This window comes from Dendrobates tinctorius, unplaced genomic scaffold (genome assembly GCF_039654945.1).
Source record: "Dendrobates tinctorius isolate UK_male_01 unplaced genomic scaffold, ASM3965494v1 ptg000086l, whole genome shotgun sequence".
Lineage (NCBI taxonomy): Eukaryota > Metazoa > Chordata > Amphibia > Anura > Dendrobatidae > Dendrobates > Dendrobates tinctorius.
Window position 1 is genome coordinate 18,248,643 of NW_027361754.1, and position 72,089 is coordinate 18,320,731.

Here is a 72,089-nt window from a genome sequence, read left to right on the forward strand (position 1 = left end):
TTCTCTAAGACTGTAGTCAATTACAATAAGGTCAAGCAGCAGACATTGTGGACAACAAAGCTACAGACCGGTGTAGGGGAAGTGGGCTGACATACGGACTTGTCTGCAGAGGAAGGGTTAATGTACATTGTGCTGGACATGGACTTCTGTAAATGAAAGTGGAAGACAGCTAGAGAGAGGAGAAGAATGTTGTAGTACAGGGTTTCGGCCACTAGGGGGAGGAGACCAAATACAGCAGAAGTGCAGGAAGGTGTAGTACTGCAGTTTGGCCACAAGATGGGAGCAGTGAGAGCAGGACTGAACATCATCTTAGGGCTACGAAACCTAACAGTCATGGGGGTCGGGGTTACAGGAACTCTAGAGGCAAATTCCCAGTGAGAAAGGGGATAAAAGGAAGGCAGAGAGTTCCAGAACAGTCAGTCCTGGGAGAGGAGGTCAGGAATGCAGAAGACTGGAAGGAGAGATGAGACAGGAAGAAGCTCCAGAGAAGGACTGGTGAGAGAGACGGTCAGGGGGTGGCCCTGACAGGAGAGCCGCAGACAGAGACAGCCTGGGGTACCACAAGACGGACGGACTCGGACTGGTGAAGCGCTGTGGTGGTAGGCCTAGGGCAGCCACAGTGAAAGAGCCGCGAGGGACATCAATTAGCCAAAGGAACGAAGTGAAGGTACCCGGGCCTGTGTGCGGAGTCGAGCAGCTGCTGTGTGGTGCTGCGGAGTTTATCGTGCAGCTGCTGTGTGGTGCTGCGGAGTTTGTCGTGCAGCTGCTGTGTGGTGCTGCGGGTCGTTGAAAGTACGACCAATAAAGAGGACCTGTTGAACGCACTCCAGTCTCTGTCTCAGTCTATTCGCGGCGAATAAAAGGGTCACCTCCGGTCGGCACACCTACCTACATTTGGCGTAGTCAGCAAGATCACCGCCGATACACCATCTTCAGCGGTAAGCCTTCCCCGAAGATTCCAAGGACCCAAGATGAACAGGTTGAAGATTTCCCCTGTGGATTACAAAATTGGACTGTGTTCAGGATTGCTGCCTGTCATCAGGCGGATCCTGAGTGGAAAAAAACTTTGCAGGATGGCGGTGGCGTATAAGCGCCTGAAAGAATCGAAGGAGCGTGCAGCCACATTGGACTACCAGGAGCAGCCGCTGGAGGAGCTGTTGCCGACCGTCCTTGCGGAACCATCAGGCCAGGAGGCTGGTCCTGCCGGACGGCAGGATGAAGAATGGCAGCGGACCTCAGATGATGGGAGCGGGAGCTGCGGAGGAGCAGCGGAGACCAGCGACACCCCTGACCGACTTCTGGTAGAGTGGTGGAACAGCATGCAGGAAGCCGCGGTGCCGGGAAAGGTGAGAGTACCTCCAGCGCAGCCGGTGGTGCCACAGGAAGTTCCCGCCCCCACGTCCCGAGCACAAGACAGACCCCAGGGCCTCAACACCGGCCCTTGGCCTCCCCGCTTGGTCTCCCACTCTCCAGCGACCCCGACTCCGGATGACTCCGTGGCCCCCGCAGGGCTGATCGACATCTCCGCCGACGATCCCAAGCCACCCGGCGGCGCCTCGTCCCGCGTCGCCGGCACGGAGCAGACCCGCCGCCACCCCTGCCGCACTCCACATCCCGGCGGCGGCCTATCCAACGAAGCCCGCCGCCACTTCGGCCCCGCTCCAGACCGCTGCAGTGGCCAGGCCGTCAGCCTCCACGGCCTGCTCACCGATGACCGAGGCCACCTCTGCTCTGCTTCCAATTCCGGCTGCGGCCTACTCACCAGCACCTGTGACTGCCGCTGCCGCACTCCAGATTGCGGCTGCGGCCTGGCCGCCGGGCTCCGCCGCCTCTGCAGAGCAGTCTGCCGTCCGCGCTGTCAGACCCCGGCTTCCCCGCTCCGCTTCTTGCCAGTCGGCGTCCCCGGCCCCCTGCCTGCGGTAGGAGCTGGGAGCTGAGTAGAGCGGAGCCACCACGTTGCCGGAGATGAGCGCACCCACGCCACCACCGGTGGTGAACTGCTGGGCCCCGACGCTGTTCCCCGGTGGGGACGCGGGGTCTGGATCCCCTGTCGCTGGACATCCACTCCGGGCATCTCCGGTGGTCACCGGGCCCTGCGGAAGAGGTGCAAATCCATGATGCGCAGAGGTGACTGAGGCCTTCTCTGCCCCTAAGACTCTTCCGCTGTTTAAAGATGCTGTAGCGGCAGAGCTCTCTTCAGCCCATGCCAGGGCCTGGTCCTCAAGCAAAGATATGGTGCAGGATGCACGCCGCGGAACTATCCTTGGCCCCTTATAATGCATCTCTCAGGAGGGAGATGTACTCCTGGGCCCAGGGCAATAAGGACACTTGGGGCCTAGGGACAGTCAAGACATCCCGAGGACTTCACGGCTGTGGAGTTCCCTTGCTCTTGGCGAAACATCGGCCGTCAGGAGATGATCCAGAGTATCCTTAAAAATGGACCACCGGGACTGCTGTGCACTGTTGCGCAGCATGGGGACTGTTCCGCGTCCCCTCGGGGAAAAATACCCTACTCTTGATGCAGCGGGGATGTGTAGGGGTGCTGTTCGCAAAGGAAGGGGGCGCACCACTGTTTAAAAGTATTGTTGAAAAATGTTTAAAAATGCATCATGAAGCAGTATGATAATGATGTGCAGTTTGATAAGATTGTAGGAATAATGTCCGTGAACTAACGGAGAAAGTGACTAGTTTAAATGGTTAAGACTAAAACGGAAAAGAAATGTTTCGATAATGTTTGAAACGTTGCATAATGATACTGGTAGATATAGGTATAATGGAAAAGGAAATAGTGAATAGTTTAATATCAAGAGTAGTTCTTTAGTAAATAGGTAACAAAACTAGTGAGTAGTTTAAGTATAGTATGGTAATTAATATAGAATGTTGGAAAGAATAGGGTAAATGTACCCATCAAAAAGGAATGTATGTTGACACTATAGTATGTATAGTGAGTTTAAGAATATTATGCAAAAATGAAAATGTTCAACAGGTCCCGGGTACTCGAAGTGAAGAGAAAAACGCCGACCATAACTATTTAATTTGACAAGACAAAATAGATAGATGAGATTGAAACAGACAACGGTCCCTAGGTCAGGCCTGAGTACCACGAACACCCCAATAGGATAGGAGGACGCTGACAATGACCTGGTAAGTTAGGGCCTCGGTCATTGCGCTCCAAATTGTAGAAGGTGACAGAAGGGGAGAAAAGTAGGAAGCATGCACCCGTAGAGGAATCCGGGTGGTTTTAGCCCAACCAAACGGAATTGTCATAGTGGCGTACGCGCCGGCAGGTAGCCGTAAGCTACTCGGAGCATGGTGCTCCCGGTTTGGTTCAACCCCCGCGTATCGTGGCTCTGGCTCAACAACCGGTCCAACAAGAGAAGGTGGGGAAGCTTCAGAATGACAAAGAGAGGGGACGAGATTGTCGAGGAGGACAAAGGAAGGGAGAGTGTAGGGGAAGTGGGAGTGTAGGGGAAGTGGACTGACATATGGACTTGTCTGCAGAGGATGGGTTAATGTATATTGTGCTGGACATGGACTGCTGTAAATGAAGGCGGAAGACAGCAAGACAGAGGAGAAGAATGTTGTAGTACAGGGTTTTGGCCAATAGGGGGAGGAGACCAAATACAGCAGAAGTGCAGGAAGGTGTAGTACTGCAGTTTGGCCACAAGATGGGAGCAGGGAGCAGTGAGAGCAGGACTGAACATCATCTTAGGGCTACGAAACCTAACAGTCATGGGGGGCGGGATTACAGGAACTCTAGAGGTTAATTCCCAGTGAGAAAGGGGATAAAAGGAAGGCAGAGAGTTCCAGAACAGTCAGCCCAGGGAGAGGAGCTCAGGAGTGCAGAAGACTGGAAGGAGAGACGAGACAGGAAGAAGCTCCAGAGAAGGACTGGTGAGAGAGACGGTCAGGGGGTGGCCCTGACAGGAGAGCCGCAGACAGAGACAGCCTGGGGTACCACAAGACGGACGGACTCAGACTGGTGAAGTGCTGTGGTGGTAGGCCTAGGGCAACCACAGTGAAAGAGCCGCGAGGGACATCAATTAGCCAAAGGAACGAAGTGAAGGTACCCGGGCCTGTGTACAGAGTCAAGCAGCTGCTGTGTGGTGCTGCAGAGTTTGTTGTGCAGCTGCTGTGTGGTGCTGAGGGTCGTTGAAAGTACGACCAATAAAGAGGACCTGTTGAACGCACTTCAGTCTCTATCTCAGTCTATTCGCGGCGAAGAAAAGGGTCACCCCCGGTCGGCACACCTACCTACACCGGCAGACGGTGAAAAACGACTCTCCACTGACCGGGATGACCGTCATCTTATTCGAATGTCATTCAGCAACCACAGGATGACATCAAGTGACCTACAAAAAGAATGGCAGCTGGGGTGAAGTGCACGGCAAGAACAGTTCGTAACAGGCTCCTAGAGGCAGGGCTCAAGTCATGTAAAGCTAGAAAAATCCTTTCATCAATGAGAAGCAAAGGAGAGACAGGCTGAAGTTTGCCAAAGACCATAAGGATTGGACCATACAGGACTGGAGTAAGGTAATCTTCTCTGATGAGTCTAATTTTCAGCTTTGCCCAACACCTGGTCATCTAATAGATGGAGACCAGGAGAGGTGTATAAGCCACAGTGTCTTGCACCCACTGTGAAATTTGGTGGAGGATCGGTGATGATCTGGGGATGCTTCAACAAGGCTGGAATTGGGCAGGTTATTCTTTGCGAAGGATGTATGAAACAAGCCGCATACAAGGTTATCCTGGAAAATTAGTTGATTCCTTCTGCTCAGGCAATGTTCCCCAACTCCGATGACTGGTTTTTCCAGTAGGACAATGCGCCGTGCCACACTTCTAGGTCAATAAATGTGTAGATGAAGGACCACCACATCAAATCCCTGTCATGGCCAGCCCAATCTCCAGACCTGAACCCCATTGAAAACCTCTGGAGTGTAATCAAAAGGAAAATGGATAGTCACAAGCCATCAAACAAAGAACTGCTTAAATTTTTGTACCAGGAGTGGCATAAGGTCACCCAAAAGCAGTGTGAAAGACTGGTGGAAAGCATGCCAAGACACATGAAGGCTGTGATTAAAAATCATGGTTTTTCCACAAAATATTGATTTCTGAATTCTTCCTGGGTTAAAACATTAGTATTGTTTCTAAATGATTATGAACTTGTTGAACTTGTTTTCTTAGCATTATTTGAGGTCTGCAAGCACTGCATTTTTTGGTTCTTTTGACCATTTCTGATTTTCTGAAAATAAATACAAAATTTAGTACTTGGAAATTCGAAGACATGTTGTCAATAGTTTATAGAATAAAAGAGCAATTTACATTTTACTCAAAAATATACCTATAAAAGAGAAAAAACAGACAAACTGAAAATTTTGCAGTGGTCTCTTCATTTTTGCCAGAGCTGTATATATACATATGTGTGTCACTGACATATATATATATATATATATATATATATATATATATATATATATATATATAAAACTAGTTGAAGAGCCCGGCGCTGCCCGGGCATAGTAACTAACTACGGTTAGTTATAACAAATTATAATGATTATATATATATATATATATATATATATATATATTGTAGGGATGTGACTCGCTCAGGTGCAGCGGGAGACAATCATGAGGCAGGTTCTTTCCAAAGTTCATGAGGTTTATTTGCTCCATAAACCATAACTCAGCATATCACCAAAATAGCCTCTAGCTTGGGCACAAAAGAACATAAATGTCCGTGGCTTCAGACTCGGACCGAGAGTCTCAGCACATGCTGGGAGGTGTAGTCCTCCCCATATACAACTAATATACATAGGCCAGGGCGATGTCCAGAGCAGCGCTCTATCTGCAGCCGCAGACCCAGGAAGGTTTCTCCTTCCTTAGCACACAGGCCCCTCTCTGTAGTGTCCCACCTGGACACAGGGAAGTCTGTCCACACTCTCACAGACTCCCTCCACTCTCTCACATGTGCCAAACACCTCAATTACATAGCCCTGTAACCACACCCACAGGTGATCACATGGCTATGACATCACTAAAGGTTGTATAGACACACACAGGCTTCCCTGACACAGTGTAACAGAAAGATCAGCAGTACCTCTGCTGATCAATACACCCTGGAGCCTGCATCCCAAGGCCACCCACCTTGAGACCCATAATGGTCATTTAGGACCCTGCTCCTGTTACCACACTGAATGTGCCTGTACACCCGTCCTGGGATACCCACACAGCGCCCCCTAGCTGACATAGTGGTAACTACACCACATACCTCCCCCCTCTGTTCAAACTTGTGGGGTTGAACACATGACATCACCCAGGTATCTTGAGACCTGGCACCCATGTCACCTTGCCCTACAAGTCGAGAGGACCATCTCCGTCTGTTTCGGTAGTCAAACTGCCTCATATTCACGTTAGGCCTCCCCCGCCCCCAGCGGTCAGTATCTCGGCCTTGGGCTTTGGCCTTCCCGTCAACGTCCGTCAGTGTGATCAGACACTCTTTAGTCTCCACCTGTTTGCAGTGCGCTCCGTCACCCGACCTTTCTCTCACTGGCTGGCTCTCCCAGTTCACACGGTCATGAGTCCCACGTCCAGCTGGGCCAACTGGCTGGTCTGAGTCTGACCCTCTGTCACTATGTCCACCACCGGGTCTCGTGCCTATGTTACTACGATTAGAACGGCCACTTGCGGACTCTCGACGTTCTTGTCTTCGACTACCTGTCCTTTCATTCTTTGGAGGATCCCTTCGGGCCTTTACAACTTGGGTTGGAGGTGGATGCCACCTGACGTTCTGTATCTGCTTATTCATCTGCAGCCGATCCTGTCTTAGCTGCTCAATCTCCTTCAGGTACGCTACCCGATATTCCAGGAGCATGCGAAGCGTCTCAATGTTTTCCACCGAACCAACCACAATGACAGGAACCATGTCATCTTCAACAGCGACTTGGATTTCACCAGCAGGTGGGATCCTCACTCTCTTCACACTGGATCGATTCACCATCTCCTGCATCACCTTTCCAAGTCTGCCAATGACTTTCCCTACCAGATTTCTGGGTACCGGAATTATGTCTTCCACAAAGCCCAGCCGACTTTGTGCTTCCCTTGCAAGCTCCAGACGTCGAGCGGCTTTCCTATTATGCTCCACGAGCATCTGTTTCGTGCGGAGACATTGTAGGTGCATCTCCTTCAGGACAGCCACCCTTCTCTCTGTGTCTTCCGTTTCTGCCAGTATCACCAACTGGTCTGTTTCTGGTGCCCAGCTCACACTATAGGCCTTTACTGCCTTTTTAAAGGTCTCATGCACACCTTCGCTGGCACACGCTTCTCGCACGTCTTCGGGTACCTCCATCACGCACTTGAAGGCCATGGACTTGCTCTCATCCTGGACAGATGGCTCTGGGTTCCCCACGGACACTTCCCTCAAGGTATCTGCCAAGACCGGGTGACTGTCTTGTGCAGCTCTTGGCTCACCATCTTCCTGAGATTTACAGTCTTCAGGACCCTTTTCCAAGATGGGCTTTGGCAGTTCTGCCTTGCTATCAGTCAGGCACGGCTGCTGTACGTCTTCGCCCATCCACTTCTCCCGTAGAAGACCTTTTCCTACTCCACTGAGTTCTTGCAGAACTTTATCTCGCTCCTCTGCCAGGTAGCGACGCTCATCCTCTCTCCTGAGAATCTCCTGTTGATACTTCTCTTGGGCCTCTCTGAGCACCTCCATATCTTCTAACAGGGTCTTGTTCATGGTTTTACATGCTGACAGGTGACCTCTGAGCTCAGAGACTTCCTTCTCCAGCTCATCCACTCTGTGCTCAGCTGCTTGCCTTAGGACTCTTTCCCGTTCGACATGTTCTGTTACAGTCTCCTTTATCAGCTGTATCTCATGATCTTGTTCTCTTTTGGCCAGCACGTGTCTCACCACTACCTCTTTAATTATATCGTTAAAGGGTACCACTGGGTCAATCACACCAGTCGAGTGAACCCTCCAGTTACCGTCCAGCACCAATGTGTCTAGTCCAGTAGTCTCATCTCCCAGCCCACCATCTGTCTTATCACGAGACGTCAGGTCCGTCAGTTGGGCAGATGTACTTCTTCCTCTGGTCAGTTCTACCTCTGACCTGTCCATGTCAGGAGCCGTCACTGTCTCAGTGTCTGCTTGCCCCACAGTCGAAGCATCTCCACCGTCCGACAAAATGTCATCAAACAAAAGAAAGTCCCGGCCCCTCTCCCAGCCATAGACGAAGTCCCGTGGTATCCCTCTACCTTGGCACTCACCACCTTTGGTCCCCTCAAACACTACTGTGTCTACTGCGTAGTTCACCGTGACCCCGTGTTTACAGCGAACCCTGACGTTTTTCTCGGTCAGAGAGAAAACGAGAGGCGTTCCTGTCAGAGTCACCTGACTCTCTGAGTCCAGCCGACCAAAGGCTCCTTCCCGGTGCAGCATCACTGTACACATCTGTGGCCCGTCATTACTACCCGGAAAGGATATTCCACATTCTGAAAAAGACCTGCACATACACTGCGGTACTCCAGACATACCTACTGAGTCACCCAGTGCTGTCACTTCTTCAGACTTGGCCCCTTTCTGGACCACCACCCTGCTTTGGGTTGCCGCCCCCTCCCGGGACTCCACCCCTTTTTGGGTTACCACCCCAATTTGGGTTACCACCCCAATTTGGGCCACCGCCCCCTTTTGGGACTCCACCCCTTTTCGGGCTACCACCCCGATTTGGGCCACCGCCCCCTTTTGGGACTCTACCCCTTTTCGGGCTACCACCCCGATTTGGGCCACCGCCCCCTTTTGGGACTCCACCCCTTTTCGGGATCTCCCCATGTCTGTCCTGCAGAACCTCTTAGGCCACAGTTCACACAGTACAGTTTTTTTTTTTCTTCAGGCTGGTACTGGCCCTTTAAGCACGACACCACACCACTTCTTTCTGGCACTGCCTCAGCTCCTGCCGTCACTCACAAGCAGCTGCTGGTGTCTCTGCAGCTCCTGCTGCGTCATCTTCGAGGACCCGCCGATCCACCGGAAGCCACTTGTCACCCTCAAAGATAAAAACCACAAAAGTGCGCCCATAGGGCCTTACCAGTGCAGGTATAATGGGTTATGAAGCAATCATACAGGGTACGCACCCTCAATAGTTGTGTAAAGCCACAACTACTGTATCCGCTTAGTTACATGCAATAAAGCTGCAGCAGGATGGCGTAGACAGACAGCGTCTGCTACCAATGCTCCCAGGGCAGATCCCAAAAAGAAAACACCAGGTCCCTGTGCTGCGAGACCTTCGTGACCCCACTGAGCCACAGCAAGCACCTTCAGGTTTTGCAGAGGAAAAGAAAAAAAAAACAAAAACACATGCACAGTCTCTCATGTCCTGTCCGTGTGCTGTTCAGGACGTACCGTCTCCGCCTGAGACCGTCCAACACACAGGCGCACACCGGGTGCTATTCAGGGAGCAGCCCTCCTCCCAGGGTTTCCCCACACACCGGTCTCACCAGGTCCAGGGGCTCAGCGAGTGCTCTTCAGGACATCCGTCTCCGCCTGAGACTGCCCAACACACGTCTCACCAGGTCCAAGGTCATAGCACGTGCTTCAGGGCTCCTCCCAACACTGACCCTCCAGGACCTTGCTCACTGACCCCTCCAGGAACACAGTCTCTCACTGACCCTGGTCAGTGCAACACAGACTCCTGTCTGTTACCTGTGTCGGCCACACAGGTTCCTGGACGCCTCTTCTCCTCAGAGGTATCCCACAAATATTAACACAGTCACTTTCTCTGACCTCGGTCAGTATTACTCACGGTTGTCAGACCGTCTGCTCTCCTGGCTCAGAATCGCCAGCACTGCCACATGTGCTTCTGGGAGTCGCTGCCCGCAGTCTGTCACCAATTGTAGGGATGTGACTCGCTCAGGTGCAGCGGGAGACAATCATGAGGCAGGTTCTTTCCAAAGTTCATGAGGTTTATTTGCTCCATAAACCATAACTCAGCATATCACCAAAATAGCCTCTAGCTTAGGCACAAAAGAACATAAACGTCCGTGGCTTCAGACTCGGACCGAGAGTCTCAGCACATGCTGGGAGGTGTAGTCCTCCCCATATACAACTAATATACATAGGCCAGGGCGATGTCCAGAGCAGCGCTCTATCTGCAGCCGCAGACCCAGGAAGGCTTCTCCTTCCTTAGCACACAGGCCCCTCTCTGTAGTGTCCCACCTGGACACAGGGAAGTCTGTCCACACTCTCACAGACTCCCTCCACTCTCTCACATGTGCCAAACACCTCAATTACATAGCCCTGTAACCACACCCACAGGTGATCACATGGCTATGACATCACTAAAGGTTGTATAGACACACACAGGCTTCCCTGACACAGTGTAACAGAAAGATCAGCAGTACCTCTGCTGATCAATACACCCTAGAGCCTGCATCCCAAGGCCACCCACCTTGAGACCCATAATGGTCATTTAGGACCCTGCTCCTGTTACCACACTGAATGTGCCTGTACACCCGTCCTGGGACACCCACACAGCGCCCCCTAGCTGACATAGTGGTAACTACACCACAATATATATATAAGGCTGAGTGTATAGCCCCGCCCACTCCGCATAGCCACTTTCTCTATAATATCCCACATAATCCCGACAGCCAGAGCTACTGGACTACTACCCCTAATATCCCGCATCATCCCGTCAAACCCACCGGACCACTACCCCTAATATCCCACATCATCCTGTCAGCCAGAGTTACCGGACTACAACCCCTAATATCCCACATCATCCCGTCAGCCAGAGCCACCGGACTACTACCCCTAATATTCCACATCATCCTGTCAGTCAGAGCCACCAGACAACTACCCCTGATATCCCACATCATCCCGACAGCCACAGCCACCGGACTACTACCCCTTATATCCCACATCATCCCATCAGCCTGGGGTCAGAGCCAGAGCGCTGAGTGGAAAGGTCCTAACTTCCATACCAGGGATCCCTTTAGGAGAGGCCTGGCATCAGAACCAGAGTGCTGAGTGGAATTGCCCTAACTTCCATACCAGTGATCCCTTTAAGAGAGACGGGTCAGAATCAGAGCGTTGAGGGATTTACCCTAACTTCCATACCGGGGATCCCTTTAAGAGGGGCTTGGGATCAGAACCAGAGCACTTAGTGGAATTGCCCTAACTTCCATAACAATGATCCCTTTAAGAGACCCTGGGGTCAGAACCACAGCACTGAGGGATTTGCCCTGACTTTCATACTAATGATCCCTTTAAGAGAAGCCTGGGGTGAGAATCAGAGCGCTGAAGGATTTACCCTAACGTCCATACTGGAGATCCCTTTAAGAAAGCCTGGGATCAGAACCAGAGCACTGAGTGGATTTGCCCTGACTTGAATACCAATTATCTCTTTAATAGAACCCTGGGGTCAGAATCAGAGCGCTGAGGGATTTGCCCTAACTTCTGTACAGGAGATCCCTTTAAGAAAGCCTGGGGTCAGTACCAGAGCATTTGAAGGCAATTGCCCTGACCTCCATACCAAGGATCCCTTTAAGAGAGTCATGGGGTCAGAACCAAAGCACTGGATGGATTTGCCCTGCCTCCCATACCGGAGATCCCTTTAAGAAAGGCCTGGGGTCAGTACCAAAAAGCTGAGTGGATTTGCCCTAACTTCCATACCAATGATCCACGGGAGCGGGGGATTCATTTCTGTCATGTGCTCTGTGCTCCTTTCTGGGGGGCAGACAATGGCTGGGAGCTTATGTTCCCGGGGATGCCTTAGGGCTTGTTTACGATGAGCCCGATAGAGTGCGTTTGGCTGAGGACAAGGTGATGAGTGTCTGTCAGGGGAAGCACTCGGCCGAGTGGTTCTGTTCTGAATTTAGATGTTGGGCAGCTGGGATTTCTTGGAGTGATGCCGCCCTTCGGGGGTTGTTCCGTAGAGGCCTGTGTGAACATCTGAAGGATGCCCTGGCACTTCATCCTCCACCTGAGCAGGATGCCATGACCCAATCGGTTCGTGTGGATCGCAGACTGCGGGCAAGAGGGGTGATGCAACTCGAAACCTCTTTATTCCCCAGTGGAGGTGAGACCCGAACTCCTCCTGAGGCTATGGAGGTGAGCACTGTCACCTGTGAGAAGGAAAGAAGACGCCGCCGGGAGAAGCAGTTGTGCTTTTATTGTGGGGAATCTGGACATTGGAAGAAGGACTGCCCCTCCTGTCCGTCATCCTCCAAGGTGGCGGGAAAACGACTAGGTCTGGGTAGTAATCGAGGCGGCTACCCAGACCTTCAGGTATCCTTTCCTTCACTTGCAAAAATTGTGCTTCAGGTGAAAGTGGATCTTGCTGATGGTGCTGTTCAGACTACCGCCTTTGAGAACTGTGGCTCTGCTGTTAACCTGATTGATGCCCGGATTATAGTTCTTAATAAGATAGGGACAGTCAGACTTCAGGACCCTGTTAAACTTGTGGCAATTAACTTGTCCTCTCTTACCCGGGATGTTATCTGTTTCAGGTCTGAACTTTTTTCTCTGAAAGTGGATCCCACTCATGTGGAAAAATTAACTTGTCTTGTGTTAGATAACGTGCCTGCAGGACTTGTACTGGGGATGCCTTGGCTACAATGCCATAATCCTACCATTGATTGGGTGACAGGGGTGATCACTCAATGGGGATGCAAAGATAAATGTTGTAACCTGGGGCCACTTGTTAACTCTGTTAAAACCGTATCTGTGTCGTCTGTCGGTCTGGAAGGTATTTCGGAGTACCTGAAGGATTTCGAAGACATTTTCAGAAAGTGAGGCTTAGGCGCTGCCACCACATAGACCCTACGATTGTGCCATTGATTTAGTACCCGGAGCCAAGTTACATAAGGCTCGATTGTTCAATTTGTCCGGGCCTGAGCGCCAAGCCATGAAGGAGTACATAGCTGAGAGTCTCCGCAAAGGGCATATCAGGCCTTCTGTGTCACCCGTGGCAGCAGGATTCTTCTTTGTGAAGAAGAAAGCTGGTGGTTTGCGGCCGTGCCTCGACTTTCGGGAACTTAACAAAATAACGGTTAGGAACACTTATCCACTTCCCCTCATACCAGACTTATGTAACCAGCTATCTGGGGCCCAATGGTTCTCCAAATTAGATCTTCGGGGGGCCTACAACCTGATAAGGGTTCGGGAAGGTGATGAGTGGAAAACTGCGTTCCTCACATCAGGGGGACTCTTTGAAAACCTGGTTATGCTGTTTGGGTTAACTAATGCCCCCGCTATTTTCCAAAACTTTATCAATGTTGTGTTTTCTGACCTGATAGGCCGTTTTGTTGTCATTTATTTGGATGACATTTTGGTGTACTCCCCGGACAGTCAGTCTCACTTGCAACATCTACAGACAGTTCTCCAGAGACTCAGGGAGAACCACTTGTTTGCTAAATTGGAAAAATGTTCATTTTTCGTACAGGAACTGTCTTTTTTGGGGCTGATTGTATCTTGTGAGGTGTTTCGTATGGACCCTAAGAAGGTGCTGGCGATCGCAGACTGGGTTCAGCCTCGTGATCTCAAGTGGCTCCAGCGTTTCTTGGGATTTGCGAACTATTACCGGAGATTCATTAAAGGTTTCTCTCAAGTGGTTAAATCACTCACAGATCTTACCCGGAAGGGGGCTGATGTAAAAAATTGGTCAGAACTCGCTAAGGAATCCTCAGCTCTTAAGGAATGTTTCATGTCCGCCCCGGTGTTGGTTCAGCCAGACACGTCCAAACCATTTATTGTGGAGGTGGATGCTTCTGAAGTAGGGGTGGGGGCAGTGTTGTCCCAGGGTCCAGCCACACTTACTAATCTCAAACCCTGTGCCTTCTCCAAGAAGTTCTCGAAACTATGATGTAGGCAATAGAGAACTTCTTGCGGTCAAGCTGGCATTCGAAGAATGGAGGTCCTTTTTGGAAGGGGCGGCTCACCCGATCACGGCTATCACTGATCACAAAAATTTGGCATACCTTGAATCTGCTAAGAGGCTTACTCCTAGACAAGCCCGTTGGTCACTTTTTTTTCACGCTTTCAATTCTCAATTACTTTTCGACCAGGGTCCAAAAATGTTAAAGCGGATGCGCTGTCCAGAAGTTTTGACCTGGTGTCTCCCCCCGAGCCGCTGTCCTCCATTCTTCGCCCGGGTGTGGTAGTGGCGGGGGTCTCGTCAGAATGTGAACAAGAAATTATGAGGGCCCAGTCCCTACCTTTGGCGGCCAGGCCAGGAGATAAATTGTTCCAGATTTATTGTGGCTAGACTTCTGCAGGAGTCTCATGAGTCTAGGCTGAGTGCTCATCCCAGTATTATGGCCACTAGTGAGGCAGTAGCCAGGGTTTTTTGGTGGCCTTCACTTGGGTCCGATGTCAAGAAATTCATTTCTGCTTGTGAAGTTTGTGCCCGTTCCAATAGACTGTAAGCTTGCGAGCAGGGCCCTCTTTCCTCTTGGTATTTGTTATAATCTACTGTATGTGATTATTGTTATGCTGTAATGTCTATTGTCTGTACAAATCCCCTCTGAAATGTAAAGTGCTGCGGAATATGTCGGCGCTATAAAAATAAAATGTATTATTATTATTATTATTATTATAACCGGTCGGCTGTGGAACTCATACCGTTACCGGTTTCTGATAGGCCATGGACTCATCTCTCCATGGACTTTATTACCGGTCTTCCACCATCCAGGGGCAATACCGTGATCTGGCTGGTGGTGGACAGGTTTTCGAAACAAGCCCATTTCATTCCCTTGGCAGCATTACCCTCAGCAGCAACATTGTCAAGGTTGTTTGTGCTGCATGTGGTCGGATTGCATGGGGTACCCCTGAATGTTGTGTCTGACAGAGGTGTGCAGTTTGCGGCCAAATTTTGGAGGGCATTCTGTAAGAAATTGGGCATCTCACTCTCCTTCTCCTCAGCATATCACCCGGAGAGTAATGGTCAGACGGAACGCACCAATCAATCCCTGGAACAGATTCTCAGGTGTCTGACCTCCACAAGACAGGAGGATTGGTGTGATGCGTTACCGTTGGCGGAGTTTGCTTTTAACAACCGGCATAATATCACAGCAAAGGTAAAAAACAGCATACTACAATCAATGTTATAAATATGTGCTGTTTTCAAAAGAAGGACAATAGAGGACCCATCGTTACACCAGATAGGACACAAGTATGGAAACCACACAGAAAAACGATACATAGGTCCAAAGTATTATAGCAAAAGTCACTTTATTAGAAAAACAGGACTAGACAGGATAAAAATGGGGGAGCAGGTGCAGAAGACAATAAGGTGCAACAGTGCTGAAAGACGCGCCAAAGACCTGACAGAAGATCGCATGGAATATTGTTTGTATGTAATTAACTAAGAACTCATAATAATTCATTATATTCCATATGCCACAACAGTCAGAAGATATTAATCATTTGTTGAACAAAAAGGAAATCCAGCAAGGACTCAGCAAACCAGGATTGGAGTAAAATAATACTTTTCTTTATTTCTTCAAAAAGATTAAAAAGAAGACCCACAAGGATCAGGAACCAGAGTGCATGGCAGAAATAAACGCAAATGGGACTACGCGTTTTGGCGACCTAATGCGCCTTCTTCACGGTCCAAACCTAATCTGCTCCTTGTATGATAAAAAGAATATACGCGGAAAGGTTATACTAAATAAAAAAAAAAAAAAATTTTTTGGGAAAAAAAAAAAGAAAAAATTAAAATAAACTCCACTGAAACCTCAGTAATGTAGAATAATATCTGTACGGCTATTAAATCCTAAAGGAGTTCTTGTACCCATTTCAAAAATCCATTTGCTTTCTCTAGCTAGAACCTTCCTGCGTAATTCATTGAAAACCAGGATGAGAAAACATATATCTGATGCTAAAAATTTACCTTTGGTTGGAGCTTCAGTTGTCTCACGCCATTTCTCCAAAGTTCATAGTGGTAATTTATCTAGTTTTTCCTTCATGGGAATTGAACAAGTAAAAAAACCTCTTAGAGGGGGGGATTTACGCAGGAAGGTTCTAGCTAGAGAATGCAAATGGATTTTTGAAATGGGTACAAGAACTCCTCTAGGATTTAATAGCCGTACATATATTATTCTACATTACTGAGGTTTCAGTGGAGTTTATTTTAATTTTTTCTTTTTTTTTTTTTTTTTTTAATTTTCTTTTTTCTTTTTTTTTTTCCCCCCCAATTTTTTTTTTTTTTTTTAAATTTTCTTTTTTCTTTTTCTTTTCTTTTTTTTTTTCCCCCCCAAATTTTTTTTTATTTTTTATTTTTTTTTATTTAGTATAACCTTTCCGCGTTGTATATTCTTTTTATCATCCTATTATATATTATCATGTCATTATTTAGGACGTTTACTTGTATTTTTCATTACATAAGAAAAAGTTGTTCATTTTGTAGCAATGCTGCTAGTTAATCCTCAGCAGCAAATTGGTGAAACCCTTTCTCTGCATTCCTCTGTTTCTTTTATTTACACATATGTTTGTAATTATTTGCACTAATTTTATTCAGGATTGCCCTTTATATGGCTCCACATACAAGGAGCAGATTAGGTTTGGACCGTGAAGAAGGCGCATTAGGTCGCCGAAACGCGTAGTCCCATTTGCGTTTATTTCTGCCATGAACTCTGGTTCCTGATCCTTGTGGGTCTTCTTTTTAATCTTTTTGAAGAAATAAAGAAAAGTATTATTTTACTCCAATCCTGGTTTGCTGAGTCCTTGCTGGATTTCCTTTTTGTTCTCCTATTGAAGGATTCACTCCCAATCCAGTCCGTGCAGGAACTTGATCTCCAGGTGGGAAAGACCCATGAGTCTCATTGCTGCAGCTGGACACTGACATACATACTCCATTAATCATTTGTTATATAATCAATCCACTCAAACTACCATCAAAATTAAATAATGACAACTTGAAAAGATGGGGAAAATGTCCCTAAGTGGTGCCCCAAAAAGATAAACTAACCCCTGCTAAGTAGCTCTATATATAAAAAGATAGAATGATGGTCAAATAAGCGGGGGTAATATTCCAATTGATATAATATCCATGTATCCATATTATAACCCCATTAGTTAATAGGTATCTAGCTGTATATACAGGATACTAAGCCCCCACCGATAATAAGTCAGTGTGGTTTTTGTCGCAGAGTATAGCCCAGAAGGGAAGTGTGAGAAAGAGGGAGCAGGGCAAGGGGACAGGAGTGGAATACAATAATTGTTATAATTATTGCCTGTGGGCAGTCGTGCGGTCAGGCAGGAGGACGGCGCGTCTCCCCGACGCGCGTTTCGGAGCGAGGCTCCTTCGTCAGGGGGCGTGGTGACGAAGGAGCCCCTTGATGAAGGAGCCTCGCTCCGAAACGTGCGTCGGTGCAGTGCGGTGTTCCTGACACAGTGATCCCGCTCTATTGTCTACGCTTCAGTCCCGCACTCCTACTCCGTGAAAAATGAGGATGAATGAGCTCATGGAGATCAACATCCAACACTGCGGAGACACCATCACATGTTTCTCAATGCAGTGATTCTAGAGCAATGCCCCCCTCCTACTCCAGTCCATCCTGAGCTGCCCCTCTCGGTACCAGCTATTGTGGTACCCGAACTCCTGGGCCTGCTCCTAACAATCCCTGTATAGAGGTCGGCTCCACCTGGCAGCTCGCCCGGGGCCCCACGGTGCCACGGTCCAGAGGGTCCACTCCTGGAGATTTGTCTCCTGACTAGCCGTGGTAACAGTATGATCAGGCCATGGACTCCACCGGTACTACTGCTACTACCCAAAAGGAGTTGCTCTTCTTGCGGGAGAATCAGGGACGCATCATGTCCATCATGAAGTCTTTGTCGGCCCCGCAGGTGACTGATCCTGGAAATGCCACTCAAGTGGCCAGTCTTCAACAGGAGCTGGGTCAGCAATGAGATACTCAAGCCCATATTCTGAGTTACATGGCCTCCTTTGATAGCCGCTTGTTGGTCCTCCAGTCTGCCGCTGCGATCCCGACTCCTCCCCCCGTGTCTACAGCTCTCTCGGCGCCCCACCTCGCCAAGCCGCCGCGGTTTACTGGTGATCCCAAACTCTGCAGGGGGTTCTTAAATCAGTGTAGCCTCCATTTTGAATGGTTGCCTCAGCAATATCCCTCTGACCGGGCCAAAGTGGCCTTCATTATGTCCCATCTGGAGGGCGAGGCCCTGTCTTGGCTGAATCCTCTCTGGGAATGTGATGATCCCGTTGTCTCGAGTCTTCCGGTCTTCTTGGATACTTTTTGCAGGGTTTTCGACGAGCCAGGTTGGTTAGCCTCTCTCACTGAGTCCCTTTTTAACCTACATCAGGGATCGCTCACAGTCGGGCATTACGCGATCCGCTTTCGCACTCTCGCCTCTGAGCTCGGCTGGAACAACGTGGCTTTGGTAGGGGCATTCTGGCGTGGCTTTTCGAGCAGAATAAAGGATGAACTCGCGGGTCGGGATACCCCGACCACCTTGGAGGACCTTATCTCGCTGGCCACCTGCATTGACCTACGCTTCCAGGAGCATGCCCGGGAGTCAGTGAGAGAAAGGAGGTCCACCAGGCCAGCTTCCTTTTCCACCCGGTCTGTCAGTCCCCGTCCTGCCGGGTCCTCATCTCCCTCCTCGGTCAAATCCATGCAGGTAGATCACCTCAAGTTGGCCGAGTTGTGTCGGGGAGAGAGGCGGGCACAAGGTCTATGCCTCTATTGCTGAGGCTCGTCACACTTTGTCTGTACCTGTCCTGAGAAACAGGGAAACTCCTCCACCTAGGTCAGGTAAGAGAGGCCTCCCTAGGTGCTAATGATTCCTCTCAGCCTCTTACCATATCTGTTATTTTGGTTTCAGGGGAGAGACGTGGGTCCAAGGTGGCCTATGTGGATTTGGGCTCGGCAGGTAACTTCATCTGGCGTGAAGAGGTGGACAAATACCAGATTCCCGTGGTTACCTTATGTAATCCTCACCTGATTGCTGCTGTGGATGGCAAACCGCTACAGGAGACCGTCACCTTGGTCACTGAGGAAGCGGAGTTGTAAGTTGGAGCCTTACATCGAGAGAAGATAGCCTTTTACATTCTGCCAAGCTTTCCCATGCAATTCTACTCGGTCTTCCATGGTTAAGGACTCATCAGCCTGTTCTCAACTGGTCTTCAGGGGAGATACTCCGCTGGGGGCACCCGTGCCAAGCTCGCTGTTTGATTCCTGTCCGTCTAGCGGATGCTCCTCAGCCACCTCCAGACCTTCCAGGCCTTCCCTCAGCCTACAGTTCCTACGCTGATGTCTTTGATAAGAAGGAAGCAGAGGTTCTTCCTCCACACCAGCCGTTTGACTGCCCAATTGAACTAGTCCCCGGTTCAACCCCCCCCAAGGGGCAGAATCTACCCCCTGTCTCCCGCAGAGACCGTAGCCATGTCCGAGTACATCCCGGAGAACCTCGCCAAAGGCTTTATACGGAAATCCTCGCCCGCGAGAGCCGGGTTTTTCTTCGTCAAGAAAAAGGACGGATCTCTACGGCCGTGCATTGACTATAGGGGCTTGAACGAGATTACCATCAAGAACAGGTACCCTCTTCCACTCATTCCGGAGCTGTTTGACCGTCTCAGAGGGGCTCGGGTCTTCTCCAAGCTAGACCTTAGGGGAGCCTATAATCTGGTCCGTATCCGTGCAGGTGACGAGTGGAAGACTGCTTTCAACACTCGAGACGGCCATTATGAGTACCTGGTCATGCCCTTTGGTCTCTGCAATGCTCCTGCAGTGTTTCAAGAGTTTGTCAACGAGATCTTCCGGGACCACTTGTACTCCTGTGTGGTCTCGTACTTGGATGACATCCTCGTCTTCTCTCCGGATCTCTCGTCCCACAGAAAGAGTGTCCGCCTGGTGTTACAGCGTCTTCCGGAGAATCGCCTGTATGCTAAGATAGATAAATGTCTCTTTGAACAGACCTCTCTGCCGTTTCTGGGATACATTATCTCTGACACTGGGTTAAGGATGGATCCCGAGAAGTTGACTGCCATTCTCAAATTGCCTCGCCCCGTCGGAGTAAGAGCGATACAACAGCGTCTCGGATTCGCCAATTATTACCGGCAATTCATCTCTCACTTTTCCGCAATACCCAGACCTATTTCTGCTCTCACCCATAAAGGGACTACTCCCAATGATTGGACTCGAGGCGGAGGAGGCCTTTCAGACCCTAAAACGGGCTTTCTCCAAGGCCCCGCCGGTGCTGCATCGTCCCGAGAGCAACTGACCCTTTGTACTTGAAGTGGACGCTTCCTCGACAGGTGCAGGGGCAGTATTGTCCCAGAGATCCGCCTCCGGTCATCTGCACCCCTGTGGCTTCTCTAAGGCCTTCTCCATCCGAGTGTAACTACTCGGATCACAAGAATCTGGCTCGAATCACAAGAATCTGGCCTATCTCCAGTCTGCCCAGAGACTCAACCCTCGTCAGGCCAGATGGTCCTTATTTATTGCCCGATTTGACTTCGAGCTCCGTTTTCGCCCCGGCAACAAGAATACCAAAGCCGACGCTCTGTCCAGGGTCTTCCAGCCACACGAAACAGTGGAGGAACCTTCGCATATCATTGACCCCACTAGAATCATTACAGTGGCTCCAGTGAACTGGCTTCCTCCACCTCCTGGCAAGACTCTTGTGCCTGAAAACCTCAAGCTAAAGGTCCTACTATGGGGGCACTCCTCCAGACTGGCCGGCCATGCCGGAACTAAGAAGACCCTTGCCCTTATCACGCGTCACTACTGGTGGTCCATGCTTCGCCAAGATGTGCTCGATTTCGTGGCCTCTTGTCCCTCCTGTGCAAAAACAAAGTGCCACGACGACCTCTGTCCGGCTTGTTGCTTCCATTGCCCATCCCCGAGGTTCCTTGGGAAAACATTGCCATGGATTTCATCACCGACCTACCCACCTACCCCGTTCTTCTGGCTGTACAGTCATCTTGGTGGTGGTGGATCGTTTCGCCAAGATGGCCCACTTTGTCCCTCTGCTCGGTCTCCCCTCGGCTCCTGAGTTGGCCAAAGTTTTCATCCATCAGATCTTCAGACTCCATGGACTACCTCAACGCATTGTGTCTGACCGAGGGGTTCAGTTCACCTCCAAGTTCTGGTGGGCACTTTGTAAGCTCCTGAATGTTTCCCTCGACTTCTCCTCTGCCTACCATCCACAGTCCAACGGGCAGGTGGAGCGTACCAACCAGACGTTGACTGGGTACCTTCGTCATTTCTCCAATGCCTACCAGAACGACTGGGTTGACTTATTCCCCTGGGCAGAGTTTGCCTATAACAACCATGCTGGCGAGTCCTCGGCCAAGTCTCCATTTTTCATTGTGTTTGGCAGACATCCTGGTGTTCCCCTTCCGATAACCCCTGCCTCCAAGGTACCCACGGCCAACACCTTGTCCTATGAATTTTCCAAGATCTGGGCTGAGACCAAGACGTCACTCAAGAGGGCCGCTGATCGGATGAAGAATTATGCCAATAAGAAGAGATTGGATTCCCCACTGTATCGTATCAGGGACAAAGTCTGGCTCTCGTCCAACAAGATTGGTTCCATGCTACATCAGTCCGTTTGAAATTCTTTGACGTATCAACGAAGTCGCCTACAAATTGAGGTTGCCTGCTTCGCTCCGGGTCCCGAACACCTTCCACGTCTCTCTCCTGAAACCTGTGGTACTCAATTGCTTCCATTCCGTGTCTGATCCTGGTTCTCAGCCGGTTGGTGCTGATGATGTCTTTGAGGTGGAGGACATCATCGCCATGAAGAAGGTTAGAGGTAGGACTCTTTTTCTTTTTGACTGGAAGGGCTTTGGTCCTGAGGAGAGATCCTGGGAACCTCGGGAGAATATCAATGCTCCCCGTATCCTCAAGAGATTTTTTGCTAATCTCAGGGAAGGGCGGCTTAGGGGAGGGGGTACTGTCACGCCGCCTCCGCATACTCACCCGGCCTCTGCTCCCACGCCGCAGCCGCCTGACAGCCACGGCTGTCCCTTCTGACAGGCTCACGGCCAACGGGGTCTCTGCATGCAATGCGCATGCGCCATAGGACACGGCCGCGCCTCCCTCCTGTTACTTGTGCTCCGGCAATGCCCTCACCCGGGAGCACCTACGGACCAATGGCAGACCTGACAGGGCCATATCAGGCCGTTCCCCCCCTGAGGGAGGCGCCTGATCGTTGTGTTTACTAACAGGATGGGCCCTGCTTCCTCGTGTGCTCTCTGCAGTCTCGCAGTCCTGTCTTCAGTGATTCCTGCAGTAGCCTCGCAGTCCTGCATTCCGTGGTCCCTGCAGTAGCCACGCAGTCCGGTGTTCCGTGGGTCCAGCTATCTACACTCCAGTCCTTCAGTCCTACTCCAGTCCTGCCTCCGGTGTTCCTGCTCCACCCTGCTATCCACACTCCAGTCCTTCATTCCTACTCCAATCCTGCCTCCGGTGTTCCTGCTTCATCCTGCTATCCACACTCCAGTCCTTCAGTCCTACTCCAGTCCTGCCTCCGGTGTTCCTGCTCCAACCTGCTATCCACACTCCAGTCCTTCAGTCCTACTCCAGTCCTGCCTCCGGTGTTCCTTCTCCATCCTGCTATCCACAATCCAGTCCTACAGTCCTACTCCAGTCCTGCCTCCTGTGTTCCTGCTCCGTCCTGTTGTTTATGCTCCAGTCCTGCAGTTCTACTCCGGTCCAGTCTCCAGAGATCCCGCTCTGTTGTCTACGCTTCTGTCCCACACTCCTACTCCAGTCCGTCCTGAGCCGCCCCTCTCGGTACTGGCTATCGTGCCCGAACCCCTAGGCCTGCTCCTAACGATCCCTGTATAGGGGTCGGCTCCACCTGGCAGCTTGCCCGGGGCCCCTCAGTGCCACGGTCCAGAGGATACACTCCTGGAGATTTGTCTCCTGACTAGCCGTGATAACAGAGGCCCATTTCATGAAACAGACATCACATAAGATCCAAACAACGACAAAGGATGACCCCTATAGTTGTTTGTAATAGCCGGTGAACAGCAATTCCTCATTAAGGCCTTTGGGTGGAGAGACTCTGCAGATTATAAATCCAGACAGGCTTAAATACATCTGCACTCACCAGGGTGCAGCGGACCCAAGTAAAATGGCAACTGCACAGGTGCAATAATACCAAATGAAATAGCCAGCCTACAATCAGGGATTGGCCATGTGGAACACCAGTGCAGAAAAATAATCTGCATGTGGCAGTGTTCACACAGGGAATACAGAGCTTCTGGTTCACAGCCTCTTTGTAACACCATATAGGGGGGCTGCCCAGTGCTAACTAGAATGCATCCCGTGTGAACAGAGGCCACAGTAAGCAGAACCATTTGGGCCCAACTGCACCCTGAAAAAATATACAGTGCACAAAAACTTATCAATATATGTAAGGTATTGGTTGATATTATGGCCATAATATGGAAGCTGGCAAACAGCGTCAAAGTTCCTTACACTTGCCAGTCCTACTCTAAAATGAAAACCTCAGAAAGAGGAAAAATCCTCCAAAAAAATCAAGATAAAACCAGACAGGCCTAAATACATCTGCACTCACCAGGGTGCAGCGGACCTAAGTAAAATGGCAACTGCACAGGTGCAATAATACCAAATGAAATAGCCAGCCTACAATCAGGGATTGGCCATGTGGTACACCAGTGCAGAAAAATAATCCGCATGTGGCAGTGTTCACACAGGGAATGCAGAGCTTCTGGTTCACAACCTCTTAGTAATACCATATAGGGGGGCTGCCCAGTGCTAACTAGAATGCATCCCGTGTGAACAGAGGCCACAGTAAGAAGAACCATTTGGGCCCAACTGCACCCTGAAAAAATATACAGTGCACAAAAACATATCAATATATTTAAGGTATTGGTTGATATTATGGCCATAATATGGAAGCTGACAAACTGTGTCAAAGTTCCTTACACTTGCCAGTCATACTCTAACATAAAAACCTCAGAAAGAGGAAAAAATCCTCCAAAAAAATCAAGATAAAACCAGACAGACCTAAATACATCTGCACTCACCAGGGTGCAGCGGACCCAAGTAAAATGGCAACTGCACAGGTGCAATAATACCAAATGAAATAGCCAGCCTACAATCAGGGATTGGCCATGTGGTACACCAGTGCAGAAAAATAATCCGCATGTGGCAGTGTGAACACTGCCACATGCGGATTATTTTTCTGCACTGGTGTACCACATGGCCAATCCCTGATTGTAGGCTGGCTATTTCATTTGGTATTATTGCACCTGTGCAGTTGCCATTTTACTTGGGTCCGCTGCACCCTGGTGAGTGCAGATGTATTTAGGCCTGTCTGGTTTTATCTTGATTTTTTTTGGAGGATTTTTTCCTCTTTCTGAGGTTTTCAGATTATAAATCCATTTGCTTTCACAACGGAGTAAACAATTGACAATGTCTCCCCATCTAATATTGGAGCGTATACTTTCTAGTCCCATAGTCTTAAAGCTGGAGGTCCTGCCCCGGCGGTGTTTCAAAAAATGGCTTGCGACAGACGTGAGTGTCTTATTCTTGTCAAAATCCCTTTGAGCCGTTGAGATGGTAGAAAGATGCTGTTGCATTTTTCTCCTGATCTCCTGTGTGGTTGGTCCCATGTAAATCTTGGGGCAGTCGCCGAAAATAGCATAAACTACGTTTCGAGATCTGCAGTTAAAGAATTCTTTTGGTCTGATCTGAAAAGGAAGAGTAGAGATAGAATAACCATCCTGTCCGATCATGAACTGACAAACATTGCAATTGCCACAAGGATATGAGACAAAGATCCTGGTGCCACGGTTAAGTTTCACCATTGGCCGTTGATAATGGCTATGACACAAGCTGTCTTTTAAGTTCTTGGCTCATCTGGCAACCAGAGATGGAGAATGGGAAACAATGGGAGCAACCCTTTTATCGCTCATCAAGATGTCCAAAATGTCAAGTAACACCCTTCGGATATCGGGCCACTGGTTATTAAAAGTTGTAATCAGAGACAGTGGCCAGGAGGAATCGCGTACCTTCTTTGTGAAAAGCTTTTTGAGATGCAAATTTAAAGGCCTCAGAAACAATCCTTTTGGAGTAGCCCCTCTTCCTAAAACGTAGAGACAAATCCTTAGCTTCATGCAAAAAATCTTCTTCAGAGCTACAATTTCTTCTAAGGTGCAGAAATTGGCCCTTCGGAATACCTGATTTAAAGTGATGGGGTGAAAACTAGTGAAATGGAGGAGACTGTTGGTAGCTGTAGTCTTACGAAACAGGGTGCATCTAATGCCGGCATCCACAATGAAGAGTTTCAAATCCAGAAAATCAATGGATGTATCTGAAATGTTAGAAGACAGTTTTATATTTAATTGGTTCTGGTTGAAGTCCCCAATAAAGGCTTGACAATCCTCCACCGACCCAGTCCAGAGCAGCAAAACATCGTCAATGTATCTTTGCCAAATCAGAACATTGGACATAAATGCTTGATGTTTATAGACTACCAGCTCCTCCCACCATCCTAAAAATAAATTAGCATAGGACGGTGCGCACCGTGCACCCATAGCAGTCTCTGCCATTTGCCTGAAGAATTTTCTGTAAAAAACAAAATAGTTTTTGTCTAGAATGAAGTGTAGAAGTTTCAGGTTGAAATTGTCATGTTCTGGGGAACTTTCCGATTTTTTAGAGAGAAAATATAACACTGCTAACATACCTGATTGGTGAAAGATACTCGTATAGAGCGATTCTACATCCATGCTCACAAGAAGAGTTCCGTCAGGTATAACCAGATTTTCTAGAGCCTGCATCAGATGGGTGGAGTCTCTGGTAAACAATTTTAATGTCACAACCATGGGTTGAAGAAAGTGGTCAGCATAAATACATGGCCGTTCAAAGAGGCTACTGATGCCAGAGACAATTGGTCTACCTGGTGGTGCTGATAGCGATTTATGTATCTTTGGAAGTATGTAGAAAGTTGGAACAATTGGGGACAGCGTAGTGAGAAAATCTTCCTTTTTAGACACCACATTATCTCGAAGGGCACTGTTGATGAGAAAATCAATTTGCTCCTTAAAAAATTGTGTAGGGTTAGATGGTAGCAACATATAGCAGTGTCCTCCATACAATTGCCGTGTGGCCTCTTTCTGGTATAGGTCATGTGGCCACAGGACCACATTCCCCCCTTTGTCCGCTTCCCTTATTACAAAATCCATATTATTCTTTAATTTGCATAAGGCTTCCCTCTCTTTCTTACATAGATTATCCTGTTTGTGGGGCTTTAGATGTAGCTTCTCAATGTCTTTGCAGACTTTCTCAAAGAAAATTTGGACCGCTGGAAAGAGCAAAAAAGAAGGCGTAGCTTGGAAAGGGAGCCGTCTTGTAAATCTGCTGCAGGTTGCCGAGGATTTATTTTCCCGTAGCAGATCCAAAAGGTCGTTAAACACCTGTCTTTCGTTGTCAGGGAGATCATCTAGGAGAGAGGGTTGATGGTAAAGTAACTTAATAGTGATTTGACGGCAAAAGAGGTATAGATCCTTAACCAAGACAAATTTGTCGAGTGGATTCATGGGGGAAAAGGAGAGCCCTTTGGATAAAACATTAGTTTCCAATTCTGATAAAGCATATGATGAAAGGTTCACAATTTGCAAGTTACCTTCCACACTCCTTTCATTGGTTGCTTCACTTAGCGTCTCCTGTTGAAGTGTGTCTCCCTCTGATAGGTTGGGGAACAGTCAGTGGTGTAGCGACTGTTTGTGGCGCCCGGGGCGGTCGAAAAATTTGCCGCCCCATTGGTCGTTGATAATCCAGAAGCATCCGAAGAGCCCACACTACACTCAAAGATATCTGCTGTTATTATTTCTAAATTTCTAGACTTTCATCTTCTTGCAGTTCTCTATATTTATGTATGTATTAGCTTGATGATGCTGGATGAAGACCTAATGGCTTTTTTATAATAATTTTTAATAATGTGACAGAAAAAAAACAGAAAGTACAAATTATTTTCGAAACTTGGGTAAAGTTGTTTTATTTGTAACAGTCACGTAACACTCACTAACAATTATGATTCATTATTCAGGCCATGTTCACAATAGTTAATTCGACTACAAAAAGAACTGCTGCAATGCATGAACTCAATGCAAAATTTACAAACAAACTCTTCGTGCTCTCCTTTCGGCAAAGTTTTTGATAACAGTATCAAAATTGAGACCATCAGCAAGCTCCCTCTCTATGGAGAGGACTGACAAGTCTGTAAGCCTTGTTTGACTAATTGTAGATCGAAGATAGTTCTTTATGAGCTTCAATTTGGAAAAGGATTGCTCGCAGCTGGCAACGCTAGTAGCTCGGGTAAGGAAGATGCGCAGCAAGATAACAATATTAGGGACAGAATCTCCAAGGCGATATCTCTGTATGAAGCTCAAAACTTCTAAAGGTCCGTCGATTCCGTCGTTTCCTGAAGCTTCCACAAAATACTTCAATCTCCTTTCGACCAAGAATTCCTCTTTTTCCACCTCGTCATCAACTTCGCTGAGCTGGCAATCGTAATTATCATCAAGCAGATTTGACAGTGCAAGGACAGCGTATTTCTTTGCAAGATCATGAACTTGTTGAAATCTGCTGTATATTTCTTCAGTCAAAATGTCTATGACAGACAGCATTTCCCGTCTCAACTCAGCATCAAATGTCATCACTGCATCAGTCGATCCGTCACCATCCATTCGTTTCTTTTTGCGAATTCTATGCTCCATGCTTATCCCCATTTCAGAGCAGAGCTTCTTGGATTTGTGCATTGCACTGTCCACCATTGCTTCCCTATTCTGAAGGAGGTAATCTCTCAACGCTGTGAGCTTGACAGAACTTTGGTGCAGATCCAGCCCTTTTGTTTGAAGATACTTCTGGGCATCATTGATTTCTGGCAGAACAGATTTCCAAAGGCTCAGAAACGACAGAAACGGAAATGACAGTAATGAGGTGAGAATTAAAGATGCATCTGTTCTTGTCGTCACATTTTCTCCTTCTTCTGTGAGCTGTTCTAGGGCCGTGACGACTTCTACTAATTTGTTCGCCACAACATTTACAGCATCTGCTCGACTGCTCCATCTAGTCTCCACAAGCCGTTTGCTGCTTAGACCAGTCACCTGAATCAAAACATCCCAGTGATGCGTAGATGCAGAAAAGAACGAAAACAACCGGTCCAGTGTGCCGAAATATGTCACAGAGTAAATCGACACAGAAGCTGCATGTACACAAGCCAGATTCAGGGAATGGTTTGAGCATGGCACAAACAGAGCTTTCGGGTTGATTTCGGAGATGCGCTTCTGGACACCTGATCGATGGCCTGCCATAACAGCAGCATTGTCATATGCCTGGCCACGGCAATCATCTAATCATCTATCGGAAGCCCATCATTCTCCAGTTCTGCCAATATCAGTCTGGAAATTTCCTCTGCGCTTTTACACTTTGTCTCAATGAAGCAGAGAAATGATTCCTGCACCTTCACTTCATTTCCGTCCAGTTTCACGTAGCGCAACACCTCGCTCATCTGGTCCTTGTGAGATATATCCGGAGTGCTGTCAAAAATTATGCAAAAATACTTGCTTTCCTTTACCTGTGCGATGATTTTCTTTCTCACATGCTCTGCCAAAATGCTCACAAATTCATTTTGAACTTCTGGTGACAGATAAGAAGTAACGATTTTCTTTCCCAGCTTAACTTTTACCAAATGTTCGCGGAGCACAGGGTCATACTTGGCCAACAAATTAACCAATTCCAAAAAATTGCCTCTATTTTCCTGGCCTTCTTCATCTTTGTGGATGTCTTCCCGGTGACCCCGTAGTGCCAAATTCTGCTTGGAGAGAAATCTGACGATATCCAGTAATCTAGCTAGAATTTCTCGCCACTTCTTAGTCTCCTTCTCAATAACGCCTTCCATAGCTTTGTTAATTGTCTTTCCTTCAGCAAGCCGGATCTCTAGCTCCTTCCAGTTGAGGAATGCCTGAGCATGTGATGTGCTAACTTCGTGTTCATGTACTTTAGGATTTAATTTCCACCAGTTCCTGAAGCCCTCAGCAGCAGAAAAACTGGACAGCCCAGTTGAAAAAAGTCTGCAGCAAAAGCAGAACAGGGCCTCTTTTCAAAGGAGAATACACCATCCATGTTCTCAAACTTTTCTCTCCATTCCGCAAATCATGAAAAAACCATGTCTTTGTAAGTTTCTTCGTGTCACCTTTTGTTTTAGTTCCTGGTCGCATTACTTCCTGGAATTCACATTCGAGGTGCTGGACAGCAGCATATCCCTGCCGCACAATCATAGCGCGAATTTCATGGTCAATCTTAACAGGCCACATACCAACATCAGTAAAATCAGTTGGTATGTCCGTTTTCAGACCGACTAGTGGTTGCCCTTCCAATGCTTCAACTTCACGCGCACCATCTTCCGCATCACCGACTGTTTCGCATCATCGACACGGTCAATGGCGCCTTCCGCAGTATCAGTATCAACGTTAGCAATATCAACTTCATCTTCAGTCTCAGCATGAATGTCGTCTTTTGTTTCCGCTACTTCGGCTGTAGGCGTAGATGTCCTTCGGATGAACTTTAGTAGCGCGCCTTTATTCTTTGTTGCCTCCTCTTCTTTGGCTTTTTTCTTTTTACGGAATGCCGCACCGCTCTCTTTTACTCTCTTCATTATGATGCCTTCACTTACAACTCACGCAAAGATTCTTGAAAATACAAGCATAGGCCAAACTAATTTGGCAGGATGTGCATCAACGTTGCCGCAGGGCCGGCTGTGTTTCAACGTTCTTTAATGGCCAGCATGTAAAAAAAACACAGAGAAGGGGCGCAATAAGGAGTATGTATAGGGCCAAATGGTCACTCACATATTGGGGTTGTGCTGTGCACCTCTGCTTCTCCCCAGTATTGTGAGTGTGCGGCGGTGTAATTAGAGCACTAGGAGAGAGCACACCTGGTCACAGAGATTAAGGTCTGTCACCAGATTTGCAGAACTAACTTCTGTTCAGTTCAACATGATATAATGACATCTGAATTTAATATTGCCCCCTATGTACAGTACAAGAATATAACTACTATAATACTGCCCCTATGTACTAGAATATAACTACGATAATACTGCTCCTATGTACAGGAATATAACTACTATAATACTGCCCCCTATGTATAAAGAACAATATATTTTCTTCAGATGAACACATTACAGGTAAGTATATATTATATAATGGAATATAACAGGGTTTATATACAGAAATAGAACATGGTGTGAGTATATAGGTAGAGGTGTGCGTACACTGGTATATACCACATCTTCTGTATAATACCATGAGTGTTATATAGTGAGATGAATCACACTTTGCCATGTGCATATCCTTTCTATAGGTGGATCTCACATCCCCAGTGTATGCAGTTATATAGCTTCTATAGGGGAATCCTGGATTTCTCTTGCATCCATTACAGACTCACACGTTCAGCAGGAGAATCTCACGTCTCCTGCGGCGGTGGGTGAATTTTCAGATAAATAACTTCTATGGGTGAATCCCAAATTTATGGTGTGTATATAGTAATTTACATTAAATAGTTAAATCTCCGGTGTGTGTATACATGTGTATGCCTTTTATCGGTAAATTACAGGTATATGCCTTCTATAGGTAACTCAAGTGTATATAGCTGTAGCGTTTATAAGTGGTTCTCATGTTTATACAAGTATATAGCTTTTATGGGAGGTCCCCAGGTGAGTATATAGCTTCTATAGGTGACTGTGAAATAGAGGTATATGGAGTCTATAGGTGGCTCACAGTTGTTTATAGGGGTATATAGCTTCTATAGCTGACTCCTAAGTGTGTATACGGGTATATAGCTTTTGTAGACTACTGCCAGGTGTGTATATAGCTTCTATAGGTGGCTCCCAGGTAAGTATATAGGGGTATATAGCATATATAGGTGTTCCCAGGGATGTATACTTGTATATAGCTTCGATAGGTGGCTTCCAGAGGTGTATAGAGGTGTACATAGCTTCTATATAAGGCTCACTGGTGCCCTCCATGACTGGCTTACATGACTGGCATAAAAGATTGGCGTACATGACTGTCTTACATGACTGTGTTACATGAGTGGTGGAAATGACTGCCCTCCATGACTTGCATACATGACTCTCGTACATGACTGAGTTACATAACTGGCATACATGACTGGCTTACAAGACTGACATAAATGATTCGCATACATGATTGTCTTACATGACTGTCTTACATGACTAGCATACATGACTGGCTTACATTACATGACTGGCTTACATGACTGGCTTACATTACATGACTGGCGTACATGACTGGCTTACAGTTGTGGCCAAAAGTATTGACACCCCTGCAATTTTGTCAGATAATACTCAGTTTCTTCCTGAAAATGATTGCAAGCACAAATTCTTTGGTATTATTATCTTCATTGAATTTGTCTTAAATGAAAAAACACAAAAGAGAATGAAGCAAAAAGCAAAACATTGATCATTTCACACAAAACTCAAAAAATGGGTCAGACAAAAGTATTGGCACCCTCAGCCTAATACTTGGTTGCACAACCTTTAGCCAAAATAACTGCAACCAACCGCTTCTGGTAACCATCAATGAGTTTCTTACAATGCTCTGCTGGAATTTTAGACCATTCTTCTTTGGCAAACTGCTCCAGGTCCCTGATATTAGAAGGGTGCCTTCTCCAAACTGCCATTTTTAGATCTCTCCACAGGTGTTCTATGGGATTCAGGTCTGGACTCATTGCTGGCCACCTTAGAAGTCTCCAGTGCTTTCTCTCAAACCATTTTCTAGTGCTTTTTGAAGAGTGTTTTGGGTCATTGTCCTGCTGGAACACCCATGACCTCTGAGGGAGAACCAGCTTTCTCACCCTGGGCCCTACATTATGCTGCAAAATTTGTTGGTAGTCTTCTGACTTCATAAAGCCATGCACACGGTCAAGCAGTCCACTGCCAGAGGCAGCAAAGCAATCCCAAAACATCAGGGAACCTCCGCCATGTTTGACTGTAGGGACTGTGTTTTTTTCTTTGAATGCCTCTTTTTTTTCTCCTGTAAACTCTATGTTGATGCCTTTGCCCAAAAAGCTCTACTTTTGTCTCATCTGACCAGAAAACATTCTTCCAAAACGTTTTAGGCTTTTTCAAGTAAGTTTTGGCAAGCTCCAGCCTGGCTTTTTTATATCTCGGGGTAAGAAGTGGGGTCTTCCTGGGTCTCCTACCATACAGTCCCTTTTCATTCAGACGCCGACAGATAGTACGGGTTGATACTGTTGTACCCTCGGACTGCAGGGCAGCTTGAACTTGTTTGGATGTTAGTCGAGGTTCTTTATCCAACATCCACACAATCTTGCGTTGAAATCTCTTGTCAATTTTTCTTTTCCGTCCACATCTAGGGAGGTTAGCCACAGTGCCATGGGCTTTAAACTTCTTGATGACACTGCGCACGGTAGACACAGGAACATTCAGGTCTTTGGAGATGGACTTGAAGCCTTGAGATTGCTCATGCTTCCTCACAATTTGGTTTCTCAAGTCCTAAGACAGTTCTTTGGTCTTCTTTCTTTTCTCCATGCTCAATGTGGTACACACAAGGGCACAGGACAGAGGTTGAGTCAACTTTAATCCATGTCAACTGGCTGCAAGTGTGATTTAGTTATTGCCAACACCTGTTAGGTGCCACAGGTAAGTTACAGGTGCTGTTAATTACACAAATTAGAGAAGCATCACATGATTTTTCGAACAGTGCCAATACTTTTGTCCACCCTCTTTTTTATGTTTGGTGTGGAATTATATCCCATTTGGCTTTAGGACAAATTAAATGAATAATAATAATACCAAAGAATTTGTGTTTGCAATCATTTTCAGGAAGAAACTGAGTATTATCTGACAAAATTGCAGGGGTGTCAATACTTTTGGCCACAACTGTACATTACATGACTGGCGTACATGACTGGCTTACATTACATGACTGGCGTACATGACTGGCTTACATGACTGGCGTACATGACTGGCATATATTACATGACTGGCGTACATGACTGGCTTACATTACATGACTGGCGTACATGACTGGCTTACATTACATGACTGGCGTACATGACTGGCATATATGATGGCTTACATGACTGGCGAATATGACAGGCGTGCCGCCGCCGCGTACGTGACTGGTGGAGGCCAGAGCAGTTGAAAAGTTGTGGCATTTTTTTAGGACACTGATATCTGCTCTTGATGGAGGCGTTTGTATCCAGCACTGACTACATTACAGCAGGAGTAGTAGAAGACGCCAATCTCCAGGACTCAAGGCCTGTCAGATGGGTTGACCGGACGGACCGGGCGGTGTGTGTGGCAGGTCACGTGTCTTTCTCCCCTCGCAGATATCACGGGCATCGCTTCCCTCACTCACTGGCTCCTGTGTCCCGGGATCCGCTCCTGCATCACCTCAGAGCCACGTGTTCTTCGGGCTGCTCCGACCGACCAACCCGGCCTGAGCGGCCAGCACCTCCTCCAGGAGCGGACGGGTCTCTGAGTGCTCCCAGCACCGGCTCAGGAGCGGACAGCAGCCGGGGCTCCAAGTCGGAGTCCAGCAAGGTAGAAAGCGCCTGCAGTGTGCCTCCGCGGAGTCCCCACAGAGGAGAGGAATTGAATTGCTGGCTGCTTCTGCCGCGCCGCCCCCACACACGTGCCGCCTGGGGCAGACCGCCCCCCCACGCTACGCCACTGGGACCAGTTCTTGTAGTACCTGCCTTTCTTTCTGTTGCGGTCTATGCCTTCTCCGACCCCACCGGCGGCGCCCTCCACGTCGCTGGGGTCTGAGAGCAAAAAATCACTAAACGACATCTCCTGTCTAGGTACAGCTATATCAGTATTCCTTGAGACTTCTGAAGATGGACATTTATTCCCATGGTGGACCTATGTGTAGGCCCTCCCGCTGTTAAAGTCTGATTTGTCTCTATGGAATTTGTTTCTTTTACGGATAATGATCTCCTTTTCAAAGGAATCAATCAAAGTTTTTAGTTTAAGTTGAAAATTAGAATGGTGGAACATTTAGCCAAACCCTTTTCCCACGTAGTTTGGAATTCGGCCGAGGCTTCCCAAGCTGGGAATCTTTGAATACGAAGTCCACGGGGTACAAAGCCCGCTTTTTTGTATTCCTCAAGGCTTCTAATGTTCCACCATATCTTAGTTAAGGACTTATGTAGACCTATAATTTTAGAAGACAGTGTTTGAAAGTCCGACTCCTTATTAATATCCCCTAAAATAGTATTGGTGACATTGTCAAAAAGACCAAGCGCCCTATTGCTCCAGGCAGTCTCTCTAGAAGAAAGATCCATGCTGCATAAAATAAAAACTATTACTAACAATAACCAATGACAATGATGTGCCTCAACCAAGAATGGGGGATAAGAACCACCTGAATTAGCAATAATTGGGAAAAGAGGGGGTGGAGGGCACCATCAGATCCATATAAACAATGGGATACAAGCCTGGAGTATGTCAAAGGATATATGTAAAAACGAGAGAGACATACTATGCACCAGGGATCACCAATATGTACAAATTGTGAAATTCTTTATTCAGTTGATCACAGAAAAAACACCAGAAGTTAATAAAAACAATTAAAAACAAAGCCCCCATCTGATGTTACATTCCCCCTGAACACTGAACGGCTGGAAACACAATGTACCTGATTATAATCCCATGTGAACTAATATGGTCAAATGGACCAAAAAAATTTATACAGAGAGATTGATAAGCAATTAATTATATTTATGCAATGGTCACCATATTATGCTCATAAATCCCCCAAAGGCCTGGGGATAAGATATAATAACAATACATACACAGGGATATAAATACAACTGCTGCAGCAAGGCTCCAATTATAGTAGATAATTGTCTGATATAATGATTGGCTACTAGATGGCATCTGTGGAACCAATATGAAGGTAGGACTATGCTGACCTGCAGAGAACTACGTGCAGCAATGAAAGGAAACAATTTTATACACAGCAAAAGAAATAGATCAGACCAATAGAATGCCAAAGCATCAGAAATAGATCAATACAGCGTGGGTATCTGTTACCTGTTTTATAAGTCCGCATAACTTTTTGCGGTATGCCTCTGGTGTCAGCGCATACCGGGCCAAGATCACTTCTTTGACCCGCTCATAGTCCATGCAGTTCTCATCAGGTACCGTGCGATAGGCATCCGCTGCCTGGCCTGTCAGCTTGCTGGCCAGAACCTGAGTCAAATCCTCCGGCTTCACTTGATGAAAGGCACACTGCCGCTCAAAGTCCTGCAGAAAGCCATCAATGTCTTCCTCTGCCTCCCCCAACTGTCGGAAGGCATTATACTGGATTTTTTGTGGCTTACTGCTGACGGTACCTGGGTGGAGGCCAGAGCTCCCCCTGCTCGCTGACTCTCCTGTCTCCGCTCTGCCATCTCCATCTTGGCTAGCTCTATCCTGGTCTGCTCTGCCATCTTTTCCTTCAGATCAGTATGCACATCAGCCATCACCTCTCGTACGATCTCTACTGCAGGGTTTGGGCCATAGAACGCCAGTCTGCTCTTTACCTCCCTCTGGATTTCAGTCTCTTCCACGTTCACATTGGGAGGCGCTGCACTGTCGTGTTCCATGAAGGCTGCTATCAAATCCGCTTTTGTTTTGTTGCTGGCCATTAACCCTCGAGCTTCCACCAGGTCTTTTAATGTATTCCTCTTTAACTTCTGGTAGTTGTTTTCCATTCAGTCCTTTACTCCTATAGACAGGTTATCATATCCCACCGCCGCCACCAGTGTAACGGGGTCTTCTGTACTGTAATACCTGTTACATTATCACCCCGTGTTTCAGGAGGTCTGCTCTGCTTTTCCTCACTTCTGAATGAAGGACGCTGGCTCGGAAGGCTTTGTAACATGGGAACATATAAAAGATCACTGCTTCTCCACGTATTTCCAGTAAGACAACATTTTACTCACCAGTCTCAGAATATATATACATACAGAGGACAGGACAATCAATATGTGGCGGGCCAGTAGATAACAGGCTCCAATTAAGACGCCAGACGTACATTACAATAGCCGCAGGTGGCCGGCGACCCCCGATCATTTACCGTGGGATTTACAAAGGTGAGGGGAGGTCAGAAGTGGGATATCTCGTTTACCTCTGCCCAGGGGTCGCAGCCAGTCGGTTGCTGCATTAGGGGTATGCATCTCACATTGCACCTATCATACATGCATCTCCTATTTGGGGTGCTGGGGGGGGTTCTGTAACACGCAGGCTTCCAGACTCTCTACTTTGTCCTTCTTTTGGCTACCATTGAAGGTCCTAAGCTGGACTCGAAAACATGTAAACCTTTCTGTCTGGATGCACGAAATAAAGTGTCTGAATATTTCACACATTGAGTGCCAAGATTTTTGTCATTTTGATTGATGGGTTGAATACCCGACTTGAACACCAACAACCAAGCTATTCCTGAGTGCCATGCTCTCTTTAGATGCCTACAGTGAAGCATGGCAATAGCTCAGCAATGTCTACAGTTAAACATGGTGGTGGCACAGTAAAGAATGGTGGAGTATTGGTGATGTCTTCAGTGAAGAATGGTGGGGACTTGATGATGCCTACAGTGAAGCTTGGTGGTTATTTGGTGACGTCTATAGTGAAGTATTGTTGGGTCTCTGTGCTGCCTACAGTGAAGCACAGCTGTGGCTCAGTTGTGCCTACAGTGAAGCATGGCAGGGGGCTCTGAGATTTCTACAGTAAAGAACGGTGATGTGTACAGTGAAGTTTAGTTAAGGCTCAGTGATACCTTCAGTGAAGCATGGTAATGTCTACAGTGAAGAATGGTGTGAACTTAGTGGTGCCTACAGTGAAGCATGGTGGTGGTTTGGTTTCCACTCTGGAGCTGCTTTACTTCCTCTGTCACTGAAAACCTGCAGCTTATATAGAGCAAATTGGATTTACTTAAGTGTCAGGAAATCCTAGGAGAAAACATTTTGCTTTCTGTGAGGAGGCTGAATCTTGGGGTATCATTGGATCTTCCAAAAGGAAAATAATCCCAAGCATAGAAAATTCCTCTGAGTCTTAGTTTCAGAAGTAGTCCTGGAAGTTTATGGAGTGGCCATCACAGTCTCCTGACTTAACCCCCATTACCCAGAATGAACTAAGATCTCTAGGAAACGCTGCCAAAAATCGTTGTTTGTTTATGCATTGCATTTACATCAGGTGATAACAGCCAAAGGGGCTGTGTTAATGACTCATACTGATCGTGGAGTGACGAGGTCAGTAAAAGTGTCATTTTTTCTGGATTTGGCAAAACCACTTGTTTTATTTACATTGTTCTTATTTCATTGCTTTATTGCAAACAGTAGAACATTTGTACATTTTTTTGAAAAACCTGCAGCGGGGGGGATAATATCGGTTGCAGCTGAACTTGCTCTGAATAACACCCAGCCCTTTTGCTTTTGTTTCTGAAGTTCTGCAATTGCAGTAATCCAGGTATTACTGGAATGATTGCCAATGATGTGAAACCTGAATTGAAAACATGAAATGACAGCTACACCCTGGCTGCCGGTTATTGCTGCCCATGAACATTTTACTGGAAGACGCACCTCTGTTAGGCCAAACGTAATGGCCTAAATGTGCAATCAATCCCGTAGCGATAACATAATCTTTGAAATTCTAATACACCTGATTCACTGCGACTTGATAGTGCTCCAAAGCCTCAAATTGCAGTGAAAAACATGTATGTCTCTGTTCTCTTTTCCTCACACACCAACCTTCTTCCTTCCCTGCTGTACTGTCACAGACTATTTCTCATGTTTATTAAGTGTTTTATGGCTTCCTCACCTTATCTTTATGGTAAAGCTGTCAGCTTCACTACAAGATTCACTACAAGATAGTGTGGCTCTCGCGGCCGTACCCGGCCGCGCCCCCGCTCCGGCGGCGCCGGCTGTTGCCGCTCCCCGCCGGCGCTCCCGCCGCAGGGAGATCTCTCACCCAGCCCTTCGTCCTCCGACGTCCCTGCGCCCTCTCCTTAGGTCGCGGGCGCGCGCCAGCACTCTCTCTTCTGTCAGCGGTGGGCGGCGCTGAGGGCGGTGCGCACCGCCCACTTCCGGGTCCTATGATATTTCAGTCGTTCTCTCCGTAGTGAGGACGCCTGAGGATTGTGTTTCTTTACACTCTGTTCTGGCCCTCTCTGTCGTGTTAGGTATCTAGTTCTTGTCCTCCCTTAGTCCCCCTGCTGGTTTCTGTTCTGTGTTTGCTCCTCCTTTTCTCTCCTCTCCCCGCTCCCTAGGTCTCGTATGCTACCGTCCTTGTGCTTCCATCTGTTTCCTCCTGGTGTGCCCTTCCTCTGCTCCTGTGCCTCCTCCTGTATCCCCACTAGTAGCGGCTGCCTGCCGCCTCCTCATCCTTTAACCCTGCTCTGTCCAGTAATCTTGGTTGCGCTGTCGCTCCGTGTCCCCGAGCCGTCCCTCCTGGTACCGGCTGTCGCGGTTCTGTCCTCTGCGGTTTTGCCCCTAACGATCCCTGTATAGGGGTCGGTCTTCACCTGGCGCGCTCGACCCAGGGGCTCCAGATCCGCGACCCAGAGGGTCCACTCTCGGACATTGTCCTTCCCTGTCCGTTACAGTATCCTCAGGCCATGGACCCCGCCGGTGCCGCGGCTGCCACGCAGAAGGAACTGCTGTTCCTGCGTGAAAATCAGACCCGGATAATGTCCTTCATGAAGTCCATGGACACCCGGTTGTCTGCTCTGCAAACCTCTGACCCAGGACATGCCCCTCTCCTAGTCAGCCTTCAGCAGGAGCTCGCACAGCAGCGCGATGCCCAGTCCCACATTTTGGGTTATATGGCGTCCGTTGACGACCGACTGCTTGCCTTGCAGTCTGCCGCGGCCGCCGCTACCCCACCCAGGGACGCAGCCTCGTCTCCGCCCCCCCGACTGGGAAAGCCTCCCCGGTATGGCGGAGATCCTAAACTTTGTCGGGGATTTTTAAATCAGTGCAGACTGCACTTTGAGCTCTTGCCCCAACAATACCCCACTGATCGCGCCAAGGTGGCCTTCATTGTCTCCCATCTTGAGGGAGAAGCCCTGGCCTGGGTGAATCCCCTATGGGAGAGGGACGATCCTGTCGTGTCTAGCATCCAAAACTTTCTGGAGACGTTTCGCAAAGTTTTTGATGAGCCCGGACGCTTAGCGTCTACTACAGAGGCCCTCTTTAACCTCCGCCAGGGGTCTCTTATGGTGGGACAGTACGCCATTCGCTTTCGGACTTTATCGTCGGAACTTGGATGGAATAATGAGGCACTTGTGGGGGCCTTCTGGAGAGGCCTCTCAAGTAAGATTAAGGATGAACTTGCCGGTCGGGATACCCCAACCACCCTGGAGGATCTCATATCTCTGGCCACGCGCATAGACCTGCGGTTCCTGGAACGTGCTCGAGAATCGGTTAGGGAATGCAGACCCTTCAGGCTGTATCAAGCGCCCATTCTGCGCCCCTCAGCTCCCTCTACTAGTACCGGTCCCGAGCCTATGCAGGTTGATCGGATTAGGTTGACCGAGCAGCGTCGCAGGGAGAGGATGACGAACGGGCTCTGCCTGTACTGCGGTGGAGCCAATCACTTTGTGCGCACCTGTCCAGAGAGACCGGGAAACGCCTCCACCTAGGTCATGTAAGAGGGGTCTCCCTAGGTGATCATAATTCCTCTCTGCCCCTTACCCTTTCAGCCTTAATTATTTCAGGTCGGGAGTGCAGATCTGTGGAGGCGTATGTGGATTCGGGTGCGGCGGGTAATTTTTTCCGGCAAGATGAGGTGGATAAACTCCGGATTCCGGTGGTCATCTTAAAAGATCCGCGTGCTATCACCTCCGTCGATGGAAAACCTCTTCCCGAGCTCGTCACCATGGTTACGGCCGAAGTAGACCTACAAATTGGAGCGCTTCATGTTGAAAGAATTGCCTTCTATGTCCTGCCTAATTTGTCCCACGCTGTCCTCTTAGGATTACCCTGGCTCCGGCTGCACGAGCCAGTCATCGACTGGCGCTCAGGGGAGATCCTACGCTGGGGTCATTCCTGCCACGCACGGTGTTTGCGGTCTATCCTTCATCCTCGTCTCCTGCCTATGCCAGCCAATCTTCCGGGCCTTCCCGCACCGTACTACGCGTACGCCGACGTATTTAGTAAAAAAGAAGCCGATTCCCTGCCCCCGCATCGGGCCTATGACTGCCCCATCAACCTGATTCCCGGAGCCACGCTGCCCAGAGGGAGAACGTACCCCTTATCCCCAGCTGAGACCACAGCCATGACTGAGTACATACAGGAGAACTTGGCCAAGGGGTTTATTCGGAAATCCGCATCCCCAGCAGGCGCAGGCTTTTTCTTCGTTCGGAAGAAGAACGGATCCCTCAGACCATGTATCGACTACCGGGGCCTGAACAATATCACGGTTAAGAATCGATACCCGCTCCCGCTGATTCCGGAATTGTTCGACCGGCTGAGAGGGGCTCGGATCTTCACGAAGCTGGATCTAAGGGGAGCCTACAATTTGATTCAGATCCGCGCAGGGGAGGAGTGGAAGATGGCCTTCAATACCCGTGACGGCCATTATGAGTATTTGGTCATGCCGTTTGGTCTCTGCAATGCTCCAGCCGTGTTCCAGGAATTTGTTAATGAAATGTTTCGGGACCTCCTGTATTCGTGCGTAGTAGTGTACCTAGATGATATTCTTATCTTTTCGCCTGATCTATCCTCTCATCGGAGAAGCGTACGCATGGTCCTGCACCGACTCCGGGAGAATCACCTCTACGCCAAAATTGAAAAGTGTCTCTTCGAACAGACCTTGCTACCCTTCTTGGGGTATATCATCACAGACTCCGGTCTAAAAATGGATCCCGAGAAACTCTCTGCGGTACTCAAGTGGCCCCGTCCTGTCGGTATAAAGGCCATCCAGCGTTTCCTAGGATTCGCCAATTATTACAGACAGTTCGTGCCGCATTTTTCCATGGTGACCAAACCCCTCACGGCCCTGACCCGTAAAGGGACTAAGCCAAACAGCTGGTCTCCCGAGGCTGAAGACACCTTTCTGGCGCTAAAACGCTCCTTTGCCTCAGCGCCAGTCTTACATCGGCCGGTGGTCGGTAGGCCTTTCGTTCTAGAAGTGGACGCCTCTTCCACAGGAGCTGGGGCGGTTCTCTCTCAGCAAGCCTCCTCTGGTCGACTGGTGCCCTGCGGGTTCTTTTCCAGATCCTTCTCACCTGCAGAGTGCAACTACTCCATTGGAGACCGGGAATTGCTGGCCATTAAGATGGCTCTAGAAGAATGGCGGTACTTGCTCGAGGGGGCGGTGCATCCCTTTACTATCTTCACGGACCACAAAAACTTGGCCTATCTGCAGTCCACGCAGAGGCTCAACTCCAGACAGGCCAGATGGGCCTTGTATTTTTCTCGGTTTGATTTCAAGCTGCACTTCCGGCCCGGCGCTAAGAACGTCAAGGCGGATGCACTCTCCAGATCCTTACAGTCGCCTGAGGAGGACGAGGGTACATCGTATATTATCGAGCCTACCAAGATGATCACGGTGGCCCCGGTGAACTTTTCTGCTCCTCCACCAGGCAAGACCTTCGTACCTCGGAATAAGCGTCTGGAGGTGTTACACTTGGGGCACTCCTCCAAGGTTGCTGGGCACGTCGGGACCAAGAAGACCCTCTCGCTCCTCGCCCGTTATTACTGGTGGGCCACTCTCCGCCAAGATGTGGTGGATTACGTTGCTTCTTGCACAACCTGTGCTCGGAACAAGGTCCCAAGGACTCTTCCCTCTGGCCTTCTCCATCCGTTGCCTGTTCCGGAGGCCCCATGGCAGCAAATTGCTATGGATTTCGTGACTGACTTGCCTTGCTCAGCCGGTTGCACCACCATCTTAGTCGTAGCTGACCGCTTCTCCAAGATGGCTCATTTTGTCCCCCTGGCCGGACTGCCGTCAGCTCCAAAATTGGCCGAGATCTTCATCCACCAGATCTTCAGGTTACATGGTCTCCCCCTACGGATTGTGTCTGATCGAGGGGTTCAGTTTACGTCTCGCTTCTGGAGGGCTCTCTGCCGACTTATGGGTACATCCACCGATTTTTCCTCGGCTTATCATCCACAGACCAACGGGCAAGTGGAACGGATAAATCAGGGCCTGACAACCTATCTGCGTCACTTTTCCAACGCTCATCAGGACAACTGGGTCTCACTTCTACCTTGGGCAGAATTCGCCCATAACAACCACCCCTGTGAGTCGACCACCAAATCTCCGTTCTTTGTGGTCTCTGGTCGCAATCCGGGGGTTCCACTGCCCTTTACCACGTCATCAGGAGTTCTGGCAGCAGATGCTCTCGCCATAGACTTTTCTAAGATTTGGAGGGAGACCAGAGAGTCCCTCGTGAATGCCAGTGCTGGAATCAAGAAACATGCGGACAAAAGACGAAGGGACCTTCCTCCGTACCATCCTGGCGACAAGGTCTGGCTCTCGACCAAGCACATCCGCTTGAAAGTTCCTTCGTATGAGTTGAGTCCTCGTTACATCGGTCCCTTCGAGGTGCTAAAACGCATCAATGAGGTGGCTTACAAACTGAAATTGCCAGCTTCACTCCGGGTCCCCAACGCCTTTCATATCTCGCTCCTGAAACCTGTAGTTCTGAATCGGTTCCAACCAGCCTCCATTGCCCCTCCTTCGCCTGTTGGCTCGGATGACATCTTTGAAATAAGGGACATTTTAGCCATGAAAAAGGTCAGGGGGAGATCCCTCTTTCTTATTGATTGGAAGGGGTTTGGTCCTGAGGAGAGATCCTGGGAGCCTCGAGAAAACATCAACGCCCCCCTTATTTTGAAAAGATTTCTGGCCAATCTCAGAAAGGGAGGATGTAAAGGGGGGGGTACTGTGGCGCTCGCGGCCGTACCCGGCCGCGCCCCCGCTCCTGCGGCGCCGGCTGTTGCCGCTCCCCGCCGGCGCTTCCGCCGCAGGGAGATCTCTCACCCAGCCCTTCGTCCTCCGACGTCCCTGCGCCCTCTCCTTAGGTCGCGGGCATGCGCCAGCACTCTCTCTTCTGTCAGCGGTGGGCGGCGCTGAGGGCGGTGCGCACCGCCCACTTCCGGGTCCTATGATATTTCAGGCGTTCTCTCCGTAGTGAGGACGCCTGAGGATTGTGTTTCTTTACACTCTGTTCTGGCCCTCTCTGTCGTGTTAGGGATCTAGTTCTGGTCCTCCTTTAGTCCCCCTGCTGGTTTCTGTTCTGTGTCGCCTCCTCCTTTTCTCTCCTCTCCACGCTCCCTAGGTCTCGTACGCTACCGTCCTTGTGCTTCCATCTGTTTCCTCCTGGTGTGCCCTTCCTCTGCTCCTGTGCCTCCTCCTGTATCCCCACTAGTAGCGGCTGCCTGCCGCCTCCTCATCCTTTAACCCTGCTCTGTCCAGTAATCTTGGTTGCGCTGTGGCTCCGTGTCCCCGAGCCGTCCCTCCTGGTACCGGCTGTCGCGGTTCTGTCCTCTGCGGTTTTGCCCCTAACGATCCCTGTATAGGGGTCGGTCTTCACCTGGCGCGCTCGACCCAGGGGCTCCAGATCCGCGACCCAGAGGGTCCACTCTCGGACATTGTCCTTCCCTGTCCGTTACAGATAGCAGCTGCTTTCCCTGCCTTTGCTTTTATTCAGGCTATGATGGGGTCTCTGGATTGGCTAAGCTATACTATGTGATGTTATATCTACACAGTATTATGGAGAAGTCCATCCAAAGTCATTTAATTCTGACCAGTTGTACTTGTCTGCTGTGTAAAAAATGGTGCTGGTCATTTTAAGGTGATCTGCGCAAAAATCACAAATTGGTCAAATTTTTGGGTTTCACCAATCCTAAAAGTTTGACACAAAGTCGATTTGCACCAGATCAAAGCACCCATCTCTACTAACCAGTTATTATAATAATATCCAAGAGATTCTTTAAACTCTTACTGGTCTTGATTTCAGATGATTTCTTTCTACTCCACTATTTTATGTGACATTTTCCACATCAGTGGAAACTAGTCAAATTGGGACAATCTTTTTAGATTTGGAGTCCCCAATAGTGGTGCTACAGAGGATAAAGGTAAGGTAGTGGGATATGGGACGCATGAGTCAGACAAGTACAGGGCAGGTAGACTTCAGTTGTACACAGGTGGAGGTCAGAAAAAGGTGCAATTTGGGTCAAATCCAAATGGTCTTGGCAAGATGCACCTCCATAATGTACAGGAGGCAGTAGTACTTTATTGCTCAAGCATGGGAAGATGGGGAAAGGCTGTAATGAATGACCATTGGCCACTGACAAACTGGAAGTCAACACCCGTGGAAGGCACCTGCAGTGGATCCGGAGAGCAGCACCAAAGAGGATTGTAGTCACAGAACACCCACCCAGGAAAGCAGTGGTGGACAGAGGGATGGTTGACATGAACAAGCTACACAGGGAAGCGGTACAGAAAAGCAAATCACATTCAAGGTGAATGAACAGCAGGAATGGACATGGGAGTTAACCTCAAACAGCCCCCATGATTGGTCCACTCTGTCATCAGACCTCGAAAAGTGGAGTAAAGACGAAACAAAAAGATAAGATAATAAATATCACAATAAAAGAAAATACAATTGTTATAGTCTGTGTGAATCGATTCAGTACATCGACCACTTCCGTAATCTGTTCTAGTCTTACCTCTTGGCATCCGCAGCTCTTTATCGTATCATTGACACTAAATCACATGTGCATCACGCTCTAACGGTGATGTCAAAAGAAGATGCCGGAGGTAGGACTCCAGTCTGGCGGCCACTGATTACGGACCTGGCCAAGGGTCGAGTCGTACCGACTCTAACCATTTATAATCAAGATTTTCACTGCCCCTCCATGAAGATACTAGACTTTAGTCTAGGAGAGAATTCACATTAGGTTCCCACAAAGTTGTAGCCTGTCTAAGAGAGGCTTGTCCTGGTATACAAGAATCGTCTTACCGTGGCTACCAGGTACACATGAATTGGTCAATTTATGCGCTAAGCATTCTCAATTTTTCATATTTCTAGTGCAGTAATGTAATTCAATTTTCAGGTTTCAGGTTTGCATGCTATAGCGCTGCAGAGTGCTGCCTTGTTTGTTTGATTGTATATGAGTTGGCGACTCTAGGTTGGCACCTGTTTACACCTAATTCATGTTTGCATGTGACGGTCAGTTTTTTTATTTGATTACGGACCTGGCCAAGGGTCGATTCGTACCAACTCTAACCATTTTTAATCAAGATTTTCCCTGGATATCATGTTACTACTTTAAGTACAAGTGATGCAATCACGTTCACATACCAGAGGTTTCCACACTGACTTTCTATTCCTCGGGGCTCTGCAATTACTTTTTTTTGTAGGATGCACATGGGTGGGGATGTGACAGGCAGGTTTTCCCGTCATTGCTGAGTAGGAGAGTAGAAAATCATGTTTAGGTGTATCTCAAAAGTACAATGACATAATCACTTCGTAATGTGGGAAAACTTACAGCCGGTTGCAAGAGAAGGTGTCCGTCTGATATAAGTATCTGTGCGGCGAAGACAGCTCCAGAACAGGTCATCGAAGCGGCAGAACAAGACCATCAACACCAGTTTCTAAGTTCAATCCAAGCTTCAAGGTAAGATAACATAAATTAATATTGACAGATCGGGTAAGGATCAGTTCAGTGATAGATGAGATTCCCACCCTCCGACAATGGTTCCTGTTTGCGGTGGAAGATACTCGGCAGCAAGTGGACATCCAATTCTTAGAACTGATGTGGTGGAATCCAGAAAGTTGGTTATAGATCCAAGCAACATTGACAAGGGACAAGTGGTGTTTGGATCAGAGCAGCTTTAAATTGAAATGTCATGTGAGGTCTTCTTCGTGTCCGGTGATCAGTGCCTATGTCCAGTGGTCCAAGGAATGGCAACCAGTGATGAGGTCAGGGGCTTCCAAAGCAAAATATACAGAACATGGGGAGCAAAGGCAAATTTCTCCTTTCCACATCCTTCTAATAGCAGCTTATTCCCAGTTGGTGGAAAGGATGGTGCATATTTTTTGCTCGGGACAGGTGCCATCTGTATTGTGTTGCAGATTTAAGTAGAGATCAGTGCCTTTAACGGAAATTATGTTTTACTATATAAAAATGATGAATTCAAGAACTTGGCAAAACAACTGGTTCTATTATCCAAGATTGTGATATCCTCGATGAATAGTAACATTTTGGATGCAAAGATTGTTCTAGAGTGCGTAAAAGTGGCCATGGCTGCCCATCACCCTGGCCAGCAGGGATTACTCACACAGGTATTTTGTCTTTTGGGTCATACTGCAGCTCTGCTGAGGAAATTAAGTGAGGTCTGATGGCTTTTTGGTATTAAAAAAGTGAAACCTCATGTAGAGGATGTCCTAATCATTAAATTCTGTTTTTTTTTTATCAGTTCCACCCACCACCTCCCTGTGCATAACATCCGGCCCTGTCGCTTCTGGTGCATAACATCTGACCCCTTCATCTCCGTTTCATTACATCTGGCCCCATTGCTGTCGGTGTACAACATCGATGCCCCATTTTCCCTGAAGCACAATATCCGCCTCATTGCCCCTAGTGCATAGCATAACATCCGGCCCCATTGCCTCGGTACACAACATCCGACCCCATCATCCCTGGTGTTAACATTTGACCCCATCGCTCCCAGTGTGAATCATCCGACCCCATTGTCCCTGGTACACAACATCCAGCTCCATCACCCCGGTGTATAACATCCGGCCCCATCATCCCTGGTGCATAACATCTAGCCCCATCACCCCGTACGTAGCAGGGAACATGGCAGCATCTAATTCATTTTGTTCTTGTCTTTTAGGTTTTATAAGATGTCCGAATTTGTACTTGCTTCAGGTAAGTTTGATTTAGACATTGATGTTTGGAAAGTTCTCAAAGTAAAGAAAGGTAAAAAAAAAGTAAATCTTTGGGATTTTTTTTTTTTTTGAATGCATGTAGTATATGTGAGTGTTTGGCCTTTACAGGCTCTTTATTTCCCATCACATACAACGTTGATCTGGTCTGGTCATAGATCAGCTGAGAGGAGCTCAGAAAAAAAACTGGTAAGAGTTACAAACTCTCCTATAGGAACACGCTCACTGATGGTTTCCCAGTTATCTTATTCTGCAGCCGGCAATTCACAGTGCAGCACAGAGTCTGTAGAAGGCAGATGGTGTAAAATGTTTAATGAAACCAAATTGCAAAAATAATTTATAGCCCCAAAACACATGCATTTAAAACAAAGAAAAATAAATTGTACTGAAAGGTGGGCAACACCTTTACACTTCAAAAGAAAGATTATAAAGAAGTATGGATCCTAGGTCTGATTGGACAAGATCAACAAAGAATTAGTTTTATAACCAATGTATTATTTTTAGATAGGTCATAAAGACCTTAAACAGGTGCATCACTTTTTATGTGTCCAGAATCCGACATCTTCTTTCCCTGTTTTTCAACTTTGAGCTGTAGCGCTTCCTCCTTCCTCCATTTCTCTGCTGCTGAGACCGTACCTCTTGCTCACTGCATCCTCTTGTGGGATATCTGATGGCTGAGAGTGGGGAGATGTAGCTGCACAATCCACCACTAGAGATCTACTGATACTACCTGACTACACAGAAGATGGTTTGTAGTTGGGCTCCTCTTGTTAGACACTAAAGTGCATAGACTGGTAAAAGTACATTGTATGCAGTAGTAAGAAGAGAAGTGGATCATTAATGTATACGGTACTACAAACCAGCAGATTTTCCATCCTTTACATTGGACCCAGGATTTTACCAAATCTTGTCCACTTTATGTGCAACAATCCTGTAGTGCAAATTGGTAAAGTGCACCATGACAATACGGGCTGCATATTTTCACTGCAGATCCCACCAATTTCAATGAATGGGGTGAAAAGTTGCAACAACTTAACATGTTACATTCAGTATCGGAATCTTGCCATAAATCCTGATGGGATTTTGCTACAGGGAGTATTCAAAAAGAGAACATATTATCATGACTCTGTTGTTGGGTGTCCCAGGACCAGGGTCTCCTTCCCTGTCCGTAACACTAGGGGCACCCTAGCTCACCGCGTTTCCCCGATTACTTCTGATGGTGAAGACGCCAGGGTCACGTACCTTGCCTTAGCTCCTGAATCTGCCCTCAGTCCGTACCCCACCCCCACCCAGGGAAGAGGGGAGTAGTAGTGTACCGTAATACACCAACCAGACGAAGAAGGTAATACAAAGAGGGTTAAAGGAAATACCAATCCTACAAATATTCACTCACTTAAACCAAAGTAGGAGAAGGAGGGTAATTAACACACACAGCTGACTGTGAACAACCAACATCTTTTGCAACATTGTGTGAAGATTTACCCTCTTTTAAGCGTTTGATAATCCTCTCCTTTATTTCAATTGACATCTCTGGTGATGTAGCCATGATTCATGTCAGTCCACTTGGTGCAACAGCTCTCCAGGTTGTGATCACTCCTTTTTAGATGCAGACTAACGAGATCTAATTTGATGGAGGTATTAGTTTTGGGAATGAAAATTTACAGGGTGATTCCATAATTTTTTCCTCAGAATTGAGTGACTCCATAATTTTTCCCCTCTGCTTGGTCTAAAAAAGTAACCATTACTGACTACCACATTTTTTGTTCTTGATTTCTTTTAGTGTTTCTTAAAGCCAGAAAGTTGCCATTTGAATTGACTTTAGTTTTGTGCCATGTCTTTGATCTGCTTTTTTTCTACAAAATTAAACAACTGAATGAATATTCTCCAAGGCCAGTGATTCCAAATTTTTTGTCAGGGGTTGTAGTTTACTCTTTCTAATCAATATCTTTTTTTATCTGATTTCAGATCCATTTACATGGGAAAAAGGATTCGTCAAGATTGTGAAAATACAACTGAACATTAGGAATTTTCAGAATGAGCTTCTCGTCGCTAACCCAGAAACGAACGACGCTACTTTTCAAACATATGCAGATGCCGAAGGTAAATCACAGATGTCTGGTGCTTCTAAAAGAAAATGGGAGAAAGAAAATAAAATTAAATCTGTTATAATAATGTTTGTAATAATTGGGTTCATGTATCAATTATGTATTAGTAGAGATGTGAAACTTTAGTTATAGAAATATAGGTTTACTAAAAGGTTATAGCAAGACGTTTTCCTTTTAGGCTAAGTTCACACTGGGCATTTTTGCAGTGTTTTTATTTATTTTTTGCTTTTTTATGCTACTTTCAGCTGAGTTGTACATTACCAGCAAAGTGTAGGAAATTTCAGAAATCTCATGCACACAGCTTGTTTTTTTGTCATCAGTATTTTGTGCTTTGCATGTTTTTTTGCACAATGGAGCACGTCACTTTTTTCAGCATTTTTCATCCATTGAAGTGAATGGGTGGTGAAAAAAACGCAGGTATCTGGTTTTGCTGCGTTTTTTGTGCCAAAACCTGATTCTATGGATTAGGATATTTTTTTCCACACTAAACTTTATCTACATGCAAAAGAAACAAATCTAGCATGCCAATAAACTCACCAAAATGCCAGAAAAAAAACAAGGAAAACATGCTTTTTTTTCCACAGCTTCTTTCCTGCCAAGAGATCAGGTTTTGCTGTAGATAAAAAAAAAAAAAAAAAAAAAAAATGCTGAAAAAACGCTTAGTGTGAACTTGCCCTTAAATAGGCAGTACATAAACAGAGATTTACTTCTGGAGTTCAGGTGTTGTCCTATCTCACTTGGTAAAAGGTGAAATTCTCCCTACAAAGTGGAAATGAACCAAACTTTTATATTCGCAGGTCAATTCTAGCAAATCACTGGTTTCTTTTTCTTTTTGGTTTCATCTTGGCAAAGCTCCATCGATCTGGTGCAGAGCGAGCCCGAGAAAATTCAGACCATCGATGAGAAGACATTAGCGGTTTAGGCCCACTCCGTTTTCTCCTTTCTAGTGTACACAACACTTAAGTGACCCTATACAGTAAGGAAAGGCAGCGGCAAGACCTCTGTTGGATCGCGGTATTGGCAGGCGCAGATCTGCTCCGCCAGTGATAAATGCTACCATCAGGAAGTTTTTCCTCTGTAACTAGGTCTCTTATTTATGTTCCAGTGTCAGAAAATGAAAAATAAAAATTTCTAAATGATGTAATAAAATACTAAAGAATCCTAATAAAAAGTGTTTAACTTTTTTTTTCTACACATTATCTCTAATGTAGCCAAAAATATGTATTGTGAAATGGGGCGATCAAAAAGAAAAGTATCAAACTAAGGTTTAAAAAGTCCATTTTCAGTCTTTTTTTTGTTATTTCTCAATAGACTTTCCATGGATAACAAAGTTGCATGTGCCACCTTACTTTGATGCCCATGACTGAGCAAATCTGTCAACGTTAATTTTGCTGTTGAGCAATTTTCCTATTTTTGCACTGTATATCCTGCATATATCCATCCACAATGGCGGAAATGAAATATTTATAACCTGATTTCATCATCTTTTTGCTTATATGGGGAAATAATAATAACAATAATTAATAGAAGACGAATCTTCCATCTCCAAAGCAACAACAGCAAGGCAAATTTATCTTTCTGTTTTAGATGAAAATGCCAAATTTTATCTGGTCCTATACAAAATGCTTAATGGCCAAGAGGGTGGACAACCAGTGGCCATCAGCTGCACAGTGGACGACAAGGATTACCTTCTGTCTGTAGAAAATAAGTCGGTAATTTTCAAGGTAAGATCCAACATTAAAATGCAATTGTAATATGGACAGGCCTGACTTTTATCCTCTGCAGAGATACTGAAAATTACGAGAGATTTATACAAAATTGTATAATGTACATTATTTGCCAAAACTGCAAAAAAAAAGGACTCCGGCCAGCGTTTATCAATACCTAAATAATACCCAAATTTCAATTTTAGGAAAGTGAAGTGCCAGAATTAATCCCATTGGAGAGCAGTGAATTCATCTTCTACATAAGAGGCACCGTTCTATCAAACACGACTTTCGAGTCATCGGTGGAGCCCGGATTTTCCCTCGCGAGTAAAGAAGAAGACTCCAGTCTGATATTAATGCCCCACTCCAAAGAGGAACCTGAAAACTTGGCAAAATTGCGCTTAGGTAAAAAAAAACATTGACTACAACCTTCTCAATTGTCTTTTCCAAACGGCTGTGTGAAAGGAAATAGAAGCTCGGAATATGTAAAACTTATAACTACAACGAGCCACCTAGACATGTAAAAGAAGAAATAATGAAACAGCCAAAAGTCCAACTTGTCCGTCAGCTGCTTCATTTGTGCAATTTTTGAAGCTCTCATAGAAATGAATGGCTAGAGAATGCGCTCACCCAAGACCATGGCCTTGGGAGAGACGCTGTTCATCATGTATTAGATAGTTATAGTACTAGATCCTGTGTTATCTGTTTATAGGAGTGTTATCAGTCATTGTACAGGAGGAGGTGAGCTGTGACATCACCTACAGTATTGTGAATGGTGGATCTTGTATATACTGTATATAGATGTGTTATCAGTCATTGTACAGGAGGAGGTGAGCTGTGACATCACATATTGTGAATGGTGGATCCTGTGCTATCAGTCATTGTACAGGAGGAGGTGAGCTGTGACATCACATATTGTGAATGGTGGATCCTGTGCTATCTACTGTACAGCTCTGGCAAAAATTAAGAGACCACCACATCAAAACCCTGTCATGGGCAGCCCATTCTCCAGATCTGAACCCCATTGAAAAACTCAGGAATGTAATCAAGAGGATGATGGATAATCACAAGCCATCAAACAAAGAAGAACTGCTTAAATTTTTGCGCCAGAAGCAGAGTGAAAGACTGGGGGAAAGCATGCCAGACACATGAAAAGTGTGATTAAAAATCATGGTTATTCCACCAAATACTGATTTCTGAACTTTTCCTGAGGTAAAACAATAGTATTGTTGTTTCTAAATGATTATGAACTCGTTTTCTTTGCATTATTTGAGGTCTGAAAGCACTGGGTGTTTTTTTTTAAATTTTGACCATTTCTCCTTTTCAGAAAAAAACAAACCTAAATTTAGTGCTTGGAAATTCTGAGACATGTTGTCAGTAGTTTATAGACTAAAAGAACAATTTACATTTTACTCAAAAATATACCTTTAAAGAGAGAAAGACAAACTGAACATTGGAAAGTGGTCTCTTAATTTTTGCCAGAGCTGTGTATAGAGGTGTTATCAGTCCTGCCTGTCGTGATAACTTTTCTGCAGTCATTTTATTATCTCTACAGAGGTATCAGCCTAATATGAGTTTTAGTGGCCAAAGTTAAAATTTAAGCATATTTTTTTAATGCCGATTATCAATTTTTAAAACAGTGAAAAAAAACAACTTCACCAATAATGTTTAAAATAGCAAAAGCATACCGTAATTAAAAAAGTCAATTTTTCTGACGAGACCTGATACCTTTATTAGATATAGTAATAGTGGGAGATGTTAAGATCTTAAAATAAAATATGACGTAATTCTGATCAGATTTTATTTGCCTATTACAGAATCTATTAAGTTCACAGAGATGACCCCATTAGACAAAATCATGAAAAAAATCCCATATAATTTTTGGAACATCCGCATAGACATTAACAATTCCGGCCACGAGTCGTCTCATGCTTTTTTTGAGGAAAGTGAAGATACAGGTGGGTTCTTTCTATTTTCTCTGTATATTTGGTTTGAATTCAGTAATGTTCGCTTTTTTTTTCCCAGAAACAAGGCTTCTTTTCTTGGTGCAGATCCATAGATATTTCAGATCTTTTGCCACCGTCTTGCTTTTCTCCTTGGGATGACATTTTTCCTGTGTAGCCCACTGGGGTTCTGGGGGAGAGGGAGTACTTGGTTGCTATGCTGTCTTAGGGCCCTTTCACACTGCATTCATTCCCACATTCGTTGGCCCAGTCAGGGCTTATGTCTAGACCCCCGCGGAATGAGATTCGGCCGATAGGGTCATTGACCGTAGTGAAGATAGTCACCGTGTGCCCTGTCTTGCATTATTTTCGGCCAGACATAAGCCACAACGGGGCCCCCAAAGTTGGGATTGCACAGAACTGACCACTGCAATCTCAAAGTTATTCACCCTTTTATGATAACCATTTTAGTATTTATTAGAGCTCCTCTAGCTGTTGTAACCTGTTGTTCCTCTGGCTGTTATGGCCTGCTGCTTGCTATGCATAGTCAAGGACCAACTTTTTGCAGCATTCTTGAGGAATCTTTGCCCATTCCTCTTGGACAGTGGCCTTCAGGTCATTAATATTCTTGGATTTGCTGCTTCATCTTCAAATCAAACCAAAGATTTTCTATGGGGTTGAAGTCCAGCAATTTTGACGGCCACTTCAGGACTTCATCTGAAACCAAGACTTGGTGGACTTTCAGGCTTGCTTGGGATCCTTGCTCTGTTGGAAGGTCTGATGGTGCCCAAGCTTTAGCTCCCTTGGTGCCGGTGCATTGGTGTCAGAGCACTTCATGGTAGACATTGTAAATAGGAGCTTCCCCTTTAAATAGTGGTACTCTGTGGTGGCATGTTATCACACAATTATTTTTCTGGACCATTTCAACTTTTTTTTGCAATTACAGAACTTTTTCATCTGCTCAGCGTGTTCAAGCCGGTTTTATCTGCCCAGATCATCCCTTTCCATATCCAGAATCACATGAAGGACTTCCTTGTTGCCGACCCAGAGAAAAGCATTGTTACTTTCGAGTCAAATGGACATGAAAAAGGTATTCTGCTGGTTTACACATTGATTAGATTGAGAACCCTTAGCAATATTAAAGAGGTTGTCCAGGACTCATAATAGGTCATCAAAATCAGAATGGTGGGGGTCTGACAACACTCATCACCTATACAGCTTCTGTAGGGGTCACATGCAAACAACTAAGGGAACCAGAACTCAACAGTGCCACACACCATGGAGTGGCCATTATTGGTACTGCAGCTCGTTTCCTATTATGCCTTGTGGACACGTTCAGTATTTGGTCAGTATTTTACACCAGTATTTGTAGCCAAAACAAGGAGTGGAACAATCAGAGGAAAAGTATAATAGAAACACGTCACCCAATCCTGGTTTTGGCTTACAAATACTGATGTAAAATACTGAACGTGTGAACGTGGCCTAATGGGAGATAAGCTGTGGTACTCTTTCTCGGCTAGGATACCCGATGTGTACGTTAGTTACCAGCAGATCGCTGGTCTCCCGCCTGTCACACGCAGCGATGCGTGCTGGCCAGTGGGAGACCAGCGACCAAAGAAAAGTCCAGAGGTTTCCCAGAGCGATCAGCGATACCGGCAGGGGGGCTGGTCGCTGATCGCTGTCACTCACAGCGATCTCGCTGGTGAGATCGCTGTTGTGTCACAAAACTTGTGACTCAGCAACGATCTCGCTACCGAGATCGCTATGTGTGACGGGGCCTTAAATTGAGCAAGTCGGGATATTTAAAGTCTGTAAGATGCAGAGGATTTCACAATTTGCAATGCAAAGAACAAAAATGGCACCAATCTGCTTCATTTCTGCAGTTTTTGCAGCTGCAGGATGAGTCCTGTGTGCACAGAACGAAGCCATTAGCTCCTTCTAACAAAGCCATCATATTTTCTCATGCAATCGATTTAGCATGATTTTTTTCCCCACAAAGTATCTGCAGAAAAATTCATTTGACATATTAAATTGTATTTTTTGTTGCAAATTTGCATTGGAAAGGGGAGAAATCTGCCATGAAATATGTCCAAATAATTGACGCGCTGCAGATTTTATGATCCACATTGGTTCCTGTATTTTACAGTAGATTTTGTGACACACTGGATCCACAGGAAAGTGCTGATCCCACAGCAGGGAGACCACCCATACACTCTGATTTGCATTGTTGCATCACGTGCAGATTTTTATGCAGATTTCACCTTTACAAAAGAAATATAACTGTAATGCTGCTGCAGTGCAGTATAATCCAACCTCCACCAGGGGGTGCTGGTGAGGGAAGAGAGGTTGCACACACAGTGTAGCACCACTGAGCAGCAGCACGGGCGCCACCAGGTGGCGAAAGAGTAGTCAGACAAGCCGAGTCAGAAACAGTCAGCAAAAGAAGTACCAGAGGTCACAGCAATACACATGGTCAAATACAAGCCAGAAGTCATAGCCAGGCGGGAGCAGAGATAACAGAGACATGAGTCAGTCAAACAGGTTAGGAGACAAGACGGGTCACATACCATGAGGTCCATGCACAGGGAGCGAACACTAAGACAAACAGAGTGGCAGGAAAGGGAAGTCACGGGATCAGAGTAAACGGGCAGAGGGAAAAACACCGTATCAAGGAATCAGCTGTTCTAACCTGGGAGCATGAACTATCACTGACCTTGGTCTGCAGGCCACAGCAGACTGAAATAGCCACACAGAACTCAAAACGAGGCCACGAAGGTTAACCCCCACACAACCAGACCGGGGAGAGAATAACAAGAAACAAACCCCCACCTGGATCATGACAATAACCTGGGGGAACTCTGTATGGCACTGGTAATGGGCGTAATCTCTTGGTAGGACAGTACTGTATATATGGCCGGCATAGCAGCACTGTGATGTTTAAGAGAAGCACTCACATATGTAGAAGAGATATGTCAATCCTGCTGAGCTGGGCAGACAAGTTTGTAGGGAACACCCCCTTGACTCATCATCTGCAGAGAGGTCCCTGTATCACCTGACAGGTGCACATTAATATATATTTTTTTTATATAGATGAACAATCCACGTTTTATGTGAACATGTACAGACAGAGCAGCAGCAGTGATGGATTACCGGTGGTCCTCAGCTGCAAGGTCCACAATCAGAATTACCTGATGTGTGCAGCCAGTGAGTCCATTATCCTTAAGGTAAGATCTGAGCCATTTTGGCACTTATCAGCATGATCCACTCTGTCTGTAGACTTGGGAGCTGTTTACACTGTGAAGATGCAGCAGATTTTCTGTCCAGATTTTGTAAAATCTCATGCGCCCACAGCAGAGATTGTCCACAAGGAGAATTCACCCGGGATGAGGATTAGAAATTCCCTTGTACAAATTTATGTTGTTGTCACTAGAGTTGAGTGACTTTGGTTGGATTGGGTTTGGTGAAACCCGACTGAAACAAAATTTGAGTCGGATGAAACTGGTCCGACTAGGGCAAAAAAAGTCGGAGTTTCGTCCGAAACCCGACCCCAAAACAAATCAATGGGAAATAAAAGTCGGCATTGAGTGGATGAATGTCATCCGCTCAATGCCGACTTTTATTTCCCATTGACTTGCATTGGGGTCGGGTTTCGGACGAAACTCCGACTTTTTTTTTCCCTAGTCGGACCAGTTTCATCCGACTCAAATTTTGTTTCATTCGGGTTTCACGAAACCCGATCCGACCAAAGACACTCAACTCTAGTCGTCACCCCAGATTTGTGCGGATTAACTTATTTTTACAGTGAAATCTGCAGCAAGAGGAAATATCTCATGTGCATGTACTCCAAAAATTGTTGTTCCCGTGCACAGCCATATTGGCAATAAGTCTTAGACAGGTGGGAGTCCTGCCAGTAGCCAGAATGGAGTATTTCTTGTCCCCATCGTGGCAATCCATGGGGTTCAAACTGATGGGACCCAGAATGATCCAAAACATATCACCCATACAGTGGCCAAGTGATCATATGTGTAAACTGGAAAAATCTTTAAAGACCAACTTAAGATATGGAGTATTCACACGTTGGGGTTGATTAGAGGTGTTGATTTTCCCAAAAGCTCTTCAGCTATGAAGAATGGATCTAACAGAGTCAAGAGATCTGAGAAAGTGCTCCTTATACCCACAGCTAAATATTTCCAGTGTTTTACTGAGAACCAGTCAGTGAGCGCATTCTCTGGTATCTGACACTTGTCTCTCTTCCCCTGAACCATCTTCTAAATGGATTTATGACCATATCAAAGTACAACTTTTTAAGGTTCAGTAGAAGAGAGATAAGGTTATACGTCCTGCCATCAGGATCAGGAAGATGGCGAGTGAGGTCCAAGAAAGATGTGTAAATGACTGGAGGAACCATGTTATCACCTCACAGGAACGCACCATGTACCAGAATCTACAGAGAGACTACAGAATGGCTCCATATCTGGAGAATCTCTCGGACCCAGAGACGGCCAGATCCTGAGCTGGTATAGACTCAGTGCCAACAATCTGGCCATCAAGGTCGGCCGACACAGACAGCGCTACAAGTCCAGGAAGCACAGACTGTGACCTGGAGGGCCTGGGAGATGAGACTCACTTCCTCTTACACTGCACCAAACACTCAGCAGTGAGAGACAGAATAAGAGGAGACTGATCAATAAGTTACAAATTATCCTGCATTGTTTTTTTTTTTATACAAAGCGATATAGCAATCTTTTCTGCCCCTCCTGCTCCAGTATTTTCACAGTGATGGCAACATGCGCTGGTTGATAAATTAAACTTTTCATTTCATTGTGCTCCTGATCGATTGAGGAGATGGCTGGTGGACTGCTCAATTCAATAGTTAAGCCAGGCCCCTTCTACTACACATTAGTTATTGAAATGAGCAGTTCAGCCAGTCCCTTCACTCGTTCTGGTCATCTGCGGAAACGCTAAACTGGAGTGGTTGCTCCTGATCGAGTGAGAAGCTGGGTTGGAGCAGTTGCTCCTGAACGAGTGAGGAGCTGGACTGGAGTGATTGCTCCTGATTGAGTGAGGAGCTGGACTGGAGTGGTTGATCCTGATCGAGTAAGGAGCTGGAGTGGAGTTATTGCTCCTGATTGAGTAAGGAGCTGGACTGGAGTGATTGCTCCTGATTGAGTGAGGAGCTGGACTGGAGTGATTGCTCCTGGTTGAGTGAGGAGCTGGACTGGAGTGGTTGCTCCTGATCGAGTGAGGAGCTGGACTGGAGTGATTGCTCCTGAATGAGTGAGGAGCTGGATTGGAGTGGTTGCTACTGATCAAGTGAGGAGCTGGAATGGAATGGTTGGAGTGGTTGCTCCTGATCGAGTGAGGAGCTGGACTGGAGTGGTTGCTCCTGATCGAGTGAGGAGCTGGGCTGGAGTGGTTGCTCCTGATCGAGTGAGGAGCTGGACTGGAGTGGTTGTTCCTGATCGAGTGAGGATCTGGACTACAGGAGTGGTTGCTCCTGATTGAGTGAGGAGCTGGAATGGAGTTGTTGGTGTAGTTGCTCCTGAGCTAGTGAGGAGCTGGGCTGGAGTGGTTGCTCCTGATTGAGTGAGGAGCTAGACTGGAGTGGTTGCTCCTGAACCAAGTGAGGTGCTGGAATGGAGTGGTTGGAGTGGTTGCTCCTGATTGAGTGAGGACCTGGGCGAGTAAAGAGATAATGGAAATAATAAGAAAATATTAGTAGCGATGTCTCTTATTACTTACTGCACATCTGGGTGATGATAGACCACAACTGATTCATTAATGCACTATGTTTTGTTTACACAGTTGAATAAATTGCCAGATTTAATCGAAGGAACGAGCGAATTAATCTTTTATATGAAAGAATTTTCTCCGGGACATTCCACCGCCCGTCTCGAGCCATCGTCAGATCGGACACTTTCCATTGCATGCAACTTACCTGAAAAAAAGTTGATTCTAAAACAGTATAATAACGGGGAAGTCGATGAAACCATGGAATTTACACTAGAAGACAAGACGAAAAACCAGCCACATGCCTGAAATATGGAGCAACTACTTTCATCATCCATAATACGGATCTATCTAAGGGTTATTTATTTTAGGGGATTATTTCATGTATTTTTTTGTAGTGCACTCATGACTCCCCCTGATGACTTTACTTTACTCCCCACTTTCTTTTCTAAAAAAAAATTGTATTTGACATTTTAAAAATTACAGAGGGGGGATTTTTTGCCATTCCTTTGTTATTCCTCTTGGAAAAGTACAAATAAATTGATATAAAGGTGTTATCATTCCTCTTGTCAAATATGGGGAATGGTGCTGATTCTCTGCCCCTTCCTCTGATTTGCTGCAGTAGTGATGTAGCAGCGAGAGCGCTGCAGTTAAACAACAGAGACCAGATCAGCGGTGGAGACAAGATTATTTAATTCTATATTTGCCTAACTAATATGAGTCAGGGCTCAGACCAAAGTCCGAAAACTGCACCCTCGGCTCCCCTGCTGCAGACCCCAGAAAACCTTTCACGCTGTCTCTAACCCTTGGTTCGCTTCCATTGTCACATCTTGCCGTCTCCAGCTGCGCTCCTCCCGCATCACACACAGGATTGGGGCTTTTCTTTTATTTAAGTACAACTTGCGGTGTGATATATCGTGCAGAGAACGTAGATTTATTGCCGGGGCGCGTATTGCATCATCTGGAAAAATCCCCTTAGTCATGAGAGTGTAGGAAACAAAAGAAGAAGAAATTCCTCTTGTATGAAGTTTGGAACAGTCCATGGTAATAAGAGGTTGTGTGAAAGGAAGATTTGGCCCCACATCCAATATTCTGAGAAAATAAGCTGTGCCTGCATATATATCGCACATACGTGTATACTGAGCGTACAATTCTGTATATGCATACTGTGCAGTATATAATTCTGGACATACATACTTTACACACACAGTGGGGAAATAAGTATTTGATACACTGCTAATTTTCCAGGTTTTCCCACCTACAAGGAATGGAGAGGTCTGTAATTTTTATAGTAGGTACACTTCACCTGTGAGAGAGAGAATGTAAAAACAAAAAAAACAAAATCATATTGTTTGATTTTTACATATTTCATTCAATACAAAGCAAATTAATAAAATATTTGCCACTCCTTAGTTGCCATGCTTGTGTGTTTCGGGTCATTGTCATGCTGAAGACGCAGACACAACCCATCTTCTATGCTCCTACTAAGGGAAGGAAGTTGGGCAAAATCTCATGATACATGACCCCATCCATCCTCCCTTCAATACGGTGCAGTCGTCCTGTCCACTTAGCAGAAAAGCACCCCCAAAGTATGATGTTTCCCCACCATGCTTCACAGTTGGGAGGGCAGTGTACCAAATGCTTATATATATAATATATATACGGCATATAGTACATGAATACTTGCTATAATTTACACACATATATGTCTAGTAAATATTTGCATATACAGTATACTATGCATACTGTACATAAACCCATACTGTCTACCCACATGTACATGAGTATAGAAGTATACTGTATATACAGTACATATACACTTTACAATGCACACTTCTACAGACACATACTGCATACACATACAGTGTATATATACATACATGCTGCATCTACTATGCATACTTTACTTGCATACTGAACTTACATTTCTACATACATATGTAGGAGTGGTGCAGCTGACTGATTGCTCCCTGACACTCTAAAGGATTAAATGTATTTGATATTCATGTATGTTATAAAAGGGTAATACTCACTGGGGCTGCAGTCTAGCTTAGACAGGGTTAACTGTAATAGTCGGCCCAGATTGGGACAGGGAACTGAGAGTAAGTGTCAGGATCAGTAAGTTTCAGGCAGGTAAGGGACAGTAGTGTTAAGTGGCAGCAGTGGTCTCACGCATTGGGCTGCTAGGGACAACAAATGCCTAATACTCGGGGCAGTGGATTGCCAAAAATACCCGGACGTCGGGGCCTTTGGGCACACTCAGCCTGTGAAGCTACAGGGAAAGATGGACTCAGACTACATGAGTCATGAGGGTGCTCTGCTAGTGGTGGAGAAGACGTCTTAGTGCTAGAGAAGCTAGCAAGAGGGACATTCTATGTATACCGAGAACCAGAGATGAAACTGTGTCCGGTACCTGTGGGAAAGACGGCAACCTGTTGGGCCTTATCCTATATGCCTGTTTTTAAAGTGTGACAATTGTCAAGTAAAAGTTTGTTTGTTTTTATAAAACCTGTGTCTCTCGGATTAATTGCTGCCAAGGTTCCAGAAAAGAAAAGTATGGAGCCAATGGAGGCCTGCAGACCAGAAGTAAGTGTGATTCACCCCACACACAGCAGCACACTGGGACAGGGACACAAATTGTCTGTAGAGTGCCAGAGCGAGTGGTAGCCGCTCACTCATGACTACCTCGCTTGTACACTTTACACGTAGTGCAGCGGTAGCACACTTATGCAGTGAGTAGGCAGTGACCCAGCAAAGTTCCAACACAAAGTCTCTTTAATGTGTTTACTTCGCAGCATTAATGTCCAATTCACACAAGTATATACCATTATTGTCTAATTCACAGCACTACATAGTACCCAGTATCGTCCGGATCGCTGCTGGGAACCATACCCTCCAGTTTTCAGCCGTTAAACATCCTAGTCCACCTCCTTCGGGCACAGGACAGTCTACCTCTGGTTCACCGCTGGGCACAAGACAGTCCACCTCCGAGACCAGTTACTGTGGGCAACTGCACCACTGTGTACGCTGTGGGTGCCAGACTCCTGAACTGCCTTGGCTGCTTTAGCTCCGCTTGTCTGTGTTGCCTCACACAGATGGAGCATTACAGAGCCAACTGCTCTGCCCCCTAGCACACACCAAACTGACACTCAACCTGACACACCCAAACCCTATACTGCAGGGATTTTAACTGGGATCTGTGGCCTTCAGCCACATGGAAAACCTGGGTCTGGAATGAAATGGACTGCACGACTACCATCCTGCAGTCTGTTTCAAAATACAAAAAACCCAGAGCATGTTTTGCCCTGAATCTGCCTTGGACACTAGCATGCACAATATTAACACTTATTTTTAACCTTCATTGCAATCACAGCTACGCCTGTGACTGCAATGCACTCTCATGGCCTCCATGCAAATCCTGGGGGGAACACACAGTGACCCCTAACTGTGACATTGGTCACTGCCTTACAATTGCAATCACAGCTACACCTGTGACTGCAATGCATCCCTATGGCCTTAATATGCCTCCGTGTGCATCCTGGGGTGAATAAACAGCACTGCCTCACAACGTACTGTGAGAATCATGTGGGAATAGTGGATGAGGGCAGGTATATCTCACCCAGATTCCTTTCCTATGTGGCCTAGTCTGGTTAGTATCGCACGTGCTTGCTAATGAATAATGGGAGGTGGATATAAAAGGATGCCAGGTGGTTGTGTGAGTGTCTCAGCCTGGGAACACAGAGAGCCTGTCTGTGTGAGAGACACACGTGAGTGAAAGCAGTGCCCACTGCAACTGTGGTTTGGCTGGACGGGAGAAGCCCGCCAGTTGGTAGTTAGGTTGTCCATTGTTTAGTTAGTGCCGGACAGGCAAGGTTTTGTTTTATGTTTTATTTCCTTTCGCATTGCTTTCACCGTTAATAAACCTGACCTAGGGTCAGTTACACCCAAATCCCAGCTCTGCGCCTGAGTTTCATGCTGAACACACGTGACCTTTGACCCCAGCAAAGCCGATCCCGGAGTGTTTTATCACATTGTGGTGGAGAATGCGGGCATCACGTTGCAAGCATGAGCATGGAAGACGTGAAAGCGCTGGTACAGTCCACCGCCGTCCAGCAAGAAGCTAATCGGGTGATGATGGCCCAGCTGAAGGAGTTGGTGGACTTGACAGTTACCGATCGTTCGCTTCTCCAGCAGGTGGCGCAGCGCCTGGCAAGCTTACCTGAGGTTAACCTGGAAGCAGAGTCGAGAGTGATTCACGTGAGTCGGTACTGGCAGAAGATGATGACCGAAGATGACGTCGAGGCATACCTGACCACGTTTGAACGGACGGCGGTGTGAGAAAAATGGCCGAAGGCACAATGGGCCGGCCTGATTGCCCCGTTTCTTTCCGGTGAGGCCCAAAAGGCTTATTATGACTTAGAAACTGAAGCTGCGCAGGACTTTGACAAACTGAAAGCCGAGATCTTGGCCCGGCTGGGAGTGACGACCGCTGTCCGTGCACAGAGAGTGCATCAATGGACTTATCAGCCGGATAAACCACCGCGGTCACAGATGTTCGACCTGATCCACGTGACGAAGAAGTGGCTACAACCCGAGGTGTTGACAGCGCCAGAGATAATCCAGAGAGTCGTCATGGACAAGTACCTGAGAGTTCTACCGCCAGCCCTGAGGAAGTGGGTAAGCCATGGAAATCCTACGACGGCAGATCAACTGGTGGATCTAGTTGAACATTACTCCGTGGCGGAAGGACTCCGAGACGACGCTACCCCACCTCGTTCTTCATCATCTCCATGTGGAACCGGTAAGACTGTTCCAGGGAGTAGGGGAGATGGAAAAATCCCTAAGACAGTGAGGGAGGAAAACGGGACTGCCCGAACTGCGAGGCCGAGAGTAACGAACTATGGTCTAAGCAAGGGGCCCGTTAGGTGTTTCCACTGCCAAGAGATGGGACATATTGCTGCGAACTGTCCGGTCACTACTGAACCCATGCAGTGCGACGTCACAGACTTTAAAAACCGCATGTCTATGGTTGCACGGGTAGTGAGTGTGAATGCCGGTCAAAAGGATGTGGAAAAACACTTGTGTGATTTAACTGTTGATGGCAAAAATGTGGTGGCATTGTTAGACTCGGGAAGTGTGGTGACTCTGGTGAAGGCCAGTCTGGTGTCAGCCCCGACTGGACCATCAGACAAATTTTCTGTAACGTGTGTGCATGGAGACACCTGTTCGTACCTCACCACGGTCATATGCATTACTACTTCCTATGGGTCTGTGCAACATAAAGTGGGACTCGTCCCGGCGTTATTGCATGATGTTATCCTGGGCCGGGATTTTCCCCACTTCTGGCAATTGTGGGAGAATCAGTTGATGCCCTCGGGTAATAGTGTACATGATTCTTCTCCCAGGGCGCGTGTGGGTCCCGAACCCCTGGAAGAGGTCTTCCCGGAAGACTCGGGGGAAGAGTCTGCGGGAAATGACCTGCAGTTCCCGTTTTCAGTCATGGCGGGTGATACGGAGGAGACCGGGGAAGAGGAGGAGGCCGACAGCCGTCCACCTCCCTGTTTGCCGGATTTAGAAGTTCAGAAAGATGACTTCCAAAGCGAGCAAATAAAGGATCCTACCCTCTCTCAGGCTAGGACAAATGTAAAAGTGATAAATGGGGTACCCGTAGAACCTGGCTCTAGACTGGCATATCCTTACATGGTTCTGGAGAATGATTTACTCTATCAGATAGAGAAAAAGGGGGAAGATACGGTGCAACTATTAGTCGTGCCAAAACCCTACCGGCGGCAGGTGCTGGACCTGGCCCACGGACATGTGATGGGAGGTCACCTGGGAGTCCAGAAAACCACCGAAAGGATATTACACTGTTTTGTTTGGCCAGGCATGCATCACGATATTCGTGTATATTGTGAGTCTTGTCCTGACTGCCAAGCCTCTGCACCTAAGCCCCGGTTCTGTAGCCCTTTGGTACCCCTACCTATTATTGAAGTCCCGTTTGAGAGGATTGGGATGGATTAAGTTGGGCCCCTTCCACGGTCTGCACGTGGACACCAACATATCCTGGTCATCTTGGATTATGCCACTCGTTACCCTTTGCGTAACACGGCCACCAAGATGATTGCCAAGGAACTGGTGCATGTGTTTAGTCGGGTCGGTATACCAAAACAGATACTCACCGACCAGGGGACCCCCTTTATGTCCAGGGTAATGAAGGAGCTCTGCCGATTGTTACAAATCGAACCATTACGCACATCCGTGTATCACCCTCAAACAGACGGGTTGGTCGAACGGTTCAATAAAACTCTGAAGCAGATGCTGAGAAAGGTGATAGACAAGGATGGGAAGAACTGGGACTATTTACTTCCGTATTTGCTTTTTGCCATCAGGGAAGTACCCCAGTCTTCCACGGGATTCTCGCCTTTCGAGTTATTGTACGCCCGACGTCCTCACGGACTGTTAGACGTTGCAAAAGAAACCTGGGAGGGTCAGGTCACTCCGTTTAAAACAGTGATAGATCACGTCACACAAATGCAGGACCGTATTGCGGCTGTTATGCCTATCGTCAAAGAACACATGATACAGGCTCAAGGAGCCCAAAAAAGAATCTATGATAGGGGCGCCAAAATCCGTACGTTTGCACCCGGAGATAGGGTGTTGATCCTGGTCCCCACGGTGGACAGTAAGTTCCTGGCAAAGTGGCAGGGCCCCTTTGAGATTAAGGAAAGAGTTGGTGAAGTAAACTACAAAGTATACCAGGCAGGTAAACGGAAACCTGAACAGATTTATCATGTAAATCTGATAAAACCCTGGAAAGATCGGTCTGCCTTGTCAGCGGAGCTGGCCCGTCCCGTCTGCTCGCATAACGTACCGGAGGTACGGGTTGCAGAGACTCTCTCGGAGCGGCAAAAGACTGAGGTCAGGCAGTTTCTACTTCACAACCAAAAGTTTTTCTCAGAAAAACCCGGGCAGACTACGCTAATGAAACATGACATCGTAACGGAACCTGGTGTCACAGTTCACGTAAAGCCCTACCGAATCCCGGAAGCGCGCCGTGAAGCCGTTTCCCGAGAAGTGAAGGCAATGTTAGAGTTAGGTGTCATTGAGGAATCGCACAGTGCTTGGTCCAGCCCGCTAATTCCTAAACCGGATGGCACCATCCGGTTCTGCAATGACTTCAGGAAACTGAATGCGGTCTCAAAATTTGATGCCTACCCTATGCCCCGGGTCGACGAGTTAATAGATCGGTTAGGAAAAGCCCGGTATATTACGACCCTAGACCTAACAAAGGGGTATTGGCAGATCCCTCTGGCGGAGGCTGCGAGAGAAAAGACGGCATTTGCTACCCCAGAAGGTCTATTTCAGTATGTGTATATGCCGTTTGGACTGCACGGAGCACCGGCGACCTTCCAGAGACTGATGGATCGAGTCCTGAGGCCACATAGGCAGTACGCTTCGGCCTATTTGGACGACATTGTCATTTACAGCTTGGACTGGGAGACTCATCTCCAGAAAGTACAAGCTGTGATTGACGACCTGTGGGGGGCAAGTCTAACCGCGAACCACAAGAAATGTCACATCGGGCTAGAAGAAGCCCGGTATTTGGGGTATGTAATTGTGAGGGGTGTTGTTAAACCCCAGGTTGATAAGATTCAGGCGGTTCAGGACTGGCCACAACCTGTCAACAAGAAGCAGGTGCAAGCCTTCCTGGGGATCGCCGGCTATTATTGCCGGTTCATACCCAATTTTGCAGCCATCGCTACCCCCCTGATGGATCTTACAAAAGGGAAAGACTCCGTCATGATTAAATGGAGTTTAGCGGCTGAAGAAGCCTTCCATAGCCTAAAACGGGCACTTTGCTCTCAGCCCGTACTGGTGACTCCGGACTTCCGCAGCGAGTTTGTGGTACAAACGGATGCCTCTGATACCGGTATCGGGGCCGTACTCTCACAACTGAGGGACGGAGTGGAACACCCAGTCCTCTATCTCAGCAGGAAGCTGAATAAACACGAGCAAAGGTATGCAGTCATAGAAAAAGAGTGCCTCGCCATTAAGTGGGCTCTAGAGGCCCTCAAATATTACCTGGTGGGCCGAAAGTTCAGGCTGATCACTGACCATGCCCCTCTCAAGTGGATGCACTTGAACAAGGAACGGAATAGCCGGGTGACCCGGTGGTTCCTTGCCCTGCAGGCCTACACTTTTACGGTGGAGCACCGCCCAGGGCTACAGATGGAAAATGCAGATGCCCTGTCCCGAGTGCACTGTTTGGCGGGTGTCATTGCTCGACCGGAGTGGTCTGAGCAGAGGGGGGGATATGTGAGAATCATGTGGGAATAGTGGATGAGGGCAAGTATATCTTGCCCAGATTCCTTTCCTATGTGGCCTAGTCTGGTTAGTATCGCACCTGCTTGCTAATGAATAATGGGAGGTGGATATAAAAGGATGCCAGGTGGTTGTGTGAGTGTCTCAGCCTGGGAACACAGAGAGCCTGTCTGTGTGAGAGACACACGTGAGTGAAAGCAGTGCCCACTGCAACTGTGGTTTGGCTGGACGGGAGAAGCCTGCCAGTTGGTAGTTAGGTTGTCCATTGTTTAGTTAGTGCCGGACAGGCAAGGTTTTGTTTTATGTTTTATTTCCTTTTGCATTGCTTTCACCATTAATAAACCTGACCTAGGGTCAGTTACACCCAAATCCCAGCTCTGCGCCTGAGTTTCATGCTGAACGCACGTGACCTTTGACCCCAGCAAAGCCGATCCCGGAGTGTTTTATCACAGTACATACAGTAAGTACATAAACACTGCATATATAAGAATCTGTACAAGCATCAAACACAGAAGATCTTGGTCGGTTCTCCAAGATGTCTGGAATAACATCCTGTCGAGTTCCTTCATAAACTGCGTGAAAGTGACAAGTGACCATGAAGAAGTGATGGAGGCAATGGACGGTCACCAGATACTGATGGGATTAAGATTTCTTTTTCATGCACTTTACATTTTTGAATTGATAAAAATAGACTATTATCACTTCTATGTAAGCTTTCGTACATGAGAGCAGTGTTTCCATGCCTGCCTAACATTTTTCTCAGTACTGTACATATAGACAGCACATACAGTTAGTTCCAGAAATATTTGGACACAAGTTTTGGCATTTTAGCTGTTTACCAAAACAAATTCATGACATAGTTGTATAATCAATCTGGGGTTAACATGCTGACTCTCAGATTTAATTTGAAGTGATTCACATCCTAATTTGAGTAAGGGTTTAAAAATTACAGCTTTTTAATATGTAGCTGCCTCTTTTTAAAAGGAAAAAAGTAATTCGACAATTATACATTTATCTTAAAAGCTCTTTATGGGCTGCATTGGCTATTCCCTCATTAATCCATAATAAATTAAGCAAGTAAAAGGTCTGGAGCTGTGAACCCACAACATGCTGTCAAAGTAGCTCAAATGAAAAGAAAGAGACCATCATTAGGCTGAAAAAAAGAAATCCATCATAGGGATAGCAGAAATGTTACAAGTGGCCAAACTGACAGTTTAGAACAAAAAAGCGCACTGGTGAGCTCAAAACTGCCTGGACATCCACAGAAGACAACAGTGGTGGATGATTGAATAATCTTTTGCATGATGAATAAAACTCCTCCACAACATCCAACCAAGTGAAAAACACTCTCCAAAAACTTGGTGTTTCGCTAAGTCCACCATAAAGATACTTCATGAGAGCAAATACAGAGGGTTCACCACAAGGTGCCAACCATTAATCTGACTTAAAAATAGACAGGCCAGGTTAGACTTTGCCAAAAATATCTAAAGAAGCCTCCCAGTTCTAGAAAAGCAAAACTAAGAACAACCTGTACCACAGGGCCAGACTGGCCATCTGGCAATTCTGGCAAATGCCAGAAGGGCCTGTCTGGTCATGGGCCGCCTTGTCTGCTACGTTGTTAGCAGAATCGGTGTTGTCAAGATACCCAGACTGTTAAGAATTGTGAAGGAGCACAAAGTCGCTGACTCCATCACTTATCCCAGCAGGTCATGGGAATCATTGGAAATATTTCTCTTGTAGTAAATCTTGCTTTCCGCCATCCAGGGTAAAATTAGTAGTAACATATCCTATCTGGTGCTTGGGGGACGGGGACAGCATGGGCCTGTGTGATTTCAAATGCCATGGCAGAATTTCAACGCCAGTCCGTACCTGCTGTACCAGAATAATCGTAAGAAGAGAGAGTGGAAGAGACTTGGAATGACTGATGATCCTCGGCACAGCACATCCTCTGTAACACATGGTGGAGGCAGTGTGATGGCGCGGGCATGCATGGCTTCCAATTGCAACGGATCAATAGTGTTTATTGATGATGTGACTGAAGACAGAAGTAGCTGGACTCATTCTGACATGTACAGGATGAGACTTTCAGATTTAACCAAATGTAGCAAGGTTGATTGTATGGTGCTTCATAATACACATGGACAGACAATGGCCCAAAATATACTGCGAAAGCAAAGAAGCGGAATATTTTGCAATGACTGATGTCCACTCCATTGAGCAGTATTTCACACACTGAAGACAAAACTTAAAGGGGTTTCCCCACAAACAAAAGTTAATTTTAATCAATAGATCTTGGAATAATAATAATTTCCAAAATTTGATGTATTTTAACCCCTTTCTGACATGAGACGTACTATCCCGTCCATGGGACCCGGGCCCCTATGCCCATGGACGGGATAGTAAGTCTACCGCGATCAGCGGCGCCCACTTGGTGAGCGCCGCTGATCGCGGCCAGGTGTCAGCTGATTATCACAGCTGACACCCGGCACAATGTGTCAGGGGCGGTCACGGACCGCCCCTGACACGTTAACCCCTTGCACACCGCGATCAAACACGATCGCGGTGTACCGGGGGTTAAAGGGAAGCATCGGCAGGGAGGGGGCTCCCTCCGTGCTTCCCTGAGCCCCCCACGGCAGCGCAATGTGCAGCGCTGCTGCGGGGGGCTCCTTTCCTGCAGGCCCCCAAATCCAAGATGGCAAAGCGCAGGCAAGAGGAAGTCTTCTTCAATGCCTATGACAGATTGCTGATCTGTCACAGTGATCTGTGATGTGACAGATCAGCGATCTGCACAGGACAGTGACGTCCCACCTGGGACTATTTAATAAAGTAAAAAAAAAAATAAAAAAAAGTGTTAAGATAATTTAAAAAAAATCGCCAAATAAATTAGAAAAAAAAAAAAATATTCCCCCAAATAAATCCATTTTTTGGAAATAAAAAAAAAAAATCAATAAAAGTACACATATTAGGTAACGCCGCGTCCGTAACGACCCGCCCTATAAAACTGTCCCATTAGTTAACCCCTTTAGCGAACCCCTTAAAAAATAAAAATAAAAAACGAAGCAAAAAATAATGATTTATTATCATACCACCAAACAAAAAGTGTAATAACGCGCGATCAAAAAGACAATTATAAATATCCATGATACCGCTGAAAACGTCATCTTGTCCCGCAAAAAACGAGCCACCACACAGCATCATCAGCGAAAAAATAAAAAAGTTATAGCTCGCAGAATAAAGCAATGCAAAAATAATTATTTTTTATATAAAATAGTTTTCATTGCATAAAACCGACAAAACATCAAAACACGACCTAAATGAGGTATCACTGTAACCGTACTGACCCGAAGAATAAAACCGCTTTATCAATTTTACCGCACGTGTAACGGTGTAAACGCACTCCCCCAAAAGAAATTCATGAAACGCTGGTTTTTGTTCATTCGGCGTCCCAAAAATCAGAATAAAAAGCGATCAAAAAATGTCACGTGCCCAAAAATGGTACCAATAAAAACGACAACTCGTCCCGACAAAAAATAAGACCTCACATGACTTGGTGGGTCAAAATACGGAAAAATTATAGCTCTCAATATGTGGTGATGCAAAAACTATTTTTACAATAAAAAGCGTCTTTTAGCGTGCGACAGCTGCCAAACATAAAAACCGCCATAAATAGTAAATCAAACCCCCCGTTATCACCCCCTTAGTTAGGGAAAAATAATAAAATAAAAAAAATGTATTTATTTCCATTTTTCCATTAGGGTTAGGGTTAGGGTTAGGGCTAGGGTTAGGGCTAGGGTTAGGGTTAGGGCTAGGGTTAGGGTTAGGGTTAGGGTTAGGGATAAGGCTGAGATTAGGGTTAGGGGTGTGTTGGGGTTCGGATTGGAGTTAGAATTGGGGGTTTCCACTGTTTGGGCACATCAGGGGCTCTCCAAATGCATCATTGCGTCTGATCTCAATTCCAGCCAATTCTGAGTTGAAAAAGTCAAATGGTGCTCCATCCCTTCCAAGCTCTGCCATGCGCCCAAACAGTGTTTTACCCCCACATGTAGGGTATCAGCCTACTCAGGACAAATTGAAAAACAATTTTTGGGGTCCAATTTCTCCTGTTACCCTTAGGAAAATAAAAAATTGGGGGCATAAATATCATTTTTGTGGAAAAAAATGATTTTTTTATTTTCACGACCGAGCGTTATAAACTTCTGTGAAGCACTTGGGGGTTCAAAGTGCTCACCACACATCTAGATAAGTTCCTTAGGGGGTCTCGTTTCCAAAATGGGGTCATTTGTGGGTGTTTCCACTGTTTAGGTACATTAGGGGCTCTCCAAAGGCAACATGACACCCGCAGACCATTCCATCAATGTCTGCATTCCAAAACATCACTACTTCCCTTCCGAGCCCCGACGTGTGCTCATACAGTAGTTTTCTCCCACATATGGGGTATCAGCATACTCAGGACAAATTGGACAACAACTTTTGGGGTCCAATTTCTCCTGTTACCCTTGGGAAAATAAAAAAATGGTGACTAAATGATCATGTTTGTGGAAAAAATACGAATTTTTTATTTTCACGCCCGGGCGTTATAAACTTCTGTGAAGCACTGGGGGGTTCAAAGTGCTCACCACACATCTAGATAAGCTCCTTGGGAGGTCTAGTTTACAAAATGGTGTCATTTGTGGGGGGTTTCCTCTGTTTAGGTACATCAGGGGTTTTCCGATCGCGACATGGTGTCCGATCTCAATTCCAGCCAAAAACGTCAAATGGCGCTGCTTCCCTTCCGAGCTCTGCCATGCGCCCAAATAGTGGTTTACCCCCACATGTGGGGTATCAGCGTACTCAGGACAAATTGCACAATAACTTTTAGGGTGCTGTTACCCTTGGAAAAATAAGAATTGAGGGTGAAAAGATCATTTTTGTGGAAAAAATATGATTTTTTAATTGTACGGCTGTATGTTATAAACTTCTGTGAAGCCCTTGGGGGTTCAAAGTTCTCACCGCACATGTAGATAAGTTCCTTAGGGGGTCTAGTTTCCAAAATGGTGTCATTTGTGGGGGGTTTCCACTGTTTTGGCACATCAGGGGTTTTCCAATCGCGACATGGTGTCCGATCTCAATTCCAGCCAAAAACGTCAAATGGCGCTGCTTCCCTTCCGAGCTCTGCCATGCGCCCAAATAGTGGTTTACCCCCACATGTGGGGTATCAGCGTAATCAGGACAAATTGCACAATAACTTTTAGGGTCCTGTTACCCTTGGGAAAATAAAAATTGGGGTGAAAAGATCATTTTTGTGGAAAAAATATGATTTTTTAATTGTACCGCTGTACGTTATAAACTTCTGTAAAGCCCTTGTGGGTTC

The 72,089-nt window shown here is 46.8% G+C and overlaps 1 protein-coding gene and 1 pseudogene across 1 annotated transcript; one reads left to right on the forward strand and one right to left on the reverse strand.

The window, feature by feature from the left end:
* Positions 1 to 27,112: 27,112 nt before the first annotated feature.
* On the reverse strand, positions 27,113 to 29,278 carry LOC141098029 (zinc finger MYM-type protein 1-like; annotated as a pseudogene).
* Positions 29,279 to 45,491: 16,213 nt separating this feature from the next.
* Positions 45,492 to 58,974, forward strand: LOC141097733 (uncharacterized). Its single transcript, XM_073585109.1, has 9 exons — positions 45,492 to 45,659; positions 46,882 to 46,916; positions 48,899 to 49,033; positions 50,626 to 50,762; positions 50,951 to 51,149; positions 52,562 to 52,702; positions 53,634 to 53,777; positions 55,778 to 55,911; positions 58,493 to 58,974. Exons 2-9 carry the CDS (start codon positions 46,892 to 46,894, stop codon positions 58,724 to 58,726), a joined length of 1,149 nt encoding a protein of 382 aa, XP_073441210.1. The 5' UTR covers positions 45,492 to 45,659; positions 46,882 to 46,891; the 3' UTR covers positions 58,727 to 58,974.
* The last annotated feature ends 13,115 nt before the right edge of the window (positions 58,975 to 72,089 follow it).

Excerpts from the sequence above, each read along its gene's own strand:
- LOC141097733 (XM_073585109.1), top strand. The coding sequence starts at position 46,892 with ATGTCCGAATTTGTACTTGCTTCAG. Across the intron at positions 46,917-48,898 it reads CGAATTTGTACTTGCTTCAG|ATCCATTTACATGGGAAAAA; the intron begins GTAAGTTTGATT and ends ATCTGATTTCAG. Across the intron at positions 53,778-55,777 it reads GTCAAATGGACATGAAAAAG|ATGAACAATCCACGTTTTAT; the intron begins GTATTCTGCTGG and ends TTTTTTATATAG.